Genomic DNA, 71631 nt, shown 5'->3' on the forward strand with positions numbered 1-71631 from the left:
AAACCAAACTGAAAGTCACTGAGGAGCTTATTGCTTTCAAGGTGAGTGCTAATTTGGTTGGACAGAAGTTTCTCCAGTAATTTTGATGCTGCGGGAAGAATGGATATTGGCCTGTAGTTTGAAACCAGGGTTGGATCCTCAGATTTAAAAACAGTGGGGATTTGAGCTGTTTTCCAGCTGCAGGGAAAGATAGAAAGCCTGATACAGTGATTGATCAGATGATGGAGAGGAGGTATAAGGCTGTCGGCATGAATCTGTGAGTCTTTGTGCTTTAAAACCAGCCGCAGAGTCATGTTGACACCATATATATCATGAGCATGAGAGTTTTTCAAAGGTTCAAAAGGTTGCCAGAAGGCAGAATGTTTCCTCTGTCACCAGTAAGAGGATTTTGTTTGTCTTTGACACTTTAACTACTGTCTGTTTAAAACAAATGTAAAGAAGTGCGAGCATCCACAGTGAAGTCTGTGGATATTCTCATTGGTTCTCGTTCAAACTCACTTTGATAGAATTTAAGAAGACCTACATGCAAGTTTTCATTTATCTATTTATGCTTTGCAAGGAAATGGTGACGTGTATAAAGGTTGCGTTCAGTGCTGTCTGCAAGACTCCTTGTTAAAGGTGTCTAATGTGCACCAATGATTTCATCTAAAACCAAATCTTTATACATTTAGTTTTTTTCCACTGTATTGAATACGCACCAAACTATAACTCCTAAACAGGAGAATGATCCGAATCATGACTTCAGTGTATCGTTACACTGCTCACATCTTCACACTGATGTTTTTACATTATGTGACGGATTAGATTTTGTCACAGCTGCACTAATGAGAGATAAACAACTGTTTGCCAATCTGCTGCTTTGGCAATCAGAGGGAGGTTGAAATGTTGAGTCGGGGACGGGATGGTTCAGTAGTGGATGGGGGGGGGGGGATCGTTTTTCATTCCCCCTCAGGGAAGACCACATGACCCGGCATAACAGAGAAAAGCAGCAAAGAAAAAAGAGAGAAAGATGTTGGGCCCCGCTGCTCTGAGCTCTTCAATGAAAACCACATGTAGGACAGAGGGAGGGGGGTGAGGTGTGTGTGTGTGTGTGTGTGTGTGTGTGTGTGTGTGTGTGTGTGACGAGGGGAGGGAGGGTGTAATGACTAAAACCCAGCCTCCAAGAGAGGGGGAGTCACTCTGAGCACCACTGACATTCCCAACAAGCATTGCAGGGGAGAAAACTGCGTGTGTGACATCCAACAAGAAAGAGTGTGTGTGTGTGTGTGTGAAACCACCAGAGGAGTCATTAACAGTGTAACGCACACACACTAATCAGTTTGAGCTCTGGGCTTCGGCGCGGCTGCGGGACAGAGAGCTGCCTTCACTGTCGAGGTGGAAACTGAGAGGAAGAAGAAGAAGAAGAAGAGAAAGTTGTTCTCAGCAATCTGTTTTGTTTCTAACAGAGGGAGAGAAGAAGAAGAAGAAGAAGAAGAAGAAGAAGAAAAGAGGCCAACATGTCCAACGCTCTGCTGAGGAGAAACTCCAGCAAACAGGGTTTACAAAACCTGATGAGGTATGTGATCGTCCTCTTGTGTGTGTCTGGTTTCTGTTTGTTTCTGTTGTGTCCACACAGAAGGACACAGCTCAGGTTAATATTTAAACACCACACACACACACACACACACACACACACACACACACACACACACTGATTCAAGACTAGGAAATTAAATCTGAATCTTTCTCTGGTTCAGCTGAGAAGATGCACTTTCGCCTGGAAAAAACAAAGCATTTTTATCTGCAGATGAGGATAAAGTGTTTTTGTAGTGTGTGTGTGTGTGTGTGTGTGTGTGTGTGGTAAACACGTCTGTCTAAATGGGAACAGTGGGATTAATGGGAGTGTTTTGGGTCATGCAGGGTTTTGGGAGGATTTGGGGTTTTAAATCGACTTACCTTCGCTCTCATTAAACAATCATAACAAAGGAACAATCTGTAATCTTTATTGTTCCTGTTCACACACAGTTACACACGTGTTTAATTCATGTCAAACTCAAGACAGCGAGTCCAGACTGACTGGGAGGTTTGAGACAAGCTGGATGCCCGAGGCTTTCTCAAAGGAAAAAGGGGAAGTGGTGTCGGTGGCCTGTGTCAGAGGTGAAAGGTCGCCTGAGTCAGTCTTTTGTTTTTCGGGTGGCGACACGTCCTGTCTTCTTTTTCATCCTGTGTCAGGTTCCAGTGGTTTGTTCATGGAGGGGATAAGAGCTCATCCTGCTGATGCTCTGTAGTCAGGGGATTTTTCTGCGTTTGGAGACGGACATTGTGACAGATCAGCAGATCAGAGAGTCATAAAGTCTCACCATGACAATGTCAGTCTGTCTCCTCTCCACGGCTGCAGTTCAGGAGCTCTGTGTGCTCGTATCGTCACCATCAGCCGACACACTGTAGAAGTATCAGGAGAGTTTTGGTCCAAAGTGCACAGGAGCACACGGACTTTATTAGAAGAGTAACATTTCAACTCCAGTTAAATCATTTTTTTGTTTCTCATAAGCCTTCCCTGATGATGATGATGATGATGATGATGATGATGATGATGATGCATCCCTACTCTGAGAGCAGCGGACAGTGCTGCCATTCCTTGTGAGGCAGCTGAGCCGATAAACTTCTTCCTACATTGCAGAAGTTGTCAAACTCATAGAGGCAAAAAAAAAAAAGATCACCTTAGTCTTTTTGTCGAGACTTTGCAAGGTGTGTGTTGCCTTCCTTTAGGACCAGTGTGTCGTTAATCAAAAAACTAATGTATTACACATTATTGTTTCTTTGGCACAGTGTTGGGCAGTAACACCTTACAGTAATCACAGTACTTTTTCTGGTAATGAGTACTGTAACTTATTACTAATAAAAGTACGACACGTCTGTAGGTTGGTTCATTACTGGGCTGATGTCATGTAGTCTGATCTCAGCATTAGTCAGTGAAACCAAAAGACTTACATGACTTTGATTTGAGTAAACTTGAGTCATGAATCTGAATCTTCCAACTTGACAAAATCAAAAAAGACTTGCAACTTTGATTTTTGCCTTTAAAGTGAAGATACATTTTCTTTCTGGCATAGAGTTATATCACAAACACACTACATGACACGCTTGTCAGCAAAACCTTGATTTTATGATGGTTCTAAAGATCATCTTTCCAGATTTTCCTGAGGTATATTAAGAGTGTTTTCTGTATTACACACACACAGGTCTTCAGTCGTGGTTGATCACTGTTTCAAATCCAGATCAATAATAAAAACTGTTTAAATATCTCTGATAGAACATCCTGGTCTCACTCTAGATTCATTGAAATCTGGCGCTTGAGCAGTGGCTTGTGGCGTCAAACACTGACAGAGAAGCTGTCCTTTAATGTTGGCATGATACGCGGCCAGCTGCCACTATAGTTTAAAGGGAAATTCTGGTTTCCAGCTGGGCTTTATCTAGAGCTCGCGAGATATATTTCGGCCGCGCTTTGGAAAGCAGAGCTAGATGGTAAACAAACATGGCAGCACACCAGTAAGGTAAGACAACACGTTTACATGTCGTTTTCTATATGTTCTCTGACATTTATCCTAACGATATGAGGCGGTCTTTGTGGAGAAAAAGCTTGTTTAGTGGACTAACTTTGCACTTGAAGGTTGCCCGTTCACTTACGTTTTAACAGGTCTGACGCTACTATGCGTCCTGGCTGTATCTAGGCTAACGGCTAACATGCTAACTATTATTTCTATGTCACTAGTCACTTGAAACAAATTTAGGACGACAGGAGACAGGTTGAAATAAACCGAAATTCCCCTTTAACAGTGCCCAGCGCGCGGGGAAACGCGGCAAGGCAAGGACGAAAGTTAAGGTAACAAAAGTCAGAGTGTGGCGGGTGGGAGGGCTACAACAAACACAGACTTTCATCCGAGAGAGTGGGGTTCGTGCCCCGTAAAATTCTAAAGCCAAACCCTGTTCTTTTTTCCTAAACCCAACCACATGTTTTTGTTGTCTAAACCCAAACACAGGGGGAAGAACGAAAGTTAAGGCGCATAAGTCTGAGTAGGGTCGTTGGGAGGGGTCTTGGCTGGGTCCAACAATCACCCACTTTCACCCAGGGAAACAGAAGTGTATTTTGAAAACAGACAACATATGTAACAGGCTGAAGTTGACACGGCGTCCCAGAACGTCAACAACCAACACACCCAGGGTACCTTGGACGTCATATGTGGACGTGGAAAGTCCATGACCAAACGTGGACATGTGACGAGTGAGAATGTGTTGGATAGAGAAGTTTTAAAGGACTAAATCTTGTCTGTAATCACTTAGAATAACTCCACTGTCCCGTGAAGGCAGTCTGTTGATCTGTTGGTCCGTCACTTTGGTTTTTAGTTAAATATCTCAACAACTGTCTGGAGAACATAAATGTCTGTCCAAAATCTTAAGACAATCCATCAGAGGATGAATCCTAATGACTCTAATAATCCTCTGAATATTCACTTAGCACAAACAGCAAGTCAACATTTCCACTTGTTAAGCCCTTTACATCTTGAAAGGACTCCTCTAAAACTAATGACCGAGTTTCCATCTGCCTCAGCTGCACTTTGACATTAATGGGAAGATCAGACGACATAAAGTCGACCTGAAGATGACCCGATCTGCAGACATAACAGATGAGTTTCTGTGGTTTTGTTCGAGTCAGTTGTGTTTTGGTTCAGGTCGTATTTCTGAGCGTCCTCAGGTCTCTCATGTATTGAAAATTAATTTACGGACGTCTGGTTTGTTTTTCTTTTAAACTCTCTCATCGAAAAATGATTTAGTTCAAAGACAAAGTTCCAGTCAGGGCGATTCATCAGACACTTGACAAGCGTGTGAATCCTAACTGTAAAACCAGAGCATCTTTCCCTCTCAGTGTAACTGGTGACTTTCTGTCCGCTCCAGAGTTTCTGTAGAAAGCTGATGCACAGATTTGTCATAAAGTTGAGTTATGGAGCTGCGAGCGTCGTCTGCGTGTCTCTGGAGGTGTTGTAATCAGTGAGTTCGGTGTAAACGTCTGAGTCACAGTGAGAAGAGTTTGGTCTGTATATTTATGAAGCAGATAACAGCTGGAGGAGGCGGCGTCTCGCTGTGATTCAGTCCACTCAGCAGATGGCATCAGTCTGGAGGAGTGGCGGCGGTGGTGGTGACATCACTCTGAAAACACTCGCACGACGTAGGCATCTTAGTTCAACTGTTTTACATCCATCATCCACATCAGACGGAGTGATTCATCCTGCATGTTTAGGCGCTGATGTTGAGAAGTTTAGTTTATCCAGGCGGTGCTGCCTGTGATGTTTTGGATTACATTTTAAACTGCGCTGCTGAAACCTGATCCAATTTATTTGGTTTATTCTCATTAGAAAATTCCCAAATTCACTTTTAGGGATTCAGACATATTTATTTGGTTTAAAGGTTCAGATTGAAAGTTTTTCATTATGAAAGTAGATGTTCTTGAGCTTTGATCGTATCGCACAACATTCTGTAGCAGCACTGTGAGGACTTCTCCTCCATGTCGGGTTAGAAGTTGAGTTTGGGTTTTTTATATCTGCGTATTTATAGGTTATTTTGAACCTTTTTACCTGACAGCTTTCCAGTTAATAATATAACGTTCAACTGGTGAGATAACCCAATGGAAAGGTTAAATTTTGTCCACGTTTTTAGTGCTACTGTGAAGAATTTACCTAGACAAAACAAGAGGAGTACTACTTTTTCATTTGTACCTAAAAGAAGAACTTAAGAATTCCAGTTTATTATTTCCATCGCCTAGAAAAGTTCAATCAATATCTGTAAACATGAGCTGCTCTCGCTCAAAGACAGAAACCAGAGAAGGAAGTCTCAAACTTGTGATGTCATAGAGTATAAAGTCTGAAGCTGCTCCATAGACGATGAAAAGGAGACTGACTTTGTGAAGCCACACAATGTTTGTTTTCTGTTTTATACCCAAATGAGTTTTATTCTACTGTGTTCTCAGTCCTGAAACAGATCATGTACCCACATGCTCATAACATGCTCCTGGCTGCTCTCAGTGTCATCTAGAACATCGTTCACCATTCACTATCTATAGAGGATCTCCAGACTTTCTACCCTATGACATCATAAGTATGAGTTTTAGCACTCTTGTTTTTGGATTTGAGAGAGATGGGCTGTCTCAGATCAAATGAATAACACGTATGAGTTTTGAAAGTGGGTGTATTTCCCCTTTAAGTCCAGTCTTAAAGGACGTATGAGGATTTCAGATGCAACCAGCTGAAACTTCTCCTGGTTAGAATTCCTTCAGCGTTCATTGCTCAAGAGGTCTTTACGAGGAGCTGAATTATCCTCAGAGGTCTCTTCCTCTCTTAAATTATCAGAATAGGTGATTTAAACTGGTAAACACGGTGCATAAAGCAGTTTCACGCTGACAAATATCAGTGTTTTTCTGACACTCTCATCCCAGAGCGACTGCTAATTATGTCCCTATCTAGAGCCAGTGTTTGGTCGGTCCGGACGCAACATCCAGGGAGCTGCTCCCTGTGTAGATTTCAGTGGCTCATACACAATGATTCTTACTTTCAGGTGATTACACACTAAAGAAAACATACTTATTTTATTATATTCCATCTCTGCTAATATATCCCCCTACATCCTGCACACTGGAGCTTTATGGTAGTGGTACGCTACTCTGCTTCACAGCTGTAGTTGCCTTTTTGCACCACCTGTCTGATTTATCTCTGTTGTCTCTGCACACTGTCTGTAAACAGCTACTTAGTTTTTTCAAGAGTTGCGTTTCTCTCCTCGCACCTGCCTTTTCTTTGGAAAATATATTTTTGGTTGTGGCCAAGTCACATGACCAGATTTGTTGTCCACACCAGGTTGATGCCAACAACAGTTTGTGTTGCTAACGAGCTGCAGCGCTGGGCTGTGTTCCACACTGATGCTGCTGTATTCAGAGAGGAGGTAACTGCCTGCGTATCAAAAACATGTTGTTATCAGATCCTGTGCTGGGTCCAGGCAGGTATGCAGAGTGACTGTTTTTAATCAGCTCACTCCAGATGATGTCATCCAGGAGGTATACCTGCTTCAAAACAAACCAACTGCTGCGACCTCTGATCCCCGAACCCCCCACACATGGGTGGGTGTCCTCAGTGTTTACGATACGGGCAGATAAGAGACGGGGGAATGTTTTCGGGGTGGGAGGGGTGGAGTTAGCTGATGAGTGATGGGGGCACTGAACTCTCCCTCCCTCTGCAGGTTGTCTGCATTAAACGGACGGAGGGAAAGTAAACAGAGAGGGCTTCCTGTTTCCAGGAGTCGTATCTGTGAGAGCAGATAATGTGACGTGATGTGAGCACAGACAGAAACTCCTCTCTGGTCGATACTGGACGTCTCTTAATGAACTGAACGCTGTGGTTAATGTGTGGTTATGTTTAGGCACAAAAACCTCTTGGTCATGGAAAGGAGAGATCAAGTTTTGGCTCAGATAACCTGGTTTTGGTGGCACAGAGCTCAGCTGAAAATGAAAGGATGTCTATTTAAAAAACAATTTGTGCTCGTGGCACTATCCCCAGTGAAAGGCAGTGACTGGCTGCTTAAAAACACCCATGTTAGGTGGCACAATCGCTGCTGGAAATGCAGCAATGGCTTGTTTGTTGGTCTTGAACATTGGCAGTCATCTTGCCTAGGTGACACGCCATCCACCTCTCTCCCCATGTCCCAGTGATAAATTCAGCTCACACACTACGTCACTTAAGAAACATAGATATGATGCGTATAAAATGTACAAATGTTATGTGTCCGAGGTTTTGGAGGGTATAACACCAACATTTCCTTTTGGCGACTGGGCTTAAAAGATGCATTACTTCCAAATGGATTCACAGGCTTGTTTGTGGACAACAGCATGACCATGTGGGTGTATAATCATATGTGGTCGCGGCTAAGGTCATTAATTACTAATGTGGGAACTACATCAAACATTTCTGCCTCCAACATGAACCAGAAACCTTCCCGAGCGTCTCTGGCCTCAGGGAAACGTTCAGGGCTCTCACCTCTTCACCTTCGCCCTCTTGTTTCTGCTGCTTGTCATTTTTTTGACATCTTAAAAGAAAATAAAGCTTTAGGTTCAATCAGATACAAAGTTTGTTGTCTTTGGGACTTCACAGAGAAAGATGCCGTCGCTGTAACCCTGAATTTGTTTGTAGTCCTTCGGGATGAGGTCGTTCATGTTTGTCAGGTCTGACAAACTGCTCGTCTCTCCGCTGTCCTTCAAAGTTAAAGTCAAACAAAGCTGCAGGGTTCCCAGACTTCAGGGATCTCTAGGAAATGAGCTGCAGCCCATTTGTGCTCTGCGTGGGGGGACAGACTCCCGGACATAAGGCCATAACAGGGTGGTTACTGTCTGCCTGATGTCTCTGAGGAATTGTTGGACTTGTGGTGGTGACAACTGGTGTCTGACTGCTTGACGGTCTTTGCTGTGTTCAGCTGTTGTTCGGCTTTTTGACCCTTCATGACCTGGTTAAAACATATATGGTGACTTCCTGTCCATTTTAAATCCACTGGACAGTGATGGTGAAGCTACAGACTCTGCAGGTCGCGGCTCCTTCCTATACAACTCGTCAGGTGTCATTTTTCTGGGAAGTGTCGTCTTCGTTGTTGTTGTTGTGCGAGAGTGATTCAATGCCCTCCGTCACTGCGACTTGTCTCAACACAACAGTGACTTCATCTCCCAAACGTCTTCTCACCGTCCTCATCTGTCCCGCTGAGCCTGGCGGGGCTTTTCAGGCTGTTATTATTTTGTCATTCAACCGAGTCATCCCCGCGATGACAGCATGTGTGCTTACAAAAGAGCAGCTAATACTTTTAACCTTTAGTGCTCCTGACAGTGAATCCCTCTTTCACGCTCATTCCGGTAAAACGTCGCCGGACAATAAAGCTGAAGCCAGAACAAGTGCAGACAGATCAACAATGTGCGGCTCAGGTGGTGTGTTGGCAGGTGGTGCAGCTTTTTTCTGGTTACTGTGGGGTTGTGTTTCTGGTGGTTGCCTCTAATGTTGGTGGTCACAGAACTGAATTATTGAAGTATTTGTAGACAGAAATCTGCTACGTAGCAACAAGCTGCGTCTCCAAAACACTGGAGGACTGTAACTTAAAGAAACAGTCTGACTTTTTGGGATATCATTCTTCATTTTTGTGCCTTCTTCCCCTCAGAGTCAGACAAACAGATGGATATCAGTATCACCTCTGCTAGCATAGCTTAGCATTAAGACTGAAAGCAGAGGGAAACTACTGGCCTGTTTTCATCAGAAGACTGTCTGATTTTTATGTTATGGAGTTTATGAGTGTATTTTTTAGAGCTGAAACAACCAATCGACAGTAACTCAGCGTTTCACTCTGGGGGGAATTGAATATTTAGCTCTTTGTGGTACAAAACAAGCTACATAAAGACATCACAATGTGCTCTTAGAAACCAACCTGGTCCCACTCCGAAGTCCTTGAAATCTGGCGCTCGGTCAGTGACTCCAGGCGTCAGACACAGACGAAAAAAAGCCGCCCTTTCACATTGGCATGAAACATGGCTGATCCTTGTTATTTTTTAATGTCACGTGGCAGCAACACGGGGAAATGCGCGGGACAAGAATGAAAGTTAAGGCGCCAAAAGTCTGAGTACGGTGGGAAGGAGGGGTGGTGAATGGGTCCAACAAACCCAACCTTCACCTGAGAGAGTGGTGTTCGCTTCCTGTAAAATTATAAAGCCAAACCCTGCTCGTTTTTCCTAAACCCAACCACGTGCTTTTGTTGTTGGAGGGCAAAAAAACATCAATTCCTGTTTATTTTGAAAGAGACTGTATGCAAACCGTACATTTCCTGTGAAAACAGAAGTGTATTTTGAAAGAAGACAATGCATGTAACAGGCTGAAGTTGACACGGTGTCCCAGAGCGTCAACAACCAACACACCCAGGGTACCTTGGACGTCGTATCTCGTCGTTGAAAGTCGATATATATATCAATATGTGACCACTTCGGAGTGAGAATGTGTTGGAGAGACTGTAATGGGTATTTTTTTTCCACTTCTTTTTGACACGTCACTAACTAAACAATTGACCTATGGCTAAGCCACGCCCCCTCCACTCACTCGGACAAACTATCAACACTCAGTGCCCGGCGCTATGGCAGGTGTCACAGTACACGGCATTTCACAGGAGGCAACTGGTGATTTTTGGGGACATAACGATCAGATGTCATTGAGAAGTAACCAAAAGGGCCTAAACTACGCATTGGAGGGATATATTCATCATTTTATTGTTGAGAAGGTCGATGAAAAGCTTAAATTACAAGCCAAAATTTACAGGTCACAGTGTACGCTTGTGAACCGCATCTGGTTGCCGTCACCATCAAAGACAACAAGTTAAAGTGCCACTGAAGTTAAGGTTTTTGGCTCAGAATATGAGAAAAGGATAACGGCCTTTTTACCATCTTTACCAAGAGTGTCTCTCCGTTAGTTTGGTGCTACAGTATTTACACTGAATCATTCAGCATAACGTTTGCCAACCTTTGTTATCTCTGCCATTACAGATAAGTTAATGAAGCTAAGCTCCAGAAGTTAACGTTAGCTTAACTAGAGCCCTTTGGACAACAGCTAACAATGATGTACGATCACCAAAGTACAAAACTAGAACAAAATAGGCTAATGAACTCCCAGCAAACAAGGTGACATGATGAACAACGCAGCTAGGAGCTAACGTTAGGCTAACTTTAGCTAACGTTAGCTAGAGATGTTAAAGATAACTTTATATTTCTTTCCAGCAAAGTGACAATATGTTGCCTCAAACACAATGTTGACTTACCTTAGAACAGATGTAGACATCATTGTTAATCTTATTCACGTTGAGTTGATGTTGTGGTCTAACGTTACCACACAACTTTATCCAAAGGAGACACTTTTCTCGGTTGAGATGTGGTTTAAAGTGTAAAAAATACACCTGGTCGCCCAGCCTCTCAGGATACCTTGTGTCAGAGTTGCATGTACCCCATGCACACCGTTTGACCATTTTTAAACTTCAGATCTCAGAAAAAGCTCATAAAACCGAACAAACTGACTTTCTGTAATGCATTTCAATGGACGTCCAGGCAGAGAATGTCCCAGTGTATGGGAATGGCTATACGCACTGTGATTGGCTCATCCCATTTGAGGGCGGGACTTAGCCATAGGTCAGTTAATCGATTGATAGACTAATTGATAATGAAAATAATCATTTGTTACAGATCTAATTTCTAGAAGACAGGGTTGATATAACAGGGAGGGAACACACTGATAATCACTTCTGTAAGTTCACCAGAAATAACCAAAAATCTTTTTTCTTTATAACTTTAATATTTTTCCTCTTGTTCTTTTTTCTATTCTGTCTTCTTCTTCTCTTTTTCTTGTCCTCTTTGTCTCTTTTCATTCTTTTCATCTTTTTTCAGTTCACTCCTTTCTATCTTTTTTCTTCCATGCACCCTTTTTAGTCGCTCTTAAGAATTATTTTTCTTCGTGTTCTTCATTTTCTTCATCTCTGTGCAGTTGTTCAGTTTTCTTGTTCTTCTCCTTCATTTTCTTTTTCGTGATCTTACTCAGTTTTCTTCATTTTCAGTTTCTTCTTCCTCTCCTATTCTTTCTTCTCTCCATCTTCATTCTCTTTCATCTCCATGGCCTTGCTCAGTTTTTCTCTCTTCTACACGGTTAAATATGGAAAACATCCACACAAGATGTTTTGCTACCAAGTATTTAAGATACAATTAAACAGTGGAAATGTCTGTGGCTCACAGTCATTGAGACTCAAATTAAATTTAATGCCTTCCTTACAAAAATCCCATTTAAACACATTTTTCAGAAAATAAGAGAAGAGAGTTTCCACATGAATCACATCTCTGTCCTTTTATTAAATCTTTAACTTTCTTTAGTTTTGAACAGCTCTTCTTTGGTCTCACTGCTTCCTCGTGTTAACAGGTTTCAACCATCTTCCTAATCACAAGGACCTCCAGGGCTCAAGGGCACTGTGTCAGCCTGTAATTGGAGGGATGGTTTATGGAGGGAGCGTGCTCGGTCTTGCCTCTGGTGTCAGTTTACATAGAAACAACAAGGCTACAGAAAACCTGCTGGACTCCTGCTGAGGAAGTGAAAGTGTTCTGTACATGTTGTTGTAATTGTCTGAGAGGCAGCGTTTAGCCCGATTCTGTCCAGACCGGCTCTCAGGGTTCTGGATGATTAGACGACACGAGCATGAAAGAAAAAGGAGGAAGTAAAGCTGCCGGTAATCCCGGTACTTTAAAATCACTCTGAGAGGGATTAATTATTTAGTCTGAATCAGATGTTTGAGTCGAGCATGACAGAATCACACAGCACTGATTACAGAACGGAGACATAACATTAAGCTCAGACAGTCTGCTGGGTCCAAGCCCGGCAGCTTTTAACACTAAAACAGCAGACAGACAAGCAGCCGGGGCCAGTTTCTATACACCAACTACTGTGCGCCCAACTGTCCCACACAGCAACACAAAATACTATTTAATATATGTATAATGCATTTGTTTATATTTTTTGCCTCATATTAAAACGTTTCCTTAGATCCCTGAACAAAATTATTCTTGTTAGAGTTTAAAAAAAAAAATGAATGGACACACTGGTACATTTATTTGACACTTATAGTTCCTTTTGTCAAACAAATCCTCACTGTGACCTCGTCACATGTCCACGTTTGGTCATGGACTTTCCACGTCCACATATGACGTCCAAGGTACCCTGGGTGTGTTGGTTGTTGACGTTCTGGGACGCCGTGTCAACTTCAGCCTGTTACATGCATTGTCTGTTTTCAAAATACACTTCTGTTTTCACAGGAAATGTACAGTTTGCATACAGTCTCTTTCAAAATAAAAGCACTATGTCAGTACAACAACATTTTTTTTCCTCCAACAACTAACGCAAGTAGTTGGGTTTAGGAAAAAAGGACACCATTCTCTCAGGTGAAAGTCGTGTTTGTTGGACCCATCCACCACCAATCCTGCCTGCCCTACTCGGACTTTTGGCACCTTAATTTTCGCCCTTGTCCCGCCACGTTTCCTCCTGACGCTGCTTAGCCTGTTGAACTATAACGGCAACCGGCCGCGTATCATGCCAACGTTAAAGGACGGCCTTCTCGTTGGTTTCTGACACCGCAAGTCACTGACCAAGCACTGAATTTTGCGACTTTGGAGTGAGACCGGATGGTTTAACATATAAAACCATATGATACTCATGTAATATATTTCTGTATACGTACAAAAGTATTAGCAGAAAAATCTCAAAGTAAAATTGTACAAAAAGGCAGCAATGGGATGTAACATTTACTCAAGTACTGTACTTAAGTACAGTTTTGACATACTTCCATCTTGCCACTTTATACTTCTACTCTGCAACATCTCAGAGAGAAATATTGTACTTTTTACCGCATTATATGATAATTACTGTAATATATAAAGCCTCCACACTGACAAACAAATCCAGTCGCCAGATAAAAATGTTGGCATTGTATATTTTCTGCAGATACATTGAAACATTACAATTTAAAAACGCTAGGGTTAACAGCTCTTCATAGCACTATCCCTGCTGGAAAAATGGCAATAGATCACTAAAAAATACACACGTTTGGTGGCTAAAAAAGGTGCTAGACAGACCGCAATGACTTGTGAAATCACAGCCAGTTTTGTCGTTTGGTGATGAGACTTGGCAAGTGTCACGTCTTTCTCCATCCCCTCCACCTCCTGATGACAAAGTCATTTCTATCAGGAGAGACAGAGGAATAAAGTAAAGATCATATTTAATACAGAGTATGAGTGTACACATTAAAAGATGAGCTGTGCTGATTAAGATTTAACAGAAGTCTTTGGTGCTTGGACACCAGAGGGAGATATTTTGCGATCCAGGAGCATCTTAGCAGCAGCAGCAAGATCAATCCTGGATCTGAGTACTTCTTCCACCGCTGAACAAATCTGAGATGTGTGCAGCGATTCAGAGGTCTTGATATTTTAGAACCTTTTGTTTTGAATGTCAGCTCTTGCTTGAACTGCACATCCTGAGTGAATCGTGCCGACCCGGTGACCGCTGCTTATCTGCAGCTTCCAGCCTCTATCAGAGAGTTTCTGACCCACATCCAGCTGCTGATCGGCCTCTCCACCTCCGTCGCTTCACTCACTTCCTTTCTGCTCGTCCCTCCATCTGCTCACAGGAAGCTCGGGGAGACAAATGGAGGAGGAGGAGGAAGTGATGCTGATTAGTGTAGAGCTTATTAGTTACAGAACTCTGGATCACCATGCACCCACATCTCAGATTTATTTCCTCCATTTATTCAAATAGGTCGGGTATTTTTGGTGTCCATCAACTCTGTCTCTTTAGCTGCTGAATATTTCACTGTGTTCACCAGCTAGTCTCTAACAGCTCTTTTTACACAGAGATCACTATATCGCACTACGAAGTCCCTTTTTTATGCCACCTTTGCATTTTTACAAAGAACCAAACAACGCCACCAAAAAAAGAACAGGGTTTGGCTTTAGAATCTTACGGGACACAAACACAGCTCTCCTGGGTGAAAGTCTGTGTTTGTTGGACCCATCCACCCTTCTCTCACTTCTGCCACCTTAACTTTCGCTCTTGTCCCGCCGCATTTCCCCCTGACACCGCTGCGTGCCATAAAACTATAATGGCAACTGGCCACGTATCATGCCAACCTTAAAGGACAGCTTTCTGCCAAAGTGCCAGATTTTGACAACTTTGGAGTGAGACCTGGTTGAACATACGTGTTGAGAGCGCTTTCTAAACAATAACAATGGCATTGAAATGGCAATAACAGTCATTTACCGTCCCTGTTATACGGCGGCTGATCATCTCCTTGAGAGGGAAGGAGCTCCTAAACGTCACTGTGATCCCATTTTGCAGACATTTACAGCTGCTGTTCTTCTTCCTTGAAGTTAGCCACTAACTGCTATCAGCTACTTTTTAAATCTCTCGCAGTGGATTGCATGCATAACATGCCGTCGAAATGTCACACCTGTGCCACCTGTGGTGCCGTCCTGCTGGTTGTCCCTTTCATACAGAGCTTGATGCCTCTTGTGTCTGGGAATGACGCTCTGAGAGCAGTGACAGTGAAGCACAACAGTAGAGTTGTGGCCAGGGAGGAAAACAAGAGCTGAAACTCTCTTTAAATCTCTGTAAAGCTGAGAGCAGCTGCAGATTCAGCTGATCATGACAGAACTCTGGATCAGGAGATTCGTCACTACTTTAACATTGTCATTTAAGAAGTCGTTATTATATTGGCTTCATGTATTTTGCTTACTTTTTGTACAGAGATGCCGATTTAAATTGGTATACAAGGATGCGATGAATAGAAAAGTGCGCCCAGACCTTGATCCAGTACTGTGTCGAAATGGTTTTAGAGCGTTCCCATGGATCATTAACTGATATCCAGTGATTGCTTTTATATTAATCTGCTGTCAGCCAGTCTCCTTCATCAGCTGCAGAAACTAAACCAGTTCGTTGTCACACACACTTGTCATGTTTAGATGTGTTTCAGGATATTTACAACAGAGATCTTGGGTGGAAAACAGAAGAAACAGAAATCTAATGTGACAAAATCTGGAAAGTGTTAAACAGCGAGGAGGAGCAGAACATGAAGACTTTTTTTTTTTAAGATATTTTTAAGGGAATTTTTAGCCTTTATTTGACAGGATAGTCAAGCGTGAAAGGGGGCGAGAGAGAGAGAGGGAGTGACATGCAGCAAAGGGCCACAGGCTGGAGTCGAACCCGGGCTGCTGCGGCAACAGCCTTGTACATGGGGCGCCTGCTCTACCACTAAGCCACCGACGCCCGAAGACTTTTTTTCTTGTTTATGAATCAGTTTTTTTCCCTGAGAGCACAGGAAGGTGCAGATATAAGTTTTGTGTGTGAAGATGCTGAGAGGTCAGAAGTCACAGTGACCCCCACCTTCATCAACCCCTCTGTGAAAGAGAGTGGAGGGTGGAGGAACAGATGGAGCCATTAGGGGTCTGTTATTGACCCAGAAGCCAAATGTGAGTCCAGTAACTCGACACCTGAGCTGCCACATGGAGCTCATTGAGCTGTTAGTCCTCAAACTGTCTCTACTGAAGCTGAACAGGATCAACATTAACACAAGCTGCAGTCCAGCTCACACTCATACATCTAAAGGTTTAAAAACTAAAGGGACAGTTCACCCAATAATCTTGATATTTTCCCTCTTACCTGTGGTGCTATTTATCAGTCTAGATAGTTTCGGCCTCAGAGATGTCAGCCTTCTCTCCAGTATAATGGAACTAGATGTCACTCCTCTTGTGGCGCTCAAAGTGCCAAAAAAATATGTTATAAATACTCAACATCAACGTCTCTTTCCTGAGATCACGACTCAGTGACTCAAGATAATCCACAGACCTTGTTGTGAGCAGTTTCATTTAGGGACTATTTTCTTTCTACTTTACTACACCCACCAACCCAATGACCACACTGAAGGAAGCGTGCATGTACTGCTAACTCACCTAGCACCACTGAGCTAACTAATGTCACACTGTCACGTGCACGAGCCTCTCATCCATGAGTAGATACATGTTTCCTTCTGTGCAGTGAGAAACAAGTCAGGATGGATTTGAACCTTTCTCAGTAGTTATGCAACAATATTTGTCATGTTTTATTGGCTTTCTGAGCATCAACAAATGCCGCTGCCCATGGCGTCTTATACCGCCACTCGAGGATGCCTCTGTTTGTTGGTTTCTGACGCTGACAGGCCACTGACCAAGTGTTGGTATCTGACGAGTTGGGAGTGAGACTGAGTTGACATAGTTTAGTATTTATTAAAGGCACTCCTGCAACAGTTTTTGAATGTTCAACATGTGTTTGCTGCTCAGATACATGTGCTGCTTCGTGCAAACTAATCGAGGATCTGCTCATAAAAACGCTGACGTAAAAACCATGATCTCAAAGTCCCGACCCCTGATGCAGATCTTAATGATCAAACAAACAATAAAATGTTTTAAAGTGTGTGAAGTACTTGGATCAAAGCTCTCTGAGCCGCTGTGGAGACGAACACTCATGCATGTGTGTGTGTGTTCAGGTTTGGCACGTCGTCTCTGCATAAATAAAGATTAACAGTGTTTGAAATAAATACTGTGATGTCACGCTGCACACGAGGTGAAGAGCACGTGTGTTTATCCCGCAGGTAAACATTTCCCGTCCGAAGCTCGGCAGATGTTCGTCTGGCCGGATCTCGGCCTCCTCACCACTTCACACAGTCTTTGTTGAGAAATCCTGAGAGACGGCTCTGAGTCAGAGTGTGATACGTGACAAATGTTTCCCATTGAAGCTTTTATTGTTTCCCAACCACCACTGAATACAGACGTCATCTGTGAGGACGGAAAAACACTCATGACGTGTCAACATCAGCATTGAAGTGAAATGTGGGGTTTTAGGGAGTTGTGTCATCGAGCTAAGAAACAGATTTTTCAGTTTCTGATAAATCGATGTCTCATTTCTGATCGCTCATTTCATAAAAACACAGGTCATTTGCCAGCACGTAAATAACATTTTGTGGAGATATTATTGTATATATTGTAATATTTTAATAATTGATGAATCCTTGCAGTCGCATTTTAAATCTGCTGTTTAGTCTTTTTGTAAATTGCATGCTTTGTATCTGCAGTGCTCCTACTTTGTACTGCGGCATTTTTTCTCAGGATAAATAAAGTTGTAAATTATTAAAGGTGTTAATCGTCTTAAAGATTCGACACTTTACGATAAATTAATTGAGAACATTTTTCAAATCACGTCAGCTTCATTTATAAAGCACATTTCCTGCTATGAGCTTCAACTCAAAGTGCTTAAAACACATCAAACATGACAAACATAAAATATCACATCAGATAATAAAGTATTACATATAGAAACAAGCAGGACATGAAAAAACAAAGAAAATATTTGGGTACTATTATTATTCTTTAAAAAAGGGGAGATAATAACAATAATAACACTAATTCCTAAAACAAATAAAAACATGCTTAAAAACTTAACAAAAAGCTTGTGAAAAAAGATCCGTCCGTTCCAGAGAGTTGGGCCATACTGACTGAAGGCACCACGAGCTGAGCTGAGCGATCATGAAAATCATTCGTTGCAGTCCTCAAACAAAGAATCACTTAATTTGATCAAACAGATCTTTTTTGTGGTCATATTTATTTGCACGTTTGTGACCAAACTGGTGTCAAGTCTGATCCTCAGTAGGGTTATCTGTCATTTTGGAAGTAGTGAATAATGGTGCCTGGGTGGAGTGGACATCTCAGGTTAAATTTAAATCTATATAACCATATCCAATATTTTGCTTGGAAAATGAGAGTACTCGATTACTGATACATTTGAGTAAAGGCACTCTGTTACTCTCCCAGCCTTGCTAACTGTACTGTGTGCTCTCTCCTCTGCAGGCTGACGGCTCAGAGGAGCATGGAGGACGCTGAGGAGGTGGAGAGGGAGCGCCGTCGTCGAGCCAGGGAGGCCTCACGCTGGAACAACGAAGGCTCGCTGGCCGGAGAGTCTTCACAGGAGAACGAGACGACGGCACAGGAGAGCATGTACGTAAAAACAGCTCCACACTCTCTGTAATAACAATGATAATACTAATCATATTTGAAACAGCGCTTTATAAAGCAAAGTTCGAAGGTGTTTTAAAGGTCCAGTGTAGGATTCAGTCATGCACTGCCATGTTTCTACAGTAGCCCAGAACAGTCAAACCAAACACTGCGTATTCATGTCGGCTTCTGTCAGAAGCTCTTCTATGATGAGCAGCGCCAGAAAAACACTAACTTCTTTTTACAGTGAAACGTCTTTATTCAGTGTTTTTACTGGTTTAAATCAGCTGGTCTGTTTGTTCAGGAGAGGAAGAGACCTCTGTGGATAATCTGGCTCCCGGTAAAAACCTCCTGAACAATGAACACTGAAGGAATTCTAACCAGGAGAAGTTTCAGCTGATTACAATCTGCAATCCTCACTGCCAGACGCCACTAAATGCCCCTAAATCTTACACACTGGATTTATAAGCCAGTTGTTCCCAACTGGTGGGTCGCTGGTCCGCTCTGAATGGACCGCAACTGACTCACAAATCTGTCAAGTTTGTAAAAAAAAACAAAAAAAAAAACACTTTATTTTTGAAATACAGTGAATTTCCGGAACAAGCTCTTATTTTGTAGGGTCATTTCCTGCTCTAGAGTGAGTGAATAAAAGCCTTTCAGAAGAGACGGCAAACTAGCTCAACGACATGGCCAAACACAAGTGTGACGTTGAATATATTAAACTGTGTGGACCCTGAGCTAATGACCAGTTGGGATCCACTGTTTTAACATTTAAGTGACGGACACATTAGTGCACTACTTTTACTGTAGTAAACAGTCTGAATACTTCCTTCACCATGCTAGTGATGCTGTGGTAGTGGAGGAAGTACAATATTTCCCTCTTAAATGTAGTTTCATAGAAGGATAAAGTACATTACATTTCTGTTAAAGAACAGTGCTTGAGTAAATGTACTTAGTTACATTCCAGTCTGTGAGCCAAATACTCTTAAATATCTTAAATGTAAAAGTCACCAAACTTGGAGCTGCATGATTCCAGACTTCCACATTTAATTATTTCCACATGTCAAATGCAGATATGACATCAAACAGTGGATGAATTCCTCGCTCATGTACTCATGGGAACCCAGGAAGTTATTAAGTGCAGAACATTATTCACTCATTCGCCTCATGTATAACGACTTCCTGTACGAGCTGCTAACTGTGCGACTGTGTGTTATTTGTCTCTGGTGATAACTGCGAGTTTAAAGAGTTTGTCGTCACATTTTTACAGCTGTGAAACTTAAAGCTTCCCCCTCTCTCCTCCTCGCTGCTCCTCGTCGTACGCTCGCTCAGTTTCACACTCGTCTGGTTCCATAAAATAAATGTTTCCAGTGGGAAAAAGCTGCAAATGACCTCTTCCCTCCCGTCGTGCTGAAGTGAAGACAAACACACAGCTGCTTTCTCATTACACAGCCTCAGAAGAATGTTTACTACAAAGCGTCTCGGGGGTAAACGACCACCATGTCAAAGCTTGTGGCGTTTCAGACGACTTTTAATTTCGGCCTCTTGATTACAGCCTGCACCTCGAACACCTTCTCCTCCATCACATCACAGGCTCAGCTGGTCTGAGGCTGCGGTGACTCGACATGAGGTCACTCCGCTGCAGCCTGTAATTGAAAGGTTTTCTGTTCAAGAGGCAGCGGTGATGTAATGCTGTTTCGAAATCCCCCTTTTGCTCCATGATTTCCTGCCTTGGATAAGGTCGGAGGTCAAGTGCAGGCAGAGTTTAAACCCACGGATGTTGGTGGAGGTAACCATCAGTCTTCTGCTCAGATTAAACTGTCCGGCTACGCGACGACTCTACATCTGGTCTTTGAATCAACCATCAATTAATTTGTCATTCCATCTTTTAAACTAACCAACTTCCTGTTTGTGGCTCTCAGCTGTGGGTCCATTGGTTCCTATTGAAGACGTAAATCTGTAAAAACACAAATATGTAGTTTCATGTTTCATTTTCTAGAACAGCTGCTCACTGTAGTTTTTACCAAACAAACAGGAGGAAATAGTGACTTTATCGGGGACTATTTTCAACAGCGGATTAATCCACACTTGCTCTAGTGAGTATTTGTGGCAGCAGGAAGGTGTGAGTCAAAATTCACTACAGTGTGTGTTCATGGTGATGAAGGAATGTGTCACCCACTGATCTCGGTCTCACTCCGAATTCGTTGAAATCCGGTGCTTGGGCAGTGACTTGCAGCATCGGAAACCAATGAAAAAAGGCGTCCTTTAATGTCGGCATGATATGTGGCCGGTCGCTGTTAAACAACAACAGTTAAAGATGGCGCAGGTCTAATCGATGATATGACAGAAAATGAGTACTGAAACGGTTTCAAATATTTCAATCAGGCAGGAAAGTGGAAGCACGATATTGTTTGGTTTTAACCTCAGGAGCCGTTCTTACACACTCTTTTAAATCATTACAAAAAAATACTTAGAGAACATTTTTTAAACTGACGACAGAAATCCTGCAACAGAGGATCCGACCGTGAGAAGACGAGTAAAATATGTTACACCAGGGAGGAGGAGATGTTTCCTGACTCACTCCTGTCAGGAATCCATCCAGGTGTCCACACACACAGGAACAGAGACATCGGCGCTCGTTAAGGCTGATTAGCTGCTGAGAGACTCCCATCATGCAGCGGGGGCTCCGTCGGCCAGCCAGGCGTCTTAATCATCTGGGGAATTCTGAGTGAATTCCTTTCTGTCAGCTCCTGGGAACACAAAACACACTTTCATTACTTTCACTCAGTGGGGGGGGGGGGGGGCAGCCACAGACACTGTGCTAATTGTTGAGAATGTGTCCACTCCTAAATTCACTGGATCAACACTTAAATAAAGGTTGAACATTATATAAGAGAGATCTGGGTGATGCTGCAGAGGGAGGCAGGTGTGGAGCTGCAGAGGTGTCACTGTTGATGATCTGCACATCCTGTGTTCAGAGCTCCATCAGCACTGAGCCACCACGGAGGAGCTGCAGCTCTAATATTAACACGCGGGTCCAACACGGCCTCAATCTGACCCAACAGATATCTTTACTGCGGTGTTTCAGTGTCGGGCTAAGTCTCTGTTTACTGAAGCACCCAAGGGCTTGTTACTAAAATCACTTAATGCCTTTTGACGGACAGAAACTGAGACCTGAGACGAGCTCAGACCTGCTGTCAGGAGCCCACCTGTCGTCTCCAAAGCACAGGACTAATGACCCTGTCCTGGAAGCTTCTCAAGAGTAAAATCAACACGATAAACCTCCATCAGGAGAGAGATCTCAGTGCTCCAACAGCTGAGCAGACAGTGTGTCTCATCCCTGCCAACTGAAGGGTGTGGACAGACTCTGAAATGGACAGCAGGGTGGACGCTGTGCCGTTCAGAGGGCACTGAATGCATCATTTCTCAGGGTGGGGAAGTGGAAAGTTTTACGCTTGGCTTTGGCCTCTGTAACTTCTGCCTGTTTTTCCAAATTATATCTGCTGCCAGTTTGATAAGAAATTGTTTCACAGAGGTGATTGACAAATCTCAAACAGCAAGGAAGGGAGCTGCACGTAGTGATGTCACTTTATTTATTTATTTATTTCCTGAGAAAATTAGCCCCATGTTGTAAAAGGATTTCTGGGTAATGAAGCCCAAACAGTTTCCACTTAAACCTGACCTTACCTTACTCTCTATGAATTATTAATTAATGAGCATTATAGTAATACTGTACGTACAATAAAGTCAGAACAACTTTTTATTTAGTCCTCTGATCTGAATAAAAGATTTAAGAACATTGTGTTTTCACATTGAGCAGTATGATTGTCCTGACATCCACATCAGGGTGCTGAGGGAAAATAAATCCTTCAAGAAAGAAAGTTTATACAGGTCCGTATTCTGCTTAAGTTAAGTCACTAAAAATAAAATGAAAGCTAATCTATTACAGTCATTTACAGGTTCATACTTGTACTTTGGGTTTCTAGAAAATGTTTACATGCTTTAATGTTCAGAAAAAAAACTACATTTTGCTGGGACGCCTTCACCCTCTGTCTGAAACACCAGTTCTCATGCTGAAGTTGATAAATACTGCTGCTTTGTCAGTGATTTCGGTGTCACGTAGCGCTGCCAAAAGACACCTTTCGCAGTGGTATGATGCGCTGATCCCGGGTGGCATCAGTTTGTAACACATTATGTTATGCCACAGGACAGCTTCAGTCTGAAACACTGCTTGTAACGACGTAATATAGGAAGTTGTAAAGTCCATTTAGGGTTAGGGTAGATAGGTCCAGCAAACCCCAGACTTTCACCTGGGAGACTTCCTGTGTGAATGTAGAACCAAACCATGATGGGGCTTTTTTCTAACCCTAACCACGTGCTTCTGTTGATGTCTTGATGTGGGTAGCGTCGTCCCGGGAAATCAGCAGCAGACGCAGAAGGATAACTAGTGTGTAATATGTAGACATGAAAGTCCACTGACAAAGCAGCGATATGTCATGACTTGGTATGAGAACATGTTGGATGCTCCGTTTAGGTGCCTGGCTCTTTAAAGGCCCTGACACACCAAGCCGACGGTCGGCCGTCGACCAAAGTCGGGCTGTCGGTGAGCGTCTGTCGGCCTAGTTTTTGCGGTGTGTCCCGCACTGTCGGCACTTCGCCGTCGGCGGCTTTTCGGCCGATTGAGCATGTTGAATCGGCAGCGGAGCTTGTCGGTGAGAGAGATCACTCTGATTGGCTGTTCAGGTTTTAATTCCTCGCCCCTGTAGCGAGTGAATCTGCCTGCAGTGAAACCGGGGCTAACCGGTGCTTCCTCCTCAGGCTCCACTTCACTCAGCTGCCCCACAGACCCGCTGCTTCTTCACACTTTAACCTGAATAACAAACCGGAGCTAGCTGGGAGCGGCTAGCGGAGCGTTAGCCGCAGCATGACCGGAGGGAAGCACAGCCAGTTAGCCTCCGCTAGTCTCTGAGCTAGCCCCGGCTCTCCGTTTGGATCCAACCGGAGCACCGAGCCCTGGTTTGTTATTCAGGTTAAAGTGGGAAGAAGCAGCGGGTTTATCGGGCAGCTGAGTGAAGTGGAGCCTGCGGAGGAAACACCGGGACCGTCTGGATGTAATAGTCCGTGGAGGTGCTGCGGTGCTCGGCTGCACAGATAGGAAACCCCTCGGCTGACAGGATGTACCACTCTCTCACTCCGCTCTCTCTCACGCAGGCGCAGAACGTACGTGCTACTTGGATAGTTCTTTGATGTCAGTTTGGTGTGTCTGCACCTTAAGACCTCCATTGGTCAGCTTTTTGAAGGCTTCTATATCCATCCAATTCTGCACCATCACTCGAAAGCGTCACTTTCTTCACAACCAGACATCCATGAATATGATCCAAAATCGGGGAGAAATTTACAACATCAGCAAATGAGTTTACATGTTTCCCTGACATTAGCATGTAGCTACATGTAGCAGTCTATGTCTTGAGAACACATGCAGTAGTGTGCCTGGAGCAGATGAACATATAAAGAAATCCATCATGAGCTGACGGCAGCTTGGAGCCACAGTAGGAAAAAAACGTTATTTGAAACTTTTGCCACAGTTAATGAACATCCAACACTGTAACACTGAATATATGACAGAAAATAAGGAAAAGCACATCCCTTTATCCCCATGTGCCCTTGAGCCAAACATATTTTCCTATAAAAGTCCATTTCACCAACATACAATCAGATGATTGTGTGTTTGTATGATCATCTTACTGGTTTTATCCTCTTATGATGAGCACAGTGTCTTTTGCTGTTGATGACACCAAACTGTAACCTGCTGAGGACACCATGTTCATTTTTCTGTTTCTCTATTTTCTGCTGAGTCATGTTACTAGTATTCTATCTCTGTGTCTTTAATTATGTTTTATCATAATGCCCTCTGCAGCGATTCCTCCTGCTGCTGTTTCATATCAGTTCATTTCTGTCAATGAGACGTCCTGACTCTCCTCTCTCGTCTCGTCCTCAGGTACGACGGTGAACTGAAGCCACACAGCTCTCCGTCTCTGGAGGAGGACGAAGGCTTCAGTGACTGGACTCAGCGCAGAGAGAGACGGAGGCAGCAGCGCCTGCAGGAGCTCAGCCAGGCAGGCGAGGAAGACGAGGAAGAAGAGGAGCACATGATAAACAAAGCTGTACCCGTAAAGACCGTCCAGGCTTCGGTCACGTCCTCCAGCCGACTCCAGAGACAGGAGCAGGCAGAGGAAGAGGAAGAAGAGGACAGGGCCAGGGTGGAGGTGAAGAGGAGGAAGGAGCGTGAGGAGGAGGCCATCCGGGCTGAGAGAGTGAGGAGAGAGAAGGAGAGGGAGGAGGAGGAGGAGGAGAAGAGGAAGAGAGAGGAGGTGATGACCAGGAGGAGGGAGATCCAAAGGCCGAATCCAGAGGTAAGAGATCCTCTCTAAGCAACTAGACACGAGTCCAAGTTAGGTCTCAAGTCATTTAAGATGAATGTCGGATCAAGTCTCAAGATATTTGGGCTGAAAATAATTTGTCGTGTCTCAAGTTAGTTGAAACAAGTCCAAGTCTGAAGTTCTTCAGGACCACGTAAAGTCACAAGTTAAGAGTCAACATTCAGGTCTTTCAGGTTTTTGGCAGCTGACTAAAAATGACACGACATGTTTAAAAAGAAGATCTGTTGTGTTGAACGCTTCTTGTTCAGGTGGAGAAAAGAAAAGAAGTCAAAATCTCCTACACATCTAAGGTGGTTCTCCACCAGGAGCCAAAACACAGCAACACCAACGGAGACGCAACCAAAGAGGAAGTGACATCATACAAGAACAACAAGACAAAATACTCCACCAGGTGTGTGATGTGTTTTATTGAAGGCTGTAGTGAAGACTGAGCTTCAGATGTTTAACTTCTATCAGCCAGTGAAGCAGCAGATATCTGAGAATAGAGACAGACAATTAAAGAGTTCTGTGTTAGATATTTAAAAACCTCCTGGTGTTTGCAGCAGAGGAGTGGAGCCAGAGGAGGCGGAGGCCATCCTGGAGACGGAGCAGCGCTTGGAGAAGATCCGGCAGAGCCTCCAGCAGAAGGAGTGCCAGGAGCTGGAGCAGCTGAGACACAGGCAGGTGGAGGCCGAGCAGGAGCTGGAGGAGCTGAAGAGGAGGAGGGAGGAGAGGCGTCGAGTGCGGGTGGAGGAGGAGCGTCGGAGGGAGGAGGAGGAGCAGCAGCGGCTGGCCAAAGAGGAGGTGACCGGGCCTCATTAAAGGCTTCTATTATTAGATTGTAGAGATGAAACCTCGCTGCAAATTATTTCCAGGAAGTTCCAATATGTAACTGTAATCAATTACATTATTATCACCTCACAGGCTGTTACTAGATTACAGTGAAGTAACTCTACAGGAGCGTGCTGCTAAATCACAGTAATCAAATGTACATAAACAGTGAAGTTACAGTTAAAGTCATCAGTGATGTCACGACTGTGACAAAACCATTACTTCATATTTAAAGTGAAGCAAACGTGCAGTGCGAATGTTTTCACTACAGCACTGTCATTATTATAATCAGACTTGTGCAGCTGATGAAGGAATGTGGAGCTGAACTGTGTTGTGTCGCGACTCGCAGGAGGAGAGGAGGCAGATGAAGGAGGACATCGAGAGGAGGAGGATGGAGGCGGCCGAGAGGATGAAGAGCCTGAGTGTGTCCAGCTCGGACGGAGACGAGACGTTCAGTCCCTTCAGCCCCAAAACTTCTACACACAAGGTAAAGATCACCTGAGGAGCTACACACCGCTCCGACTGAATCATATTCCAGTGTGTTTTTTGGGTGAACTGTCCTTGGACTCTGTAACCCATTAAGTTTCATTAACTAACACAGACTGACTTGTGTAGGATGATGTCACTACTGTAAACAAACCTAGTGACAGGTTAACTGTGTGTTATCTTCACAGCTGATGGGTTCAGGCTCAGCTTGTAAGTCGCATGTGTGTGTGTTTGTTTGAAAAGCATGTCGTGAACTCACGGATCCTTGAAATGTTTCCGGTGTGTGACTTTGACTTGTGAACATCTGACTGTGCCCGCTGCACATGGGAGAAGTTCTCCTTGTAGGATTTCTCCCAGAAAGACAAATCCATTAATTTGAACCCAAACCACGACTTTTTTTCCAATCCTTAACCAATAGATCCGTCTCTGGTAGAAAGCCCTCAAGGGAAATTTCTCCAAATGTGTTCCAGCTGCAGGTGGACTCTCTGCGTTTTACAACACTGTTGAATAGAGTCACCAAAGTCCTGAACATTTTTCTATCTTGTTCCCACAAGTTAAAATCTTTGGTCACAGATATTTATTAATGATCCTTACAGAGCTCCTGCAGTCCTGAAATATGTTGTGTGCAAACATGTCTCAGGACTTTGTCTCTGTATTTGGAGGTTAGTTTGTGATGTTTGATGGAAATGTTGATGTGCATGACGCTGCCTGTGTGTTCTGCACCTTTGATCAGCTGCTTGTGGAGATTCACAACATTCTCGAATTACAAAATCATGATAATAGAATCAAATTAAATAATTCTCATCAGAATACACTGAACCCTTTGAAACCTGGAGCGACATCACCTTTTCATACTGCGTTCAGACACCCTTCACAAGTACTTAAACAATTTGGTTTGATTTCTGTCACAAACATGGGACAAAGGTCAATGAGCAACTTGGCAAGAAATGCTCCGCAAACTGTTGGTAGATTTGTAAATCATTTTTCAAAAAGCTGTGTGCACAAACCTGTATTTATAATTATTATAAGCATGTATTTAAAATTAGCTTGTACTTTTTTCAGTTTTTTTTTTTTTTATTGATTGATTGATTGATTGATTGATTTTTAACTAATTTTCAGGTCTTTTTTTTCCTTGCTATTTTTGGGTCATTTCTTTTTAAGCTGCTTGTTGTCTTCCTCCCATGTGTTTGAAAGAAATCAAACTGCTCAGGTTTCAAAGGTATAAAGCACCAACACTTCTCTTTAGGCAGAATGTCCCGTTTAGGGATAATATATATAATATTAGGTGATTATAACTGTTGACGCATTAATGTGTTCCTCACTGTTGCAGCTGGTTAAAGTGGAGCTCAGTGGGCGCACTACTCCAGCTTTCAGTCAGTGTTGGGCAGCAGGACGAGAGGCTGACCTCTGAGGTCAGAAAACACTGATCCTGTCCTGAACATCAGTCGACTGATGAAACAAAGCTTCACTAGCATGTGACGAACATGTGACGAACATGTGACGAACATGTGACAACTGCAGCCAGAACACGAGTCCTTCACAGGGTTTCACAGCAGACTGCCCGAAAGAGCTGCTAATGCTAAAACACTATGTCACGATGTCGGGAGTGTCAGACTGTGAAAAACAGATGAGGTCACCATTGACAGTGGGGGTGCTTTTTCTTGTCGTGTACAAAGAAGTTGATGGAAGAAGTACTCAGATCATTGACAGAAGTACAATAGTATTCAATTAAGTGTAAAAATACTTCAAAAATACTCCACTCCACGTCATGCTGATAACATCACATTTAGTGACTAGAGGTGCACAGAGGTGGAAGAAGTACTCACATATGTTACTCAAGTAAAAGTACTAATAGCACGTTGCAGAAATAATCTGTTACTTGTAGAAAATGTGTTGAAAATGATACAAGTACAGATGTGAAAAGTAAACATAACCAGTGCATAAGAATAGATTTATTTATTTTTTAATTTAATTTTATTTTATTTTTTTGCCAGTGCATTAATGAGTAAGCAGCATTTCACCGTCATAGCTGGTCAATACAAAGTCAGTTGTTAGGAGTAAGTGCATTATATTTTATACAGTAATCAGATGTTTTGTATATAAACTCTTAATCTGTAAAGTAAAGTGGAGTGGAAGTATAAAGTAGCATGAAATGGAAAGTACTGATGTAAAGTAACTGTTTTAAGTACAGTACTGAGAATAAATGTTGAGTTTACTTATATTCTTATCTTGCCACAGGCGGTTTAATCCTGAAGATATTTTAGATTTTATTTTAGAGTACATCCTGAAGTTTTGAGATGAAAAATCCCAGAAAAAACACCTCAGAGGACAAAATGAAAAGGAAATTCAAAGAGACACACGCGAGCTGGGAAAACTGAAACAGAAATACAAACTGCAACATGATTAATTTCATACACCTGACAACAAGCTAAGCAAACAGTAAAAATACACAGTCTGAGTCTGTGTCTTGTTCTGTTTCCCATCATCCTCTGCTCAGTGTAGCTGCTGCGATGACTCGTACAGTTTGATGGAGGCCAGCAGACTCGGCTGTGTTTGTGTTGGACCTGGTTGTCGGCGGTCTGAGCGCAGAGCCGAACTGTAATTAACACACTTCTGGACCGAGGCGGCGACATGGAAAACTTCCTGTGTTCCTCAGAAAAAATGACCTCAGACTTCTTCCTCTTCTCTTTCAGATCACAGAGAGAACTGAGTCGCTGAACCGCTCGCTGAAGAAAAGGTGAATATCCTCATTAATCTGTTTTTTATGGCTGCATCAGTCCGTCAGCGAGAAATGTTCTGGATGTTTAGTGCAATGCATAAGAAGCATTTCTCCCAAAGTTCAGTATTTGGTATATTTGGATGTTTTGGGATCACCTCTTGAACTTGAAATAAAGTTCTGTTCATTAGTTGTAAAGAAGCGTCCTCGAGCAACGTTTAAAATCAAGATAAGATGACTGACTTTGATCAGTCAACAAAAAACCACAGATACATTTGCACATTTCATACATGTCTTACTAAACATTTCTTAAAGTGACGTCATAGTATACAAGCTGACTTTGTCATTAGGAGGTGGAGGGGATGGTGGATGACGTTGCAGTGAGGCGAGACGCCTGCCGAGCTGCAAACCACCATTCAAGACCAACAAAACCAAAAGGTGGTGTTTGTTCATGAGTCATCTTTGTGTTTCCAGCGACGTCTTAGGAACCAAACATGTTTTTTATGACCTGTCACTGTATTTCCAGCAGGGACTGTGTCACGGAAAGCAAATGTTCTGTACCAAGACATTGCTGCATTTCCTGCCACGATTGCAACACTCTACAACCCCAAGATTTCAGTTTATAATGATATGAAACATGACCATGACCATAGCTTGTGACCACAGGTGAGGGTTGGGACGTAGATGGACCAGTAAGTCGAAAGCTTTGCCTCCTGGCTTAGCTCCCTCTTCCCTATGACGGTCCGGCACAGCAACCTCAAACTGCAGATGCCACGCCAAACTGCTGATCCGTCTCACACTCCATTCTACCCTCACTTATGAACCCCGGGATACTTGAACTCCCCCGAGGGTCATGGATACAAGCGGTCGAAATGAGTTTCCTCAGAAGGGTGTCTGAACTCAGCCTTAGAGATAGAGCCGCTGATCCTTTGCGTCGAAAGAAGACCGTTGAAGTCATTTGGGCATCAGATCAGGTCGCCTCCAGTTGGAGGTGTTCGGGGCATGTCCAAGTGGTAGGAGGCCCCGAGGCAGAGACCAGAACATGCTGGAGGGATTACATACCTCATCTGGTCTGGGAACGCCTTGAGGTCCTCCAGGAGGAGCTGGAAAGTGTTGCTGGGGAGAAGGACGTCTGGCATGCTTTGCTCAGCCTGCTGCCCCCGCGACCCGGCAGAAGCTGTTGAAAATGGATGGAAGATATGAAACTGATGAACCATAAACGATTATCAAACAATTAATGTGACTTTCTGTCAATCAGTTAATCATTTGGAGAACTCACTTTTCTGAAGGTAAACACTGAAGTAGAGGGTCGGAGGGTCGGAGGTGACCTCTCCACCTCTCTCAGTGCATCACCCTCCTCAGACCATGATTTATGGCTCGGCTTAACTCTGTCCAGATGCAGAGTTCTCTGTGTTTTCTCTGGTGGTTGGTGAGGTGTGGAGGCTCCAGGCAGTCTGCAGCACGAAGTCATCAGCTCTGAGGAGCTCTCAGCAGGAGCGAAGCCTCTGTGTGGATGCTTTCCTTTTATAATAAGTACACCAGGAGCAGGGGACAGTGTTCAGAGGGGGCAGCTGAACCTTTGACTCCAGCAGCGGTGTTGTGCCTCCATCCACTGGGCTGCTGACCCAGACCCCAGAGAAAATGTTGGCATTGTATGTTTATGCAAACCACGGTTACGTTTGTACATTATTATGTAGTGTTAACATGGAAACTTAATTTCCTTGTGTTTCCTGGTTAGGAAAAGATCATGTTTTGGTTTAAAACTCTTGGTTTGGGGGTATGAAACAACACCTTTGTGTGGCACTATTTGTGCAGGAATCGCAGCAATGTCTCAGTAAAAAACAACACCTGTTCATGGCACTATGCTGGCAGGATGCTGTGATGATGAGGTAAAAAAACAAAACCTTTTTGTGACACTGTCTTAGCAGGAAATGCTATGATGCCTCGACAAATAACAACAGCTTTTCGACGCTATCCCGACAAGTAACATAGTGATATCTCACTTAGTACAACTTTTCTTGGCACTATCCTGACAGGATACTATGATGTCTAGGTAAAAAACGATCCCGTTTCATGACACTTTCCTGGCAGGACACGCAGCAATGTCTCAGTAAAAAACAACAGCTTTTTGTGGCACAACCTCTGGTGGAAACACAGCAACAGGTTGCTAAAAACACACTTGTTTGGTGTCTGAAGAGTCGCTGCAAATGCTGTAGTGACCCACTGAAATCAGCCTGTTTTGTCGCTTTATGGTCTTGAAGAGTGGTCTGCTGCTTGGGTAGGCAACACGCCATCCACTATCCCCTCCACCTGTTGATGACAAAGTCAGCTGTGCTATGTCACTTTAGAAACTTTGATATGAAACATATAAAACATAAAAATGTGATGTGTTTGAGGAAATATTTGCTTCTGATGACTGGGCTGCACAAAATATATTTCCTCATCTCTTTTCATTTAAATCTCATGTAATCGATCTAAAGGTTAAAGATTTGTATTGATTTCAGAGTATGGAAATCAGAAAAGCATTTAAAGACGTGAAGACACAAAATTGAGCAGCATTAGGAGCAGCTAGATTAACAGAATCTACAATTATCAATCTGAACATGTCAGATCTGATGTCATCTCAGGCTGTGTTTCACTCCACCAGCCATGACATCATCATGTGCACACCTCCTCTTAAAAGTGGGCGTGGCTCTGCGGCGGCGCCTCCGACATGTTGAAACAGCAGATTTGGATGATGAATGATGTTTCCTCCCCCGCTGTGGAGCAATGACATCATCCAGCAGCAGAAGTCGTATCTGAAGCTGTAGCTGTGAGGGAGGAGGTTCAGTGTTTGAGTTTAGACAGCTGGTCCAAAGAATGAAACCCTCCTGGATTTGCACTCATACACACCATCACTCACTGACCCACATGTGTCGCTCTGACATGAGACTTTTAAATTTGTTTACCCGAGGAAATAACAGTGACGAGAGAAAAACACGGGAAAACACAGAACTTGTTGTTATGGCAATAAATTAGGAACTTTTGTTTAATGAAATTAGGTGAAGTTTGTTTTTTTGAGACACCTGGAGCTTCTGAGGACAAAAAGTTCATGAAAGTAATTTTACCACTTACAGTTCCCTCGTCTCAAAGTCAGTGGGTTTTTGGTTAGATGTCTGAAATAAGGTCTGTGGTGAATTTGAACACCAGCTTCAGAGACTTTCATGTTTTCTTCTACGACATAAAATACGTCAGTAAATCCCCCACTCGTGAACTTTAAAGCTTAAAAAGGTGGTTGCTAACAAGTGGCTAAATGAGACTACAGAGCTTCATCTCGCCAAACACGGCTTTACATTCGTCTTATGGTGGTAACATTAGGCGTTAGGTTATAGTCTAACGTTGGGCTTTCACCTTTAGGCTTCAATTATCATGAAAATGGTGTTCGTTTATGAAGACTATCTTTCTCAAAAAATGTGAAAAACTTCAGCCTGAATTTAGCAGAAATGTGAATAAAATGAAGCTCAGCATCTTCAATCTAAAATACCTGGAGTCATGAATATTTCTCTCAGTTTGAAAATGATAAAGCTTCAGCAGAGAAATAAAACAAGATGATACACAAGTTCACTGTGTGTACTGTAGGTGATGTAATGATGCAGTGTGGAGAGAGGAGGTGTGATAACCTTCAAAGAGACGTCAGGTGTCCACAGTGATGATCTGATCCTGAACCTGTCGTGTTGTTTTTTTAACCAGTAACAGCTTCAAGAAGACGCAGCCTCTCGTCCTGCTGGCCAAGATCGATGACAAGCTGGAGCAGTACGCCCACGCTGTGGAGGTCAGCTCACACTACAACACACACACAAACTTATTTTCTCTAATCTAGGACAGGACATAACATCCTTAAGCCACACTGTTATCGATGGGGGTTCAGGAGACTTCCACAGGTGTGTAACGGGAAGTAAAGGTTAATATCTCTGACTGTGAGGAGTTAATTTGGAGTTGTTCAGATGACACCACTGAATATGGCAATAAAGGGATCCATTTTTATCTGGACTCCTAAAACCTTTGTTAAAAATCATAACAAGTCAGTCCAGAGTCTAACTAGTCTGAGGCAGAGGACGAACCTATCACTCAAATTACCTGATGAGGCGTGGCGTCTGTCACATTGGTCTGGAACATTAGGATTTGTGTCAGGTAGTTGATATTTGCTGAAATGGACTTTGTGTAAAACCTTGTAGTGAAGAAGCTGCAGCCTGACACAAGGAGCAGTTGCACAACTTTGTCTCATTATTGATCTGCCAGATTTGCCCCAAGCTCATACCCTCGAGCATTTTTGTTTCTGACAACCAAACAAGTATCAGGAACCATGGGTTGGTCATAAATGTTGGATATTAGTGATTTCTGATGAGGATTAAAGGTCAAGAGGTCATCTCATGGCTGAAGAGGCACAGTGTCTGATTTGAAAGTAGAGAAATCAATGGGCTGTAGGTAAATTAAAATCTGTAGATGATTCTGAAATCGTTTGTCTCTTTATAGAGGCCTCTGACAGCCCTCATGCCTCCATTCTGCCAGAACAGTTAGAAGGTATTAATAAGAGAAGGGGGAGTAGCGGCATCATGGTGGATGATGACAGGAAGTTAAAGTGAACAAGCTTTTTTTAACACTTCATTGGTTAAATATTCATAAATCCACATACAGACATAAAGAGTGACTAATAATTTCTGAAAAGAAAATGCAGAATGCTGAAACGTGGAGATACAAGGTTTCCACCCAACAGCAACAATATGAAGCTACAGCCAACAGCTGGTTAGCTTAGCTTAGCATAAAGACAGGAAACAGGGAGAGGTAACTACCTGGCTCCGCTCAAAGGAAACAAGATCCACAGATCAGCTTCTTTAAAGCTCACTGCTCACTATAATGCTAAGCTAAGCTAAGCTAACTGGCTGCTGTTTGTAGCCTTATATTTAAAAGACTGATGCTAACGAGGTCTCTGGAGTGAGTAGGAATGATAAAACCACCAGTTCAAAGTGTCCTCTGGCCTTCTGGTGTTTTCTGCTCACTGAGAAGCTGCTGATGAACTTTTGGACTCTTATTGTTTAAAACCAGCTGAAGGTCAAAGAGCAGCTCTGACCCTTTTTGTGCTGAGGTCACAAATCTCTGTCACACCTGGGCGATGACATCACAGCGCTGACAGATTTACGGCAGGAACATCCGACATTAGGACCTCTTTATTTTTACTTTTCCGTTCCCCGTTTGTTCTCCTCACCTCAGGCTGATTGACAGCACGCTGAACGACCTGCAGGTTAACTCAACTCAATAAAGCGATAAAGGACAAATTACAGATGTGAAGAAGAAAGAATATTCTCACCATAAACCAGTCGAGTCGAGACGCTTTTTATTCCCACATAATTCATCTATGGCACTCTAAAGTACGGATGTTCAATGATGCCAAAATTGAAAATAAATTTGAACTGAGCTTTGGTTTTCATTTGCACGTGATATATGTTAAACTCCAGTTTTCATTTTCATATTGGGAAAATACATAATTTGAACCAAAATTAAATGAAATCTGAATTGACAAATGGCTTAAAGTTCACTCCAATCATACTGCATCACACTGCAGACAATTTAACCTGAAGACAAAAAAAATTCAAATAGTCTGCACCTGGCTTGTTTTTAATTCAAAACTAAACTAAATATATATATATATATATATACACATAAACATACACATAAAAAAAATAAAATAAGGTAAATAATAATAATAATAATAAAATAAAATTACAAACAACCTAAAGATGTAACCCGATGTTTTACAGAAAACATGAAAAATTCAATTCTTTATTCAGTCCATGCGGTTCAACAGTGTTCAGTGTGTAAATCCAATAAGCATATATATACATATATATGTTTATGTCAAGATTCAGGATTATGAAAAGTCTTCACAGTCAAAAAAATAAAATAAAATAAAAGAAACATTGCTGATGACAAAGTTTAATAGTAATAATGAAACAGAAAGACCCACGAGGAGAAACATGGTAAAAAGGAATATCATGGGAAGGAAGATAAAACAAAGAATAAATGAAAACAGTGATGAAGTCAAATATTACCGGACGTTCTAACAAACATTTAAGCATTTTAAAATGTTGTTTGAAAGACTAAACTTTCCTCTAAACTGAAGACAAAACTGATTTCATCAGTATTTAGAGTTTAAAATATGTAAAACAGTTAACTAATAAATGTCGAGGTGTGTCGTTGCTCTCTGTTTGATCAGAAGTTATAATTCTCTAAAGACATGAAAGTTATGAGTTTGTCATATGACAGTGTGACTGGACACTGAGCCATGGTTGTTGCTGTTGTTGTTGTGCAGAACTCCCAGGAGACCCGGGCAGTGAAGGCATCACCACCCGACCTGCACAGCTCACCTGAGGTCGTCATCTCCAAGAAAAACCTGTTTGAGGCCGGAGAAGTTTGGAGTCAGAGTCCCACTAAAGGAGCCACCTGCAAGGTAAGAGAAGCCTTTTGGAGACCTGGTTACTTCCTGCTCCAACAGGAAGTCTTGTAAACGGCCCCTCCAGACTGTCAGGTGATAATCAAGAGAAGCCAGTTTGATTTGAAGGAATCCTGATGTCTTTACTGTTTCTTACATGTGAACGTGTGCACAATAGATACTGTAGTTAACACACAGTGTGAACACATGAAGGTGGCTCATTTGTATCTGCAATAACTAAACATGAAATCTGACTAAAGCTCAAACAGGGTCATGTTCACAACTAATGTGGCCCAAGGCAACGCGCTTTCAATCCACAGTTGTGGATTATCAGTGCTTGTGTAACCGGTGGTGTCTGACTCTGCATTGTGTGCGTTGTGTTGGAGGAAGAGACTCAGACGTGGATATCTTTGGAGGCAGTCTCCATTTAATCTGACAGAAGCAGCATAAATACAAAATCCTCCGGTCAGTCACGTTGTCTTCCATAAAACGTGCCCCTACACAAATTAAATGACACTGACATATGTTGTAGTGTATTGCAAGCACTTCACAACAAGTATAAGCTAGCCAGTAAACTTTTAAATGTAAATAACAGAGGCTAAACACAGACTGCAAGGCCGCTTACCTCTCCCACGGAGATCAACAACAAAAGGGAAGAGGAAAAGGCGCAGAGACACTAGTTACAGAGGGCAGTGTCACACTGTATGGTAAACGTAGGGGTACAGTCTCAAATTAAAGTTCCACATAACTGACTCGGAGGCCTAACGTGTCAGGTGTTATCTGAAATAAATAAAATAAACTTAAGGTTACACAGATTTTGTGTAATTATAACACAATAACTAATGTACATTTTCTTTTACACATATTGCTGCTGCATAATTGACCCTGTTACACTTGAGCAGTGACTTTTGTGTCAGACACAGACAGACAGAACTGTCCTTTCACATCCACATGATACGCAGCCGGGGGCATCAATACCTAACAGTGCCTGACAGATGCAGTGGGACGACAGCGTAAGTTAAGAGGGACAAAAGTCCAACAATCAGCGACTTTCGCTTCCAACATGAAAGTAAAGCCCAACCCTGGTATTTTCAAAAAATCAATTTGCTGTGTTGTACCAACGCTTTTATTCTGAAAGAAACTGTATGCAAACTGTACATTTCCTGTGAAAACAGAAGTGTATTTTGAAAATACACAATGCATGTAACAGGCTGAAGTTGAGACAGCGTCCCAGAGCGTCAACAACCAACACACCCAGGGTGCTTTAACTGAGTCTGTGAACGTCCCGTCAGAGTGAGCAGCCGTCAGAGAACAAACAGACTGATCAGATCTCTGCAGATCATGTTTGTCAGTTTGGCTGAACTCAGAGCTCCACCTTCACGCCTCTATTTAAACTCCTGGCAGACGCCCCGACTCTCTCGTGTGTTAAATATCAGTCTGTTTTATTGGAGCTCTCTGAAGTCAACAACAAACAAGCACACTCGAGTTTAATGGAGGCGGTGACGGAGCTCTGAGCTGAGATGTGAGCTCTGAGTGTGCAGCTCTCTGTTTCACTGGAGGGTTCTAGACTGTGGTGTATTCAGACTGAATTAAACATTAAAATACAGAGAAGAAGCAGGTTTTCTCTGCCTAGTTTGTACGACGTCTCTGGAATCAGTCAGATCGCTCACATGTTTTATCTGTTTCTTAAAAATCAAGTTGAGTTTGGTTGACGATGGTTCTGGTGAAGATGTTTTGTTTCACACATTAAAATGCTGATAGAACAACAGTTATATGAAACCACCTGCACCTCTGAAAATCAAATCCTTTCCAACCTAATCTGACCCAAACTTAACTTTCTGTCTGGATCAGGACACTGAGGGGCTGAAGGTGGGCGTGGCCAACAGGATCACTCAGTGGGTGAAGGGTCCGTCTGACAGCAGCAGACAGTCGCTCAGCAAACCAGCAGTAAGTCACAAACACAGCAACATGACGACAGGTCAAACCTCAAACAGCTGCAACAGAAACATGCTGCTGTCACACTGATGCATAAATTATATCCGATGACGTCACATCAAATCAGTCACGGGAGACGTTTCACTGCAGGATGAGTATTTTTACAGCTGATGCTTTAAGTCAGTTTTGTTGTTAACACTTTTACTGAACATAATTAGGGTCATGAATGTATTTTACTTGTAATGGAGTATTTTGACATTGTTAACTGAAGTAAAGGATCTGATCTTGCTCGGCTGACCCCTTGTGATGCATTCAGGTGCAGCTTAAAGGTTTGTTTTGCGAGGCTTCCCTCTTGTGGAGAAAAAAGAAATGTTGAAACAGCTTCATTTAATTACTTTTATTTATTTATATTTAAATTGCATATATTTAAATTTCATATTTATATTTCATTCATTTATTCAATTTTATTTATTTTGTTAAAATATATTATTTATGAAATTAAGCGGGTGAAAAACAAACTTCTGTTGATTTATTTTTATTAATGTATTCAAATTTACTTATTTCATTATTTCATTAAAATATTTATGTCGATTAGAAACAAACTTCTGGTAAATGATTTTAAATTACTGCAGTGAATGTTTTATTTATTTATATTTTGTATTTATATTTTATTAATTTAGGAAATTTTATTAATTTTTTGAAATATTTTATTTATGAAATTAAGTGGATGAGAAACAAACTTCTGTTATTTTAATTTACTGCAGTGAATATTTTTTTATTAATATTTTTTATTCAAATTTTATTCATTTACGTTTTATATTGATATTTTATTTATTTATTTATTTATTTATTTATTTTATTTGTGAAAATGAATGGATGAGAAACAAACTTTTGCTAAAATATTTTTAAATAACTGCAGTGAATATTTAGAAACCACAAAAAATTAAATAGTTTTTGATACTTTTAGGTCAGAAAAATATGTTTTTCTTAACAACAGAGATGTTTTTATTTAATGCTGATCATTTTTTGATATATTTTCCATGTTGCACGTCCATATTCAGGGACGTAGCACCAGAATCTTGGCCCTTTGTATAAGCAGTCTCTGTAGGCCCGTCCTCTCTTGGTCCATGTCTCTCTCACACACTTTTTGAAAATATTTTTTCTAAACAAAGTCAGTTTGACGACACCATGACAGTTGCTTTGTAGTTTCTGATGCATCTTCTGATCATTAATTATTGATTGATCTGTCAGGACGTGAGACCTGGAGATGTGATGCAGAAAAAGAACATGTGGGAGATTATTGGAGACTCGACAGAGAGACCCAGGCAGAGACCCAAGGTGAGCGCACACACACACACAAAACCTTTCCCCCTCTCTACAATTGTTTTCATTTATTATTTATATTATTTATTATCTATTTCAGTTAATTCAATCTTTTGAGAGTTTTTAATGACAACATTTTGGAAAAACACTTTTATTTTTCAGCTGCTGAGGTTTTCATATATGATGGGTTTGTATTCAATGTTTCTTCTCATGATGATAAATCATTTCAGAGCACTCAGACAGTTTATATATTTTTTTCTCTTCAGGGCTCAGCAGCTGGTAAAAAGTACAAATTTGTGGTCACTGGTCACGGCAAATATGAGAAGATCCCCGTGGATGATGAGAACGGAGGAGAGTTCACTAACGGAGAGTCCGGTAAGACCACAGACAGGAAGTGTTCAAAGTGTCTCTGAACGTTTCCCAACATACATGTGGAAACTGTTTGTATGAGTGAAAACATATCAACACCTGAATATAAAGGTTTATTCCTCTGGTGGGGTTCAGTACCTCAGAGGAGCCATCAAGGAAACACTGAATGACAGAAATCAGTTGGTACTAGATGGATGGATGAATGGATGAATGGATGAATGGATGAATGGATGGATGGACGGACGGACGGACGGACGGACGGACGGACGGACAGACAGACAGACAGACAGACATTTTGGTTATTTTGGTCTTTCGTGTTTATCATGCTGATGCAGCTGAATGAATTACGATCGACTGTGGTGCTCATGGTTACATCTGTATGTGCCATTTAAACAGCTAGCCAACATTAGCTCAGATGGGCAGGCAACAACCCGGTTTTATAAGTTATACATTACATTACAATACATCATGGCTGTTTACATCTGCACTGGGCTTTTTAATCATAGTTTTACGGTGTATTGTATTTGTGTGCTACTTACTATTTTGACAATAAATAAAATTCAACTTTGGGTATGGTAGGCACTGAGAGAGATTGTGAACACATGGGGGAGAGGAGAGCTGATTCGTGATGACCTGCAGGTGTGTCTCTGAGCCTCAGATCACTCCACAGGTGAATCAGCTGTGTCTGATTCTCTGCCTGAAAACAAACTGCTGTTTAACTGAAGCCCAAACTGGAAAGAATTCACTGGTCGAATAGTTGAATCACATCAAACTTTATTTTGCAGCGTGTGTTTGTGCAGGATGATAGTTCAGTCCTTCACATAAGAAAACAAAAGAGTTCAGTTTAAAAAACAAAACACAGACTAACTGTAACTAATTAATGACCACTGTCTGTAAAACACCTTCAGCAGCACAGATGAATGTAAACTTAAGATTTTAAAATGTGCTCTTTCATATTTCATTTTTTATTCTTTTTTTCTGTTTTTTCAGTTCAAAGCTCAAAAACAAACAAACAATCTGGCATGTTTTTCAATTACTGAATTTTTCTTACATTGAAAATTAAACTCATGAGCGCGACACAGACCATGAATGATTGGAAAATCTTCCAGAGCACTTCATTCACATGCATTCAGAAAATAATTGCATTTACTTTAATAGAAAAACAAGTTCTGCTCTCGTTTTCTTAATTAACAAAATACAGTCATTGTTGATTCAGGGAAAAAACAAGAAAAAGAAATAAAATAATAATAATTCAGTTTATATAAATATATTTTGTTTCTTTATTCTAGTTTTTCAGTCCAACACTCAAAAGATGGAAAACAGGGAAACAAACAAACAAACAAAGTCTTAATTTTTCATTGATCTGACATGCTTCCCAATTATGGATTTTTTTATTTTATTTTTACATGGAAAATTTAACTCATAAGCATTACACAGACCATTAATGATGGCAATATTTATACCATAGTAATAGTACCCCATTCAGGTGCATTCAAAAGAAAAATGCATTCACTTGAGAAAAGAAAAAATCACCTACTATTGTCTGAAGTAATAAAATCATTATCTCAAAATTATGAGTAAATGTTTAATAGAAAAAAAAAAAGTTCTGCTCTTGATTTCTGAATTTAAGAGATAATACTTTTGTTAATTCAGCGGGAAATAAACAAGAAAATGAAAAACCTTTTAAAAAACCAGAAAAAAAATCTCAAGAAGGTCTCTCATATTTCTGAGATAATAATTAATTCAGTTACACGTGGCAAATATTTTTTTTCTCAAGTGAATGTATTGTGTCTCTGTAGGTGCAGTCATATAAACAAGAAAAATAACTTTACTGAACAGAAATGATCTTAACTGCTGCTTCAGTGTTGAAACTTTGGAAACACAGATGAAGTCAAGATGAAGGAAACTGTCAAAAACAAAATGAAGTCCAGCACACACATTAGAAAGAACATTAGAAAAAAAACCTAACACTAGAAGAATAGTTTGGATTATTGCCCATGCTACCTCACAGTCCTCTAAAATCTTGACCTTTAACCCCACAGGTCACTATCACACTGACCTCCATCACAGTGAAGGCTGCTCATCTTTAATCAAGCGTTTAAGTCGGTCAGCTCTTCAAGTCACAATGAAAACAAACATTCCCTCAGTGGATAATTGTTCATTGAAATATTTTTAAATTGGAGAAATATTAGGGTCACCTGTCTACACAGGTTTAATGTCTCGTGCACTATATTTATAATTTTTTAACTATTCTTTTATTTGGATTTATTATTTAGGAATTCTGAGAGTGAATTTTATCCACTGTGTGGCAGGGGTGGGGAAAACTGATTGTGTGGAAACATCGTATCGTCACACGGTGCCAAGTATTGATTTTTTTATTATATAAATGATCAATAATACAAGTACAGATTGAACTTTAGGTAGCTCACTAGAATAATATAATTAATTGCTTTTTCAGTCCACTAGAAACATTTTTTTTTTCCTGCTGCAAAAAAATGAGTGAAATGAGATAAAAAGACTGGAAACTTTATCTTACCAGATAAAACAGTGCTAAAAAAGTTTTGATTTGGGGACATAATTTACAGTTGAAAAAAGGTAATAAATTGCAACATATTTTATCGCAATACTCGGCATATTGCAACATATGTAAAATCCTAATAATATTGTATCATGTGTTGACTGTGTTGGTGACCTCAACATCCAGTCCACACCATGTAACACTACTTTCAGCTAACAGTCCCACAATGCAACATGCTGTTTATAAATGTGTAATTGACGTTAGGAAGTTTGCTGATGGCAGATTTTTTTTCTCTTTATGAGAACATTATAAAGCTTCAAGATGAGTGAGACTGATACTGTACATTTATATATTCATCTCGCGATGGCTCTTTACTTCTTTGACAATAAATGAAATTCAAATTTCTCCTGTCACCTAGCCTCCCTCAATGTGATCTCACAAAAATATGTGAAATGACCACAGCCTCTTCCATCACCTCAACCATCACTGCATTACTGCATGATGGCATGTAATGTGTTAAAATTATGTGCCATCACCACAGAAACAACGCTAATGCAAAGTCAATCATGTTCGCAGTTTAAACACATTGTTAAAATTGTGAATCTGTTGCAGTTTGGTTAGGGTTAGGGAAAGATCTAGGTTTCAGTAAAACAAGTATGTACGGACCGTAAAGTGACATAGTTAGGTAAAGATATGCAAGTACGTAATGTTTAAATACCCAACATTGAGTTTTGGTATCACAAGGGACAGAAACAGTGGTCTCCTGTGTGAAAGTCCTGTGTTTCTTTGACCTGTCTGATCAATACCAGACCCCCTGTAACTCTTTATGCCATCCGTGACAATGTCCAGGGAACTCATGTGTCCACCACAACAAAGATCCCAATTGACTTTCCATTGACATTTTTTCCATGCTTGTTTCCATGCCTGTAATTTTAACACATTCCATGCCGCCACCACCACGCAAAGTGGTAATAAGAGGTAGTGTTCATTTCTCTGTGAGACCAGGCTGCCTCTCCATCTAGTCAAACCTCTTCTTTGTGTGTGTCTAAAGCCCCTTTCACACATGCACTGCAAAACTGAAATTACCTAGACATTACCCAGAGGAGCTGTATGTGAGAACACAAATGTCACATCTCACGAGTACAAGACCGTGTAATATCTGACTGAGCCCATGTGAATAGGGCAGGCATTAGAGTGCTCCTGGGACGACTTTTCTCCGTCGGACAAAACGGAAATTAGCATCATCCTGGTTTCCTCGTCAAAAAGCCAATGGGATTTTTCCACTGGATTTTGGATTATTGCAGAAAATAAACTCTGTGGCAAACAAACATTTATGATACTTACACATTCTGTTCAGGATACTCTGCAAAAATAAACACCACTTTTAGTATTTATGAAGCCAAAGTGCAATCATCAAAAGTAAAATGCATAAACGAATATAAACGAACTATGCTATGGTTGCATGGTTTAAAGTCGCGACCACAAGTAGGCTGTAAAGCCACAGTCGGCGTGATGATGTTCTGTAGTTTCATTTAGCAACTTCTTAGCACCTGATTTTTTCAAGACAAACTTCAAAATAAACAACTGGGGTAAATTCTGACGTATTTTATGTCGTAGAACAAAACGTGAAAGTCTCTTAAGCTTGTGTTCACCACAGACCTTATTTCAGACATCTAACCAAAAACACATGAAAAAACCCACTGACTTTCAGACGAGGGAACCAGGAGTGCTAAAATTCTAACTCAGTTCCAGGTTTTAGGGCTAACTTCTGTTGTCTGGAGAATTCACAGCAAGAGAGGGGGCATATGGATGATGTTTTTATCATGTGGCTCACGCAAACCCTGAAGGAAACAAACAACTGCGGGTAGAGAACAAGGGTTGTTTGGTCATTTCCACTAAGATGGCATTGAAAATGTCTAACTGGAGAGATGTCGAGATTCGGAAACTTCTGTCAGAAAGGGCCGACGTGGAAATCGTCAGACAAATTTAAGGAATGGCAAGAGACTGTTGTTTATAACCAAATTACGAACTGTCTATGTGACTGCGGTGTAGTCTGCGTCATGTCCTTCCTCCTGCACGCTCTAACCAGACGCCATTCCTCACCTAAACCAGAATATTTCCATTAGTGAGAATGCTTCTGACACAGATGTCTCTTGTTGTGTGCTACACGAGTGAAAGGGAAACTAAAGATAATGTCCGACCTGATTCTGCAGACATTGTTGAGAGTTTGTATGAGAAAACGGTTTAAATGATATCCAATTGGTGCATTCTTTTAATTGATCCGTCACTGCATTATCACCCTGAGCAAGCTGAAGGTCAAATTAATTTGTTTTTAAAATGTCATTTCATTGTGACTTGAAGAAAGTTAAATCACGAAACAAATACCTACAGTCTAACAAAACTTTCAAAAATCATGTAATACTCTGCGTACGAAGTGTTTACCCTGAGGCAAGTAGCACCATTTTGAAAAAAAAATGGATATTTGAATAATCATTGAAGAGAAAACAGAATTTTCCTCTTTCAGGAATAATTTGTCTTAAAATCATTAACTTTATAAAAGATTTTAAACTTGTTTTTGCCTATTATGAATACAGATATTATAAATGAAATATTAATTTTTCACTAGATTTTTTTTAACTAAAAGTTCAATCTTGGTTGAACTACTGCGTATCAATGATCAGTCTCTGTTTCACAGATAATTTTCTGTACAATAACCAGATATTTTCAAATCTCTAACTTGATCTATGTTTAATTGTGAACGTGTGATGAAAGGAACAAATGAGAAGCTTCAAATTTACTGAAAACATAAACACTTTAATCTGATGTGACGTCTGAATGACTTTAAGACAAATGTAGCTCTCTCTCTTTTTCCAGATAATCCACAAATACAAACATTTAACATCCAGACGACCAGTCACACGAATGCAACACAAAGCATTTGTCAAGTATAAAGTTCAGAGCCGACTTTTCTACAACACAAACGTCATTTGTTTAACACAAAGACTAAGATTTCTGCACCTGTACATAAAACATATCAGAACTTTTTTTTGTTTGTTTTTCACATTTTCATCCTGGCACTTTATTATATTAGCTTAAGTAGTAGCGAACCCCTTTGCTGTTCTATTAAAGTCTTTTGGTTCCTCGTCTTTACCTTTCCGCCCAATCAGACCCATTTCAAAAACAGTTGAAATTTTTGTCACGGGCCTCGACGCCGCCTCTCTAAGCTTTTTAGCATCAAACTTTGGACTAAAAAGCAGCACAGGCAGCCGGAAAGCAAATGAAGGTATCTCTTTCGACTCGTCCTTTCCTTCTTTGTCCTTCTTCTTCTCCTCCTCGCTTTTGTTTAACTCAATCTGGTGCATGATGTTCTCTTTAGAGGAAAACATTTGGAAGAGGACGGCGTCCCACATCTTTGTTGCTATGGGGGCGTCTTTGGTTTGGTTCTCGTCCTGAGTGCCAGTTTTGTCAGCAGCCTTCTCGTCAACCTTTTTCACCTCGCTCTGGTCCTGCCCAGTGGCCTCCTTCTGAGGGCCTACCTCTGGAAATTTGGGCTCCTCCTGCTCCACCACCATGTGCTTCTTGAGTCGGGACCAACCGCTGACTTTGGATTTCAATCCCTTTGGCTTTTGTATGACTTTAAGAAGGGGCTCAGCTTCCGGGAGGGCTTCCTCAGCTTCCTTTTTTTCAGGTACAGATTTAACTGCTGAGTCTGGTTCTGCTTTCTTTTCTTCTCCTTTGTCTTCACTTCCTGTTGGCTCAGCTGCCTTAAAGTCTTCGACCTTAGTCTTGACGGCAGCTACAGGTTTCGCTGGCTCTTTTTTAACTGAGATGTCAGCTTTTGTTTGAGTTGCAGATTTCTGTACTTTATCTTTGCCTAAAAGTTTTCTCACTGCCTTCAGAGGATCCTGGTCGTCCCCTTTAGGCAGAGGGTGTTTGGCTTCAGAAGGTGTTGTTGGTTTGGCAGCTTCTTGAATTTGTGCTTCCACCTTCGGTTTCACAGGAGTTTTCTCCTCAGCTGTTGGAGGTTTAGCCTTTGGTGTTTCTTGAATCACTGTTATTTCTTGTTTGGCTGCAAGTTGACTTGATACTGAACTTGTCTTTTGTGTTGTTCCTGTGGTGTCAGATGCCTGTGAAACAATAATAGCAGGGATCAAGGGGGTGGTGCCAGTCTCATCTCTCACGTGGGGTTTATCTACATCTTTGGGGGTCTCTTTGGCTTTAGACACCTCAGACATAGATTGTACCTTCACAGATGGTTCTTGGCTAGGTGTTTTACGTTCTGCTGGTTCCTCTTTTGAGGTTTTAACCTCCACCTCAGTTTGCAGCTTAGAACCGGAGACAGCAAATGCTGGAGTGTAAGTTCTGATTCCACCGTAAGCAGCATATTCAGCCGGTGTCAATCCACGGTAGCCAGACTTTGGTTTTTGAGCCACTTGGGTTTGAGTTTTAGGTTTCTGAAAGGCTACAGGTGATACACCGGAAGGTGATGTCCCATATGTAGGTGTCTTTGGTCTTCTATAACCAGGTGATGTGGTCATAAGTCGGGATGCCTCATATGTTGGAGTCTTGGGCCTCTGATTGCCGTAAGAAGTCACCGTTGGTGTCTGTAGCTCAGACATTGGACTTTTAGGTCTTTGAGAGCCTGCTGGAGCAGTTTGTCTTGTCAGATCAGGCTCTGATTTTGACTTTGTAATTGTTTGTTGGATTGGTTTAACTGGAGGTGTCATGTCCAAATGAATGTCCCCATTCAGTATCGTCTCAGCAGGTTCAGGTGTTCTTGACCTCTCTGGCTCTACTGTGATTGGTGACACAGCAAACAAGAGAGGATTGGGTTTTGAGACTTCAAAGACAGGTGTTGCAGCCCGAGTCATATAGTATGCCGGGGTTTTAGGTCGTCCTGTTGGTGTTCTTGATGTTTGAAACTCAAAAGTTGGTGTAACTTGGCTTTCAGATGTTGGGGTAGCTCTTTTGAATTCAGATGTTGGGGTAGCTCTTTTGATTTCAGATGTTGGGGTAGCCCTTTTGATTTCAGGTGTTGGGGTAGCCCTTTTGATTTCAGATGTTGGGGTAGCCCTCTTGATTTCAGGTGTTGGGGTAGCTCTTTTGATTTCAGATGTTGGGGTAGCCCTTTTGATTTCAGATGTTGGGGTAGCTCTTTTGATTTCAGATGTTGGGGTAGCCCTTTTGTTTTCAGGCGTTGGGGTAGCCCTTTTGATTTCAGATGTTGGGGTAGCTCTTTTCATTTCAGGTGTTGGGGTAGCCCTTTTGATTTCAGACGTTGGAGTGGCTCTTTTCATTTCAGCTGTTGGAGTTATGCTTGTAATAATCTCTGCTGTTGGTGTAGTGCCTCTTTTAGGTTCTGGGGTTGGTGTTTTCCTCTGGGGGTCTGTGCCCAGTAAAGGAGGCAGAGCCGTTGGTGTTGCACCTCTTTTAACCTCAGATGTTGAAGTCAGATCTTTACTTTGAGGTACTGCGCTGCCAATAGCAGTTAATCCAGCTGTGTCATACACTGGTGGGGTCCTGGATGACTCGTAGTATGATGTGCTCGCCGTGTACATCCTAATTTGAGGAACATCAAACATCGGTTTGGGTGATCTTGAAGGTTCCGTTGCTTTGAATGTTGGACGTGGACTTTTGCATTTGAGCGTGGTCAACACAGTGAGAGGACGAATCACAGCTTGACCCCCAGTTGCTATATAAGGAGTTGGACCTGGACCTTTTGTCTGTAGGGTTCCTGCAGCAGCAGTAGGTCTAAGGTCAACATGAGTTTCAGCAAATGTGCTAAAAGCTGGCATTTTCCCTTCAGCAGCTGGAGCTGTTGTCTCAGGTACAGAGGAGGCTGGCAGAGGTATTTTGGGCACCTCCAGCTCGGCAACTGGCCCTGGAGCTGTTGAGACTCCAGGAAGGTGGGTTGATGCAGAATATGAAGAAACTATGGTAACGTGCTGTGAGTAAGAATATGACGGTGTCGCCACTGTCTGAGGTGAGAACCTCGCTGCTTTGCCGTAAGCTGCACGCTGCGGGTAAGGGGATGCCACATGTTGATACAGCGGCCTGACGGTGAACCGTGGAGGCTGCTGAACATTGTAGAGGCTGAACGGTGTCTCTGGAGTCTTAGGAGGCGTGGAGTGGTCACTGTGCTCAAGGTCAGGACTTGCTTCGTTCACAGGGGAAAGGCTGGAGCGGAAAGGTGCAGCGGACTGCGATGCTTGAGCGGAGGCCTTTTTCTTGGCAGTTCTTTTGAGGAGCTTCTGAAGCCGAATGTTGTCTTTTCCAGGCTTGGGCAGCAGGGGGGGAGGGTACTGCTGGGAAAGCAGGCCCAGCTGGGTGACAGTACCATAAGCGACAGCCATGAGCGCATCAGCACCCTGCGGAGAAAACAAAACAAAAACTGTTAGAAATGGGACATTCATAGCAAGTTATGATCAAAGCATTTGTCAAGTTAAAAGTTAAGAAAGTTCACATTTCTTACTATCTGAGACTAAAACCTAAGAACTGTACTTCATTTTTTGTTTCCAAGATTCTTGCACTTGTACCATAAGTTTTTTTTAATATAGTTTCAAGAGTTTTAAAATGTCTTTGTCTCTGGCGCAGTGCAAACCAGCCTTGCAGCCTTTTAGTGAATCAGCAGTTGCTTTCCTATTTTTAGGATTTTTATTGTTTCTTCTTTTTGATCAGATTGGTCTATTGTCAGTTCTGATTCATATGAAAGACTTCTTAGATATCTGTGAATCTTTAGCAGTGATTTCATCCTGAACAGGAGGCAAAAAATAGAAAATGCAACCACTCGAATCATCACTTTTTAAAACGCTGACCCACTTTTTCTCCTATTAAATCAAACATCCTGTGTATCCTTAACCGATACCCCACTGTGTTGCAGTAAAGAAATATCCCTTAATGTGATCGGCTCTCCATCCTGTTTGTTCAACCTACAGATGTTAGAACTTTCCAAAATAAATAAAGGTAATTAAATTGATGTGGACCATTTTATGATATATTCATATTTAACATTTTATTTTTGTGTCTTTTGCAGATTTATATCATGATAATTACTGAGGAGGTGTCGTCTCTTCAGGTCGAACAGAAGCAGCCATTCCACACGTCATTTCATTTCATTTATATCCAATAAATCACTTTTTCCGACTCTCTCAGATGAAGAATACAAATCAACAGTTCAAGTCCAAAAGATTTTATCATCAAATGTCTATATTTGTTCACTTTCCTCCTTGCTTTTGTTTTTTCTGACATTCTGTTTCTGTTATTATGTATATATCTGACTGTGAGCTTTAATGTTTCTGTATTCTTCTCGACTACAGTGTTTAGGTGAACCATTCCTAACGTCTGGTTTGTCCACGTATGATGGTGTGTTGGGAAACTTAAGTCTTTAGAATAGTAAAAGTTTACATACAGAGCTCCGCAGAGACACATTTTGTCAATATTAACACTAAAAGTATGAAAACCGAGTTTATCATGTCTCAGATTATTTAGTGCAGCCATGTAGAAGAAGGTAACTGTAACATCTCAACAACCTTTATCAATCAACACAATCAAACTACTTCCTGTGTGTTTTTATCAGCTCTGTCTCTGTACTACTGCAGATGTTTTTCACCTTTAATATCCATGTACTGAGATTTCTGATTGTAAGTGTTTATAACCCCTTTTCTTAAATAAATTAAATCATTTTCTACTTTTTGCAGTGTCCTCTTTATCAAACTATTTTTGCCTAAACACAACCTTTTACATCTGAAATGCTCACTAATATTACAACATAAGTAAAATTACATAGCTTGAGTTTAGGAAAAAGAAATATGGCTGGGCGTTGTTACGTTATGTAGATTGGGTTTAGGCAACTAAAATTATGTATGTTAGGTTAAGGAAAGGAAAGTTACATTGGTTAGGTTCAGGAAAAGAAATCTAGTTGGGCTTTGTAAAGTTACATAGGGTGGGTTTAGGCAAGTTAAGTTACATTACGTAACTTAACTTGCCTAAACCCACAGGTTAGGTTAAGCAAAAAAGTAACATAAATTAGGCTTAGAAAAAAAGTATGGCTTGGCGTTGTAAAGTTGCAAATATTGAGTTTAGACAAGTGAAGTCACGTATAGGTGATGAAAAGTAAAGTTACATTGTTTAGGTTTAGGAAAAGAAACATGGTTGGGCATTTTAAAGTTGCGAAGTTTTGGTTGAGGCAAGTTATGTGAAGGTTAAGAACAGGTAAGAGGTACATAGAGGTTCAGGAAAATAAATATGCTTGAGCACTGTAAAGTTGGGAAGGTTTGGTTTGGGCAAGTAAAGTTATGTATAGGTTAAGGAAAGTAAATATCCATAGGCTAGGTTTTGGAAAAGAAATATGGTTGGGTGCCGTAAAATGACGAAGGCTGGGTTTAGGGAAGTAAAGTTATGTTGGTTAGGATAAGGAAAGTTAGGTTACATAGGTTTGGTTTAGGAAAAGAAACGTGGTTGGGTCTCATTAGTATGTTGAGTTAAGGAAAAGTCCACTGTGGTCCTGAGCAAAATATTTTAACAACAGGCTGAATTTCCATTAAATCACTGGTGGAGATGCATGGTCACCAGAGGATGAATCCTAATGATTTTAGTGACCCTTTGAACTTTCCTGTAGTGTCACCATTTGGCCAAAATGTCCTTGGCTACATAAGAAATATCAGAATGAAATTTCCTGATGACATTCCTGCTCCACAGAGGATGAACCCTTTGTTAAGTTCATGATCTTTTCTCCAGCGCCACCTGCAGGACAAACCTCATATCTTTGCTCCACAACCAGCAAAATTTTAGATGTAGCAAAATCTTTATTCTCTATGAGGGATCTGAGTTGTTAAAAGAAAGTAGTTTGAAAGTAATGTACCAAACTGCTTTTGCTTAAGCATGTACTTAAATTCAATTAAAGTAAGAACTGTTCATCTAACATATAAGTTCATCGGTAAACACTGAAGCAAACAAATAAGTCATAAAGTGCTTTACAAAAAGAAACGCTGTTAACCCTTTACTATAACCATTATCAATAAATGTTATACAGATAGTTAATTAAACTTTTGGTAATAGTTATGTTACTGTTAACAAACAGTGAAATGATAATTATCATGTTTACTTATTATTAATTGCACTATAATTTATGTAATTTTAACTTGTTGCACATGTTATAACATTTTATATACTCTATTGAGTATTTATTAATGATTACCAAATGATATTTAAACCTTTAAGAAACTGTAAGAACATCACATAGATTGATATTTATAACACTTTGTGAATGGATAATAATTGGTTTGTAAACCATCTATAAACATTAATTGGACGGCCATTATGTAGCAGTGTTTATATATACAGTATTAACCATTTAACAGGGTGTTATAATCATCAGTTGCAGCTTCATAATTGTATTCAAATTGTCAACACACAGTTATTAACCAGTAAAAAAGTGTCACAAATACCTGGTGCATCTATGTAAGTAATGTTTATAGATGTTTCAGAATGTTTTACAAACAATTGCTTAAAGGTTTACGAATCATTTGGTAATCAATAACAAATATTTGATCTAGTATACAGTATAGTATTCAGTATTTATAATGCATGCAACAACAAACTGTTAAAATAATATAAATTGTTGCATTACTATAGAACACGTTAATAATTATCATTTAATCACTTGTTAACAGTAAAATAACTTTTAACTAAAGTTTAATTAATCAGTTTACCAATTGTTAATGATGGTTATTATAAAGTATTATCAAAACATTAAACTGAGAATGTATAGATCAGAGTTTAACAGAATATAAACAGGATGAAAATACTTTTTTTTTTCCAATTTTCAAATTGAGTATAAATGCAGTAAAAGCACAAATAAAAAGAAAGACAAAATGTTCTCTGCCTACAAAGAACACAACATAAAAGTCAGTAATTTGGGTTTAAGAGGTTTTATATGCAGTTCCAAAACATCCGTAACTCCAAACAGATGCAGTGAGAATGACCGATCCTGTTTGTGTGAGTGCTGTTTTTAAAAACCAGAGATCATCGCTGCGAGCTGTAAAAGCAGCAGGAGAATTGAGCTGAAGTCTTCCTGGATGATGTTACAGCCTCACAGCTGATCCTGGGAGCTTTTTACTCTGTCCTAATTTAGTTTGAAGGCAGAGAGGAGTCTCGGCCAATCATCTGCTTCCTTTTTTAAGACTCCCGGCTTTTTACAGGCTGCATCACTTTCCCGAAAACAGTAAATCAGAGAGCCGTGATGCAGATCAGATGGAGCCTCTGCAGCCTCGGCTGCCTCCAGAGCATCACAAAAACAAACTCTACGTAAGAGGAGCGCTGTGTACGACGAGTGTATAGTAACTGAGATTATATTTCAGCATCAACTGCAGTTGCATAAAGTGTGTTCATGAGTGCAGCATCAGGTCAATATGGCTGCTTATGTTTTCATGTCTGATCTTAAATTTGGCTCTGAGGGTTTTGTCCTGACAGGTGGTGCAGCAACATCACGGTTCACTAATGGTTCACTTATGATCAGTCTTCAAAATTAATCATAAAGGTCTAAGGTTTAATTTAGGGTGGCGGGGTCCAACAAACAATAAGAAAATGTCAAATTATGGGACTCGTTTTGCAGGTTTAACACGACTAACACAGTTGGAAGTTAATAAAACGTCCAACAGAATAAAAAAACATACTGATGATTCAGCTGTTCTTACAGCGTTAGCAGTGGAGGAGCTTAAAATATAAAGTTTGTGCTAAGAGAAAGATCATGTGCTCATTAAAAACAAAATGGTTCATCCACTGGGGAGCTGGACTATGATTAGGAAATGTTTGCCTTTTTTTATTTGAATGTTTCCTGTATAAAAGTGGAAAATGTCTCCTAATGATGGCACTAGAGGAAAGGGAAGGAGGTCAGATTATCCTCTGGAGACCAGGAACATCCAAAGCAAAATGTCTTGAAAATAACAAATGGCTAATGATCGTTAAGATATCAAAATCTAGATTTTAATATTTCTTGCGTACATGTGGAAAACTCAGGGTCAAAATAAGTAACATATTTCATAGTTAATTTCATGTAAATCTAGCAAGTATTTCTTTGGTTATCTCCATCCTTAGCCTCATATTCCTTAACTTAAGATATTCTTGTTCTTATTTTATTTTTATCTAAGGCAAGACACCCCATATGGAAGCATATATTTTTAATGCACCGGTTAATTTCGAGATTTTTGGGCTATTTTTCTTCCATGCATGTCTTCTTTAAAACAAGTGGAAAGAAAATGTTCAAAATACACATTTAGGTTTCATTTTGGTTCAGATTTTTGCTCTGGAAATGTACGCAAATGTGCCAACTTAATTAGAAAAGTCATCGTTTGCATAAAGTTTCAGAAAACTTGTAGTACACAAATTAATTGTCAATGGAAGTTATCAAATGTATGGAATTTTACATCATTTATCTTAAAAGGCTGTTTTCTCAAAATTAGTTTTTTCTCAAAAATCTGAACTTCAGTAGCACTTACATACCAAACTTTACATTATTTCTTAAGGTTTTTACAGATATCATACGACAGCCTGATTTATAACATTATATTCCAAAAAACTGTCAAAATTGGATTTTTTTATGGCCGTTGACAGTATTTTCTCATTTATGGAGTGATTAAAGGAAATACCCAAAATCCCGTCTGTAAAAATATTTGGCTCTAATACGTCAACAAAATGAAACGTTTTTGAACTGGACTTTAATCAGTGTTTGGTTTTCTGTTCTGGATATGTAGGCAAATCAGTGCATATTTATGAAGCTTCATAGTGGCATGTATTAGTTTAAAGTTTCACCCTATTCACCTGAGACGTCTCCTCTTAACCTTAACATAACCAGACAAGTCATTAGGATCAGGATCTTATTTACAAGAGCGGCCTGTTTTAAAAGAGGCGATATTTGATCTACATCAAATGTTCGATATTAAATATCGGAGAACTTATGGCTTCTTGTGAGGTTAGAGTTAACCGTTTTATTTTTCAGCTTTGTCAGGATCCTCTCGTGTCTCTTCACACTTAAATACACATATAGATGTGTAAATATATCTGCTGAGGGGTGAAAGTGAATGCAGGGTATCTGACCTCATGACATCACAGTCTGACGACGCAGGATAGGGCGTCAGAAATATGTTGTCACTGGGGACACCCAATCACACGAGAGGACAAGTATTTAACATAAAAGGATGAATTTTTTTTTTTTATTTCTATTTCCCCGAAAAGTAAAATAAAACAGCTCAAGAGTCATGTGACATCACAGCTGTCAGCCTGATCTTAAAATAGGAGTCAGATAAGTTTATGACGATAACTGTATAAAAACAACTGTTTTATATCCTCAGTTTGTTATGTGTGTCACCTCAGTGAAATGTAGGCCAGAGCTGCTTGTGTTTTTAAGCCGCCCCCACCCGCTCCTATCTCCCACCTCCCACCCTGAACCTGCTGCCTGTCTGACACATGAGAGCTCGCTCCTCCTTTTAAGGGTCTAGTAGGTTCGGTATTTGGAGCGCCTTCAGGATGCAAGTTCAAAAGAGGAAAGGGTAATAATAGCCGTGTAATAAAAAACCAAGTTGGTCCACAATGGCCTCCTTAAGTAAATGAATCCACCCCAAAAAGTCATTCGGTGAAGTTATGAGGCTTCACACACACAAACACAGCAAACGGTTTTAGAGTTTAGATGCAAAAAGACGGAACGTACCAGGTAAAAACTTGTTGCAGATGTTCAAGGCAGTGCTGCAGGCAGGTTCCCCTTGACGGAACAGGAGAGAACATGGATTCAGGTTCAATGTAGAATATCAAACTTTATTCCCCATAATTACACAGCAGGAAGATTACAACTCAAAGCTGAAATGTGCTCATGATTCAGTCATGCCTCACTGCAGATAAATGACAGGGCAGGGTGTGATTTGAAGCCACAGGGAGTAGAAAGAGTGAGAGGCTAACACTTAGCTCAGCCCTGCTGGTGCAAAAAAAACCCACCCTGAGCTGTCCGAACACATGTCAGATCTCCGGCTGCAGAGGTGGGGGGGCTCTGCATTCGACGGCAACAGCCTCCCCAACACTGCTAACAGCTTCCCTACGCTCTATCTGGAGAATAAAAGGTGTAATTATGGCATGTTTACCTGTGCGACTGCTGCTCGGGGGGCGGCCGGCCGGCTGCTGCCTGCTTGTCCCAGCCCGGAGTGTCAGAGCGGCAGGTTCATGTTGAGCCCAACTCGACCCCCCTTCCTACAAATGGAAGGAACAGACGCCATGGCAGTCCAAAAATAAATCCTGAGCCCTGTGAGCTGCTCAGAGTGACAGTGGAGCGAGGCGAGACGCAGCACCGACAGGCCACAGGACCTTAGGTTTCACCACCTCAGGGCTCTAAAAGTGGGGTCCGAGGGCCACCCAGGGGTCCTAGGCAGATGTACTATGGACCCGGTAGAGGGCTCCAAAAAATGAGAAAGAATTTAACTTCTCGTGATTTGAATTCTGTTGAAATAATTCAGGAGTTCTCGATGGGATTTGGAATTTCTAGTTACCCAAACATCTGAGTTGTAAAAACTCTGGAGAGATTTTAGAGGTGCTTTAGAGGTGGACATTCCGGGGTTCATGGTGGTGGTTGGGGGTCCTTCAAGGAGTTGCAGGGATATCAGAGTGGGTTCTAAACAGTCTTAAAGGTGCTGTCAGGGACTTAAGGAGTTCTTGAGTCCTATTTAAAGTTCCAGAATTTAGCGTCAGTCATCATTGATGTGATTTCAAAGGTCCTAAAGGAGTTCAGAGTGTTGCAAGGTTCTCATCCCTCCTCCTAACATACAGCAAGCCAGCAAACTCTGGCGAGTGAAGTGCAAAATCTTGTCCTGATAGACTACGAGCAACATCAACATTGATTGAGGGTATCGAGCCTACGCAACAGCTTGCTGATTCTCTGAAAATGGATAGGAGGCGTGCTGAGCTTTGCCAAAATAAAGCCAGGGCAAGCAGTTATTCATACAGTCAGCACGTCAGTTAGCTTGTTTACTATGTCACTTAGCTTGTTTACTGAAGCACGGGGCAGGTTAGGACATCTTCATCGGTAAACACTGAAGCAATCTGATGTTCGAATGGTCTGTATGATATCTTATGAATTAGCGCCCCAAGAATGAATGATGTTAGATCCTTAAGGTAAAGTTATGTTATCAGTGTAAAGTTACAGAGGTAAGTTCAGGCAAGTAAAGTTACTGTGATTAGGTTTAGGAAAAGAGACATGGCGAGGACGTACCTTAAAAAGACTCAATGTTCTGTTGTTCACAGGGTTCCGAACATACGTCTCCTGGGAAGAATCCTGAAGGGTAGTCTGTGGTGTTATGACCCATGCTATGCTAATGATGTATGTCACATGGCATATGTCATGTGACGTGACATTAAGTTAGTAACAACTGTACTTTTAAAAGCCAGACCATTATTTTTTTCTAAACCTAAACGTAGACCTTTTCTTGGCTAACCTTAAGAAAATAAACCTAAAAATAAACTGTTTTACCTACGTCGTAAATTTATTTTGAAAAAGATTCAAGCGCGAAACAATCAGAAAAAACATTTCCTGCAAAAACGGAATTGCATTTTAAAAAGTCACAGTGCACGCCGTCCTTGAACGTCCAAAACAGATGCAGGCTATTGCAGGTTACCGTGCACGGCATTTACAAGCTGTAAACTGTAATTACGGTAATGAAAGGGGTTCAGTCTTTTTGGCTCTTCTGGGAGCTGTAATGCTGCGTTCGTGTCGTATTGTAGTTATTGTAATCATGATTTTGTGACTTATAAATAGTCAACATCCAAGTCCTGTCACAACCGGGAAACAAAAAGCTGTGATATATATTTGACTCGGGACTTAATAATATAAAAGTGGCAGAAAACAATCATGGATGCTTCACATCAAGTCTGTTGTTGTTGTAATAGCCCCTAACTTTATTGATATGGTGTTAATTGTCAATACACCATATTTTCATACAGCCAAATCTGTAATCATACAACCATCCTGATGATGTGAACACTTGCAAGTCATTAAAATCTCTACCATCCATCTCATATAACATGACCGCAGCATTAGGCTCCCTAGAGTGTTCTTACAGTTTCTGAGGGGACTCTGTGGGTTCTTCAGGAGGTTCTTAGGGTTCTTAAAGTGAGTTTCAGGGTACTCTTAAAACTGGTTTCACATTAGAAACCGTCCCTGTTTGCAGTGAGTCTATGAGACGCAGCAATCTTTGTAAGATGTTGTAATGGCATTGAAGGATTACAAAGGGGATTACCAAGGGTCATTGACAGGATTCCAGGGCTGGGTATGACATTCCAGATGTCTTTGAAGGGGTTCCAGGACTCTTTAATGGGATTTTTAAATTGTGGATCTGAGAGTCCTTGAGAGAGTTCCAGGGCATCCTTGAGAGGGTTTATGCAACCCTTGAAAGAGGAACCTCAGGGTGCTGAAAGCTGTAGAGGTATTGTATTGATTGAGAGAAATGTGAAATGACCACAGTCTCTTAACACTGCATTGTGTGGAGGTGGCACTGTTGGGTTCAGGCACCGTAACAAAAGATCGTGTTTTCTGTCTGAAAGAAAACAAAGTCTGTTTTGTTTTTTATGTACAGGACATGCAGGACATCAAGTAACTGACTTTTGGTTTCACATGTAACACAAACAATGGTCTCCTGTGCAAAAGTCCTGTGTTTGTTTGACCCATATGCCACCCGACCTTTTCCCTAAACAGACTTTGTTGCTCTTTATACCACCTATGGTGTCTTAATATTAACCACCAATCATTGCATGGCGTCATAAAACCAGGAAATTTGAGTGTCCACCACAATGAAGGACCCTAATTAACTTTGTATTGGTACTGTTTCTGTGGTGCTGGCACGTAATTTCTCTACACATTACATCCCACCATCATGTAATGTGGTGTGAAGGGGTTGTGGTCATTCAGGTTGTTCTCATACACTGTTTGTAAATATACCAACAAAAAGTAGGGTTTTATGGATCCTTCATGGGATTATTATCCCATGGGTACTGTTTAGAACCCACTCTGATATCCTTATTGGGTATTTGGAGGTTCCTAATGTTTTTCCCTAATGCTTGTAATGCTTTTTTGGCAAGTCATTGCCTTTTTTCCAGTGACTTTATATTCGTCAAACATGGGTGTTTTTCAGTGAGCCGATGCTGTATTTTCCAACAGGGATAGTGCCATGCTTTCAACCTGGTCTCACTCCAAACCTGTCGAAAACCGCTGCTTGGTCAGTGACTTCCGGTGTCAGACACCAGTGAAAAAAGCTGTCCTTTCATGTTAGCATGATACGCAGCCAGTCGCCATTATTGTTTAATGGTGCCCGGTGGCATCAGGAGGAAATGCAGTGGAAAAACAACGAAAGTTAAGTCCAAGTAGGGCGGGCGGGAGGGTTGGTGCATGGGTCCAACCACTGACTTTCACGCAGTTTGCTCCACATAAGATTGTAAAGCCAAACCCTGTTCTTTTTTCCTAAACCCAACCACGTGTCTGTTGTTGAAAGAAAAAAAACCTCAATTTGTGGTGTTGTATCAACGTAGTGCATTTATTTTGTAAGAGACTATGTAAGCTGTACATTTCCTGTTAAAACAGAAGTTTATCTTGAAAACAGGGAGTGCATGTAACAGGCAGAATTTTACACACCGTCCCAGAATGTCAACAACCAACAGGGTAGCTTGCATGTCATATCTGGACGTGGAAAGTCCACGATCAAACGTCGATATGTGACAAGGTCGGAGTGAGAATGTGTTGGAAAAGCAACTGTTTTTACAGAGACACTGCTAAGTTTTCTTTCTCCTGGAAGATGACGTAGGCAGCTGGAAACGCAAGCGAGTCCAGTTGTCTACGATATAGCACTTACGTATAACCATGTGGTTTTTGTGCCTAAACCACAAACCACACATTAACCACAGCATTGTTGAAATGTGACGTATCCATGGTTTGCAGAAATGTTTAATGCCAACATTTATTCTGGTGACTGGGTTGAACAGCAGGTTCTAATGTCTGTCTGAGGTCCGGAGGGTCCTTATTGGGATTCCAAGAGTATTTCAGGAGGTGTAAGGATCCATGAGGTCACTGAAAAGGTTGTGTTTTCCTTTGTGGGGAATTCCTTGTGCAGTTTGGCAGAGTAGGTTTTATTTGGCTACACTGTGCTGTGCAATGCACCATATAACTGTTGTGGTGGTTAGTTTCATCTCAGCAGTTGGATTGTAGCTGGTTGTCAGCTCAACTGTAAACCAACTACAACTGAATTGAACAGGGGGTCTTTGGCCTGAGGTTTGTCTATTTGTGTTTCTGTGACACATTTGACACTCCCCACAGGAGTGACCAAGACTCTCTGTTCTTTATGCTGTCATTGTAGTGCCCCCTGCAGGAAAAAAGAGGCTCACTCAGGATCCGTGAGACAGTTGAGACTGACACCCAAATCACAGATCCTGCTTATAAATCAAGCAGAGGAGTCTGCTGAATGATTCATGCTGCAGCTTGTTTAGACTTGCAGCTCAGCTGAAAGACATTAGCAACAGATCAAACTGATCCTCTGTCAGATAGGTAGTTATTTTTGAAACAATATCACACTGGAAATAAAACCTTACACTGTACTTCAATGTAATACAGCTTGACTTATTAAAAAAGGTTAATACTAAGTCTTCAATGGGGGATTTTGAAAAAACAAAAATGAATTACAAAGATTCATTAACAAAGATGTCGCATATTACATAACTATGAGACACCTTTACATTTTTACTTTTACAGATTAAGTGAGGAAACATACAGCACAAAATGTTTGTATTTATACCAAATACTCCTTATTTTTCCTTTAATTTGTCCCAGACTGAGAAACTACAGTTTGATGACATGAGGATGAGCTGTTTGTGTTGAATCTCAGCTGACATTAGATGTTGATTTTGCATGTTTTTAGGACCTGCATGGATTAAAACTGACTGACTTAGATCCAGTGACTCCTGGGGATATTATTTTTGCCCCTCTATGTAATTCTTGCAAACCAGAGACTCTAATAAACAAACAGAAGATGGATAAACATGAAAGATTTACAGCTTGGATAGACAAATTAATCAGGTGTTTGTCCTCCTTTGACTGTACATTATGTTTACTTCTTTAAGAGGTTCAGGATCACCACCTGCCTCGCTTCCCTGATGTCCAAACGCTCCTGTTAGTCTCAGATGAAATTTGCTTGCCTAATGCAGCTGACCCAGAATAGCAACCTGGGGGGCGTCTTGGCTGCCCCCTTCTCCAAACTTGAGCCTCCCTCCTTAGCATTCGACCCTTCCATCTCCTTATTGAGTGCCAGCGATGGGAGGGGGGGTCCCGAAGTGGTGGACCCTGCCCCACCGCATGCCAAGGCCTCGCCTCCATGCCGACTGCTCGTCCAATGGGAAGGCCGAGCGGATCAGATATCACTATAACAGAAGGACATAATCAGCGCAGTAAGTTTGCAGAACCTTACAGCCTGTCTTGGCCAGCGGAGAGCTCGCTTCTTTCAGCTTTTCTGAGGTAAGAAAGAGGAGAGAGAGTGAGTGTGTGAATGGAAGAGAGGAAGCTCAAGTGCAATGATCCCCCAAACATCACCCAAACTGAGGACAGCTGAGTCCCCATGTGTTAAAATCACTGCCACGACTAGTAGAGGCTGCTGCAGAGGTCAGGGGTTAGAAGAGAACAGGCCTCTCTTTGAAGCCCACAGAGTGTGATGCTTTTATGTTTGAGCTCAGCAGTGATGAAATGTAGTTTGCGTTGGTGTTTGATTGCAGCTGTGTGCCTGAGAAGCTGATAAGCAGTGGGGTTTTTGACACCTTGTGGTACATCTGTATCTCCAAAATGAGAAATCTGATGACTTTTTGGTGTTTGAAATCATGTAAAACCTTCAGCTGATGTTAAGATGTGAAACTCTCAGAGGTTTAGAAGTTCTGACATTCTTGCAGGACATCTGCCGTTAACTTAAAGGACTTTGTTATTGTTGTCATGCCGGTTTGGTTCGAGTCCAGTGACCCGGCGGAGGTTCATACCTGAAGGATTTACAGATGGCTTATAGCCTTTGAAGCAGCTTTCCGCTTCAGGAGACAGAAGATGATACTAATGACTTATGTAACATCATGACAGCAGCGGTGATGAATGGAGTTGTTATTCTTGATATTTTAAGTCAAGAACATTGCTGTACCCTTTGGATTACAGGTTTTCTTGGCTTTATCTTGTTGCTGATGTCCAGTAGTGAAGATGTAAATTGGGCGTGGCATGTGTGTACATTGTAGTGCACATAGCTTGAGGATAAACACTTTAACATCTTGAACAGGAGCCAAGAACCTCCAGTGATTTTTCCAATATTACATCATGGCGTAAACATAAATCTGAGTTTGGAATTTACGAGACTCAAAGAGCAAATACAAGCATTAGCCCTTTAACCCTCATGGCTGCTTCTCAGGGTTTATTTTAATTCCTCAGCAAAGTGGCCTCAGTCAGCAGGGAGCCTCAGGAACATGATTGAAGGAAACATGTGAGAGCGAGACAGCCAGATAAGGTGATGAAGGTGGAATTGTGGGTAGTGGTCCAGAGGAAGGAACCCAATCTTCAGCATCGGGTCCCCTGAAACCAGATCTGGGACCTGTGCAGCTGTCAGTTGGAAATAGTTGTGATGTCGGGATGCACTCATGGTGGCCTCACGCTAATGAGACTAATGGGCAACTAATCCGACATTTAATCACTGATAGATTAAAATTATTAATATATTCAGGTCATGTGTGTTTATCATTGCAGGGGGTTAGATCAGATCCAGTCTGGATTTTTACCACTGAACTGGAGCGTGAGCTGAGATTAGAGATGTGACGGAATTTGCTAAAAGCTGTCGAGAGTGTTTCTAAAGATAAAAAGTCTTTAACGCCTTGGATGCAGAGTGATGGGACAGGGCAGGAGGCCGACCTTTACCATGACCCCCCTCTTTTTTAAAACATTAATCTGATCTCTCAGTTGAAAACAGACTGTTGGCATAAATCTATGTTTGGCTCCCTTCTCAGTTACCATCAGAGATGCAGATTCAGGACTGAGGCTCGGATTTCAGCCCAAAGCTTTAACGCTTATTATAAACCAATTTGGATCTGCAAAGTTGGAGTTTTGAACACAATAGTTTTGTAAAAATATTTCATTAATATTCCTCAAAAATGATGAGGAGCAAACTTTTAGAAATGGCTCTACATAAATATTTTGTGTTTTTGGAGATGGGGGTGAAATATGTGAAGGCCAGCAGAGTGGGGTCTGGTCAGGGTGGGGTCGGCACCAGATATTTAAGACATCTGCAACTTAATCCTGAGCTATAAATACAGCCGGCTGCTCACTTGCTTCTTGCAGACAGACTTTAAGTTCCTCTCTTCTCTTTTGCCCCCAGGTTGTAAAGTCCACTGTCACCATGTCTGACGAGGAAGTGTAAGTCCATTCACATTTTCACACACACATTTGAAACTTATGGTGATAGATTTGACTAAATAATCAAGTCAAGGTCTGTTTATTGACCTCTTGAGAATTCAAAAGCATGTGTTTGCAGCTGAAAGCTCTAGAAAAAGCCACAAAGCGGACTTTGGGTTCAATTATTTAACCAACTACTATATTCGTGGTCTCGCATGAATTTGTTAGGCTGATATTTTGATTAGATTTAACTCTAAATCAGAATTTCTTTGCCTTCTGTCTTGCAGTGATCAGGTTGAGGGTAAGTAGCACCATTTTCCCCCGTTTAAAATATTCAATCCCCTAAACATTAGATCCAGGTACAGTCCGGAGTTCCATGCTAAAACCCAGTATTATTTCTGAATCTTGCCTAACTGATTTTCCATCCCCTGTAGAAAGTTATTTGCACTGGACAAATACGTATGTTTTCAGGTTTGGCTTGACTCCCTCCAGATTCAAGTTGTGCAATTTAACTTCAAAGTGAATCTGCTCATAAATTATTTCACCGCTGTTGCGCGGTTGCAGCACTAATGTTGGCATCAGGACAGTGTCAGTTATGTTGTGTGAGATCAAAATCTGACCTTATAAAGTATAAAAAAGCCGACACTGGCCTGTTGGCAACAAGTCCTGCAGCACTGCATGACCACCTGCAACTGTACAGTCCTCCTGAGCTGAACAGTCCTTCAGATTAAAGGACATTCGTGAAGTTTGATGCCACTTAAAGGTCCCGTCTGTTAGCTCTGGTCAGCCCAGGAGGACTGTGTTGTGTTTGCTTAGCATGGATCCCCAGTGTACCCACATTTTGAATTTGTAGTCTGTCAAAAATGGGTACAAACGGGATCTTTTCTTAATGTTCTTCTGCTCCTTTCTTTCTCGGACGGACGTGAAGAATACGATGGTAAGACGCAGCTTGCAGATGATAAGTCTTATGCCACTTATACTAATTTGTCGGTCATTTTTGAAAACATGTGTTCGTACTTCCACGTGAACTTTGGCATGCTGGTTAACACTAATGAAAAGACGCAGGTTAGAAAAGTTGATTGCGTCAGGATAGAATTTGTCTTTATTTGTCTTCGACTACTCTGAGTTGCAGCGCAGGATTCAATTATATTTCATCCATCAATGACTGACCATCAATGACTGACCTTTTCCCTCCTTTAACTGCTTGCTGTCTCACATGCTTTAGCTCCATCCGGTGGCAGTTTCCCCAAACTGCCCTGCAATGAACCTCCTCATATCTCACATCTCCCCTTTCCATTTACTCACCCCCCGATCACCTCCACCTCTTTCCCCTTTCTCCTGCTTTCATTAACACTCTCACCGCCCTTCCTCTCCCCTGGTGACTGGCTGCATGTTGTGTAGCTGTAGAAGAGGAGGTAGTACAGGAAGTAGAGGTGGCCCCTGAGGCGGCCCCTGAGCCAGAGCCAGAGCCAGAGGCACAGCCAGAGCCAGAGCCAGAACCAGAGCCAGAACCAGAACCAGAGCCAGAACCAGTGGTAGAACCAGAACCAGAACCGCAGCCTGAGCCTGAGCCTGAGCCTGAAGGTATGTGGCATGGAGGGGGGAAGGGGTATTCTATCATCCTTTCCCAGGCGACAGGTGCGCTCCAACAGGCTGCAGCCAGCCAGACAGACCCCACTAATCCTGATCCACACCATGTCTGCTAATGCTAACGCTAACGTTACCTTCCTTTCACCTCTGAACAAAGTCAAAGAAAGCCTGTTCATGCAGCACTCAAAGGGGCGCAAGTTGGGATGTGATGACTTCTTATATAAACATATGTTGAGATGATTGTACCTAAAGCATTTTACAGTTAATATATGACTAATATTTGAAAGCCGATATTTTTTCTTTCTACCAAAGCTCATGTTTTAGGCTGATACAAAGATCCAAAGTCCTGCCCTACATATATGTTAGCATCTGTTCCGTCAGCTTTCCATTCTCAAAATGCTAAAAAGTAAAAGTTAATTCATTCCTTTATTAATCTATATGTTTTTAGGGGGATTCATTCTGAGGTGAATTGGTATTATCAATTTAAGTGGGCAATAAAAACTTACTACAAACTATGTAGATGCATCTACCTGATGTGTTTGAGCTAACATGTTACAGTACAGTACGATACAGTAGCCTAAGATTATCAGAGTATATTATCATCCTACAGTATGAACCCTTATTAGAAATCTAAAATTTATATAATTTTCATTCTGAATCTGGGAAAAACAGATTCACAGGTTCAGGGAAATGAAAATCTCAGTTGTCGAAACTTTAGCTTCTTAGCTAACGTGACTTACTCTATATGTGAATTAGTTTAAAAAAAACAAAATACATATACTTTTTAGTCATTTCAACAAGTCTTAAGTGAATCTTAAAATGTTACATATACATAAAAAGATACAGAGAGTGCTTGTTAATTACTGACTTGGATACTGTATGCTAATATGTTGCCATTCATAGTAAACAAAGCTATCTACTGCAAACAGAGGTATAATATTTTAGGGCTTAAATTCTAAAAAGACAAATATTACCAGTCTTTCTCCACTTTTACTACTGTACCACATGTACTCTAAGTATTTGTGAACCCCTTTAGAAATCTAAAATTTATATAGATTTCACTTTGGGTCTGAGAATTATAGATTCACAAGTTAAGAAAAATTAAAATCTCAGTTGTGAAAAGTTTAGCTTCTTAGCTAACGTAATTAAAGTCTAACAAGAAAATATACCTTTCTGTGAATGTTAAAAGTCCTAAAATAAATAGTGGAAACTTACAAATACATAAAAACATAGAGTGCTAGGTAATTAGCAAGTTAGCCTAGCATACTGTATGCCAACATGTTGGCATTCGTAATGGACAATGGCTTTCTACTTCAAACTAAGGGAATATCTGAGGGCTTAAATAAAAAAAGAAGATAAACATTGGCCTCTTTTATCAGTCTAACCCCAAATACTACTGTACCACATGTACTCTAAGTACTCGTATTTGGCGTACATGGTTGCTTTATTAATGTTTTGATATCAGATAAAGGTAACCATCACATTAAATATCTGAACTGCCTCTTTTAAGGGAATAACATTTACTGCTACGCATGAATAAAAACATTACTTCAATAAAAACGAGACAAAGATGGTGTCTCAGATTTTATCTTTTTTCTAAATTTACCACTGTCACACCATCTTATATTACGCTCACATGCTAGTGGGAAAGTCTGTTTTGCATTCACATGCTATTTTGGTGATAACTTACATGTAATTCCACTAAATGTATGATTTAATGCAAAACCCAGACCCATGTAAAGCTTGATATCTGTTGCTAAATTTGATGTTAAAAACTATCATTGCATTATGCATGTCTACCGAAATCTACCCTGACTTTTCGACTTCACATGCCATTTTTGAAATTGCGTGTGAAGTCAGGGATAAATGTTAAAGGGATCCTACTTTATTAAGCTGTTTGAAGATTAAACTGTATGTAAATTCTCAAATATTGGCCTTTATTTACCTCAAACTACAGTGAGATTTTTATTTGACAGTCCTATATTGCTTTTATTGAAAACCTCCCGTTTTTAACATATATTTTGTAATGTTTTAGCCTCTCTTTGTTTCCCAATCATTTCCAGTTCTTTATTTTTAATTTCTTTAAAGCTAACGTGAAAAAGCATCAGTGGTATTTATGTTAATGCTGTTGTACAAACGTATGTAATGCGCATTATAAGCAAATTGCCTTTATTTGTGCCGTTTTGACATTACTCTGCCATTATTTGAGAATTTACAGTAGCCTAATGAAAAATTCATGAAGCTACAGCACACTGACTCTCTGCATTAATTTCCCAGTTTCACTGTATTTAGCTGAAGCGGTGTACAGTTCGCTTGCTAACAATGTTGTCTATTCTGCTTCTGTTTTGGATGCTTGCTGCATGCAGAGGCCGTTGAAGAGGAAGGTATGTTGATTTAAACAAACTTCTGACAAATCTGAAATCTGTCATTCTGGTTTTGGGAAGGACCACAGTGTCCAGGTCTGACGTCTGTACTCGGGGAACGCCTGCTGTTCACAAAATGTCTGTCCAAATTTTATCTGTCTGTCAAAATCCAGGAGCGCTGCCCAATTGGCACTGAGAGTTTGGAATCCAAATTCACATTAATACACTGAATTTTATTATTGATCAACTTTTGAGAAAACTAGTGGAGAAAAAGGGTGAAAGAATATGAAATGCTAACACGTGCTTTACTGCGCAGCGACCCCACCTTTTCACTCTTGCTATGCCACTCGTCATCTGCATGGCATGGAGCCGCCAGAATCTGGGTAAAAAGACAAGGAAGAAATGGGGGAATGACTTTGTCTTGCTTGTGTAAAATGGTTTTGGGGTCAAGCCAAAAAACATAACACATACTGTTGGTACGGTACAGAAAAGTCACAACTTCAAGCGACTTTTTTTTTAGATAAATGAGGCTTTATAAGAAAACTGAACATTTAGTAAGAATACATAACTGTGTTACTGTAACTGCACTCACCTAAAGATTGCTCTCTGATATTCACAATTCACTTCATAATGTTAAAAACCGTTTTTTTTCTTTATATGTGAAGTTTTCATTAATTTTCACCTGTTGTTCTAACCCTCAAACACTGAGGCTACTATTCACTATTTGTTTTAATCTTAATCTAACATGTCACATAGACCTAAAACCCACACAGTTTAATCCATGCAATGCCTGAGAGAAGTGAAATAATCTGCCTTGTTTCTAACCCCATGACATGTACTTGTCCCCTCTTCATTTCCTAACCTGCAGAGGAGAAGCCCAAATTCAAGTAAGTTTCCCTCTTGTGTAATTTTGACTTCAAATCATTTCCATAGACATTTCCATCCAAGATGTTTTGCTGACAAGAATTTAATACAGCATTGACACAACATAATAATCAGCACCTGTGCACTTAAAACCAAAACGCTCTCTCCTGTAGGCCCAGCGCTCCAAAGATTCCCGATGGTGAGAAAGTGGACTTTGATGTAAGTGGACCTGATGTGACAAGTGTTGTCACCTGAAGTGCATGAGTGTTTCTGTTTGGCTGAGGGTTGTTTCCTGTGCGTCTGTGACCCTGCAGGACATCCAGAAGAAACGTCAGAACAAGGATCTGATCGAGCTGCAGGGCCTCATCGATGCTCACTTTGAGTGCAGGAAGAAGGAGGAGGAGGAGCTGATCGCCCTCAAGGAGAGGATTGTGAGTCTTCAGCCAGAGCCAATAACATCACACCTTTAAACCCCATTAAACCTCTCACACACATATATTATGGTAAAATAGAATGAAAAATACAACTGAATTTGATCCTTAGAGACTGGACAGAGCACTAAATATCTACCACTGTTTCCTAGAAATTATGTTTCTAAACTGATTTCTTAATTACGGTCTTGTGGCAATGTAATCGCTGGCTGGGTGGTTGGGGATGATATCTGTGCAGGACTTTGGCACCATGAACTACTTTGGTTAAGGTTAGGGAAAGATTGTGATTTATGTTGAATATAAACAAAAAAGGTAACAAAAATAATACATAACAATGCTGTAGTCGCTATGAGTGGATTGCTAGGTAGCTAGATTGCTAATTTTGGCAAAAAAAACCCACCTGAAACATTTTGCTGACACACTCAGAATCAACAGTATTGGGACATGCCAGATTGATCAATTAGCAGCATTTCTTCTTAATGTTAAGAGGAAATGTTGAAATAAGGAATGCACAATGTGTAAGCTTGCACAATAATTCTGAGTGTGAAATTAATTGATTTGAGGGACCCTCAGTTTATTTCAAGAGATATGTACTAGCATTAAGAAATGGTGAATGGTGTATTGTTAAAATTCTTAAAAAATATTTGTTAGTTTCCTGCCAAGAGTTACATGAGAAGATGGATACCACTCTCATCCTGTACAAATGAAGCAGCAACCGGTTAGCTTGGCTTAGCATAAAGACTGAAAACTGGTTCTGTCCAAAGGTAACAAAATCCACCCAGCAGCTCCTCTAAAACTCACTGATCGACACTTTATGGTTTCTTAAATCCGTACAAACTCACCATTTTGCAGTTGTTGAACGGTATCAAGACAGAATTTGTAAAACTACAGTTTCATAGGCTACATTTGGAGAGAACCAGGCAGTCTGTTTTCCCCTCTTTCCAGTTGTTATGCTCAGCTACCTGGCTGTAGCTTCATATAGAAACAAAACAGTGGTCGCAATCTTCTCATCTATTATCTGTGTTGGGTTTAATTGTGTAGAGTAAAGTGCGCTGACGATGTATTTGCTGCTGTCCTGCAGGAGAAGCGTCGCGCTGAGAGGGCCGAGCAACAGAGGGTCCGCGCTGAGAAGGAGAAGGAGCGCCAGGCCAGACGTGAGGTTCGTGGTTTCATCTTTCTTCTTCTTTGACTGTTGAAATATGACCCTATAATCAGATGTTTGATTCACTCTGATTCGTTTGTGTGAACCAGGAGGAGAGGCGGTGCAGGGAGGAGAGCGATGCCAAGAAGAAGGCAGAAGAGGAGGCAAAGAAGAAGTCCGCTCTGTCCAGCATGGGCTCCAACTACAGCAGCCACCTGCAGAGAGTCAGTACACACAGTCATAAATGCAGCAGTACATTTACTCAAGGACTGTACGTACAGTTCTTAAGTCATTTCATTTTATGCTACTTTTTCCTTAGATTCAACTACATTTCAGATAAATATTATACTTTTTAATACACTTCATTCATCCATCACTTACTTTTCAGATTAGGGTAATATGGTCCTATGTAACACAAAGTACAGTAAATGAAGCCACCTGACGGATATAAAACTGGTCAAATTAGCTCTACCTCAAGTACGTTAGGATTGTACTCAAGTACTTAAGTAAAATGTACTCCATTACATTCCACCATGCACGTACCCCCTCCACCACTGCTGTTGACCTGTGTCTGCACACTCACACTGAACAGGCTGACCAGAAGAGAGGAGGCAAGAAAGAGACTGAGAGAGAGAAGAAGAAGAAGATCCTGGCCGCCAGACGCAAGGCACTCAACATCGACCATCTGAATGAGGACAAGCTGAGGTACGACTCAAACACTTAACTTAACTAACTTGACTTACCTTAACTGAGCTGCTCTTAAAGTTGTCGTGTTTTATTTATCTTACTTGTGTCTCCTGCAGGGATAAGATCAATGAGCTGCATGAATGGATGACCCAGCTGGAGTCTGAGAAGTTCGACCACATGGAGAGACTGAAGAGGCAGAAGTATGAGGTGAGACTCCCCCCGTCCTCGCCGTCGTTACTTATCATAATGTGCTGCTTTGATGTTTACTGGGTGGTAATGATGTTCAGTGTGGTTCTTATTCTTCTTCTCACTCTGAGGTTAGGATCACACAGTGAAGAGGTTTGGGGTCGATTTTAAGACCTGAAAGATTATTTGTGTTTGTGACTTTCTTAAATATATTTGTTGGTTGCAGAATCCTGGGTTAGAAAAAAAACCTGATTAATAACATTTGACTTTTTCGTTACAGATATTAAGTAAAACAAAAAGTCTTTATTATTACATTGAAACAGGAGCTTATTGAGGAGTTTATCCCGCAAATGATGCATTTGAATTTTTGGAATTTTTGACACCTGCTATATGTTTACTCTGTGCTATTCTGAAAATACATTTGGCTCGATATCCTGAACAGGAAAAAAAAAACATTTAATTTAGTTATAATTGTTTTTTAATGACATCACAAATTTGATTGACTTGATTTGATTTATTATTTTAGCACAAAGGTCATCACACAAAATAAATCAGGTCCAGTTTTATTGGAGATGGTTCACAGCCTTTTTGATAATGTACAGAGCTGGTACTCAAAACTAAATACTTGGATGAATAGTAATTTGTTCTTATTATTTATTATTATTTACCTATTTTTTATTTACCTAATTATTTATTTAATATTCATTTTTGATCGTATAGAGAGCAACTCAGTACTTTTTTTGGTGTTCATGCCACAGTCCTACCATCAAGTATTGCAAAATGTCAAGTACAGAAAGTTGGCATTGATACATTTTGTAATTTTATTTAATTTTTTTATTTACATTTTTTAAAACTATTTTTTTCAATTTTATTTTAATTGTTCCTGATTCACATCTTGATTTTGACAGTTTTAAAGTTCTTTTTATTTAGAAATAACTGCTGCTTGTGTTCAGACAAAATTCAAAACTGACAACTTAAAAAATATTTTTATTTATTTTTTTGAAAAATATGTTTTCTCAAAATGAGGTTTTAAAGAAAAGTTTTACTTTGTCTGGTTTCATAATGTTACTCAGCCTTAATTGCACACTAATAACATATTTATCCACAGCTTTGTCCTCGGTATGTACGCTGATTTGTGCACTCTGATCTACACACAAAACTAGCAGATAAAAAAAACATAAATCACACTTTTCTCAAACTGTACCAGCTATTGTTGTTGTTGTAGTTGTTGTTGTTGAGCCTGAGGTGAGCGTGCGGCCGAGCAAACCTCCGGGTTTGAACCCTCGATGTGCTCTTTGATTCCCTCCAGGTTACAACCCTGCGTAAGAGAGTGGAGGAGCTCAGTAAATTGTAAGTAGAGCTGAGCAGCAGGGACTTTTGCCTGCTGGCTTCAGGCTCGCTGCATGTTAGCATGACGGAAGGTCGGTAAGAACCAGGGCGCCCTCCACTGGCCGAGAAAGGACACAACACACCACCTAGGAAATAAAAACTAAAGAAGGGAGGTGAAGAGTTTGTTTCCAAAAATGACATCTGAGCATCGGCTGTGAAAAAGTTTAGGAATCAGCTGAGTTAAATATTTTTTACTGTTTTATTTAAGGAGGCACCACAGCTTTAATTTTGGGATTCACCTCAACAAATTGAAATAATTTGAGTCGTATCAATTAGCTTGACTTATTTTTCTTTTTGTGTCTGCTGGCTCTGGATCAGAACTTTTTAACGGTTTAAAAAATACAGTTACTGTACATTAACTCAAAGATAAGGAAACAATTATAATTCACAATGTTTAATTAATAAAAGAACATTTTTCTTTACATCACTAGAAGGTGTTTGTTGTCAACACGAGAAACATCGTTGTTTTTCTCCCGATTATGAAAAGGTTTTCAAAAAGTTGCCTCCTTTAAGAAGAAAAATGTAAAAATATTTCTTCTAATAATGACACCTCTGAGCTTCCGTACATAAGTTAAACAACCTTAAACTGAATGAATGAAGACTGACCGGTAAATTATTATTTAAAACAGTTAAGTTACCTTCCATCCTTTGCAAAGTTGTATTGGTTTTATACTAATGTGTATTACAGCTGTCATTTTGGAGTCAAACTCTTCAGTTGTAAAGGTGGTGCTGGGTGTCTGAGCTCCTCCACATTCTGTCCTGGTCTGGATGTTTTAGTTTTAGCATCACAGAGTTTTGGTCAGGTGTGTGAGCGAGCGGTCGAACAGGTAAGTTGGACCTTGCTGAGGTCACAGA

At 41.0% G+C, this 71631-nt stretch overlaps 3 protein-coding genes across 8 annotated transcripts in view; 2 read left to right on the top strand and 1 right to left on the bottom strand.

Annotated features, from left to right (window-relative positions):
* The first annotated feature begins 1173 nt into the window (after positions 1-1173).
* lsp1a (lymphocyte specific protein 1 a) lies at positions 1174-49387 on the top strand. 2 transcript variants are annotated; one of them, XM_050072884.1, is made up of 13 exons: positions 1174-1555; positions 18494-18640; positions 24636-25050; positions 25326-25468; positions 25620-25860; positions 26237-26374; positions 29067-29110; positions 32819-32900; positions 35436-35573; positions 37407-37502; positions 38742-38828; positions 39080-39188; positions 48734-49387. In XM_050072884.1, exons 1-13 carry the CDS (start codon positions 1497-1499, stop codon positions 48754-48756), a joined length of 1722 nt encoding a protein of 573 aa, XP_049928841.1. In that variant the 5' UTR covers positions 1174-1496; the 3' UTR covers positions 48757-49387. The 2 variants fall into 2 exon arrangements, with proteins under 2 accessions (XP_049928841.1, XP_049928842.1); XM_050072885.1 differs by having other exon boundaries at positions 25623-25860.
* On the bottom strand, positions 44494-54937 carry prr33 (proline rich 33). Its single transcript, XM_050072846.1, has 3 exons — positions 54828-54937; positions 54404-54454; positions 44494-48068 (listed from the first exon to the last, which is right to left on the bottom strand). Exon 3 carries the CDS (start codon positions 48051-48053, stop codon positions 44793-44795), a length of 3261 nt encoding a protein of 1086 aa, XP_049928803.1. The 5' UTR covers positions 48054-48068; positions 54404-54454; positions 54828-54937; the 3' UTR covers positions 44494-44792.
* A 5142-nt stretch (positions 54938-60079) lies between these two features.
* The window catches only part of tnnt3a (troponin T type 3a (skeletal, fast)), a 15949-nt gene continuing 4397 nt past the window's right edge, over positions 60080-71631 (top strand). The window contains exons 1-13 of one of the 5 annotated variants that reach the window (XM_050072940.1): positions 60081-60229; positions 62109-62146; positions 62413-62426; positions 63527-63709; positions 66082-66099; positions 66947-66965; positions 67116-67161; positions 67257-67373; positions 68455-68532; positions 68625-68738; positions 69107-69219; positions 69318-69408; positions 70697-70737. In XM_050072940.1, the coding sequence (XP_049928897.1) occupies positions 62130-62146; positions 62413-62426; positions 63527-63709; positions 66082-66099; positions 66947-66965; positions 67116-67161; positions 67257-67373; positions 68455-68532; positions 68625-68738; positions 69107-69219; positions 69318-69408; positions 70697-70737 (851 nt within the window). In that variant the 5' untranslated portion in view covers positions 60081-60229; positions 62109-62129. Of the gene's footprint in view, positions 60230-62108; positions 62147-62412; positions 62427-63526; positions 63710-66081; positions 66100-66946; positions 66966-67115; positions 67162-67256; positions 67374-68454; positions 68533-68624; positions 68739-69106; positions 69220-69317; positions 69409-70696; positions 70738-71631 lie in introns of all 5 variants that reach the window. The other 4 variants (XM_050072942.1, XM_050072943.1, XM_050072944.1 and 1 more) reach the window with 4 other exon arrangements.

The sequence above is a fragment of the Epinephelus moara genome, chromosome 20 (genome assembly GCF_006386435.1).
Source record: "Epinephelus moara isolate mb chromosome 20, YSFRI_EMoa_1.0, whole genome shotgun sequence".
Classification (NCBI taxonomy): Eukaryota; Metazoa; Chordata; class Actinopteri; order Perciformes; family Serranidae; genus Epinephelus; species Epinephelus moara.

Bases quoted from the DNA above. Each gene is read 5' to 3' on its own strand.
- lsp1a (XM_050072884.1), top strand. From the start codon at position 1,497: ATGTCCAACGCTCTGCTGAGGAGAAACTCCAGCAAACAGGGTTTACAA. The intron at 25,861-26,236 runs GTGACCGGGCCT...CGCGACTCGCAG, and splicing joins AGCGGCTGGCCAAAGAGGAG to GAGGAGAGGAGGCAGATGAA. The intron at 35,574-37,406 runs GTAAGAGAAGCC...TGTCTGGATCAG, and splicing joins CTAAAGGAGCCACCTGCAAG to GACACTGAGGGGCTGAAGGT.
- prr33 (XM_050072846.1), bottom strand. From the start codon at position 48,053: ATGGCTGTCGCTTATGGTACTGTCACCCAGCTGGGCCTGCTTTCCCAG.